Source organism: Pinus tabuliformis, chromosome 8 (assembly GCF_031772625.1).
Source record: "Pinus tabuliformis cultivar Carrire ecotype Pingquan chromosome 8, CPIR1, whole genome shotgun sequence".
NCBI lineage: Eukaryota > Viridiplantae > Streptophyta > Pinopsida > Pinales > Pinaceae > Pinus > Pinus tabuliformis.
This window is the reverse complement of record NC_142294.1, coordinates 1,146,050,097-1,146,122,185: the sequence shown is the minus strand read 5'-3', so window position 1 is coordinate 1,146,122,185 and position 72,089 is coordinate 1,146,050,097. Positions and strand designations below refer to the sequence as shown.

At 37.5% G+C, this 72,089-nt stretch overlaps 2 protein-coding genes across 2 annotated transcripts; both read left to right on the top strand.

Annotated features, from left to right (window-relative positions):
• Positions 1–18,113: 18,113 nt before the first annotated feature.
• Positions 18,114–21,578, top strand: LOC149239401 (GDSL esterase/lipase At5g37690-like). The gene is made up of 5 exons (XM_089373398.1): positions 18,114–18,502; positions 18,806–18,939; positions 19,914–20,156; positions 20,418–20,664; positions 21,035–21,578. Exons 1-5 carry the CDS (start codon positions 18,214–18,216, stop codon positions 21,286–21,288), a joined length of 1,167 nt encoding a protein of 388 aa, XP_089229524.1. The 5' UTR covers positions 18,114–18,213; the 3' UTR covers positions 21,289–21,578.
• A 9,690-nt stretch (positions 21,579–31,268) lies between these two features.
• On the top strand, positions 31,269–34,691 carry LOC149239400 (GDSL esterase/lipase At5g37690-like). Its single transcript, XM_089373397.1, has 5 exons — positions 31,269–31,602; positions 31,852–31,985; positions 32,961–33,203; positions 33,528–33,774; positions 34,126–34,691. The coding sequence occupies exons 1-5, from the start codon at positions 31,314–31,316 to the stop codon at positions 34,383–34,385; spliced, it is 1,173 nt and encodes a 390-aa protein (XP_089229523.1). The 5' UTR covers positions 31,269–31,313; the 3' UTR covers positions 34,386–34,691.
• Positions 34,692–72,089: the final 37,398 nt, after the last annotated feature.

The following is a 72,089-nucleotide window of genomic DNA, read 5'->3' as shown; positions in this document are numbered from 1 at the left end:
AAATGAGTGAATTATGAGGCTTGCAACGAGTTTTAACATTTTCTTATTATATATTTAGGGATTTCAGCAGGGACATGAACACGGATGGTTCTGTTGTGAGAAGGATGCCAAGCCGAACGAACGGGCCTATAACGCAAGACTGGGCGGCGAGTGAAGCGCAAGATCTTAAGGCCGTTAATGCTGCAAGCAGAGCAGATGGACAAGTTCAAAGCATTGAGAAATTAGATGAAGTAACAAGAAAGTTCAACCTCCTGTCATTACCCGGAAATTGGACGAGGAAACTGAACTGGCCGCCCTGCAGAAGGTACCCGCAGAGTTTCAACATGCGATTCAGAGCCAGTCGGAGGTAGGGAAGCGCATAAATGAGATAGCGCAAGTAATTCAAGGGTATGAAAGTGGTGTTTTGGTTGCCCACAAACTGTTTGTAGAATTGTCTAAACGAGATAGGTGGAACATCGATGGTGATGCCCGAGATATGTTTGTCAAAATGCACCAACGGGATGAGAAGGGTAGTCCTTCATCTGTCCCTCACTTCCTTTGTTGGGAGGTGTTCCTGTGGAGCTTTGTCCCGCAGAAAGAACTTGTAAAAACAGTATTTATGGTTTCAAACCCACCCCACTTCTCAATTCTCAATATTTGTAAAACGACACGACTTTCTCGAGGTACTCTTTGTATCACGATGGCGGCAACTGATTCGGTAGAAATGCTCGCTGCCAAAATACAAGAACGTATAGGTACTCTCACTGCTCTTTCAAGGCTTTTTTTGAAAGTAGGATACTCAAGGAGGATTTCTTTCTAAAGGACTCTGACATCAACAACGAGGCTTCAATCTCCCTCGTGCCAGGGCTTAAAGGGGGCCTAGGGGAGAGGGGCCTCCCGCTGCTATTAAGACCATGTTTTTTAGGGATGTCCTTAAACCCAATTCTACCTCTTTGATTATCAATATTCTTTCAAACCCCAGCTTTGTGGTTGAAAATTCTATGGATATTTCATGAATTGAAGTGATAGATGCAGATACAAATTTTAAGGCTATTGAATTCCTAGATAAGGCAATCATATGCAATATTTCAACGGATTTTGGGTCTCATCATTTGCCTTTAGAGAGTGAGTCTATCAAAATTGGACTTAGAATTTCGAGTTGATATTCTGTTTAAAGGTTTTTTTTGGGTTGTGGTCTTCAAACATTTCAAGGAAATGTAGAGAATCCTTGGCCAAGATCCATGGTTTTGGGGATGTGCCGGTCTCTCCATGAAGTGGTGGTTCCCATTCTTTAATCTTCTTACTATGTCGGTAATGTCGACTCCAATATGGGTAAGGTTATCCAACTTTCTCTCTCTATGTATACATGATCATTATATGCTCTTAATATAATCTATATTGCTTTTTCTCTCTGAAAAAGGTTACCCAACTTTCTCATTCACTTTACCCATTCGAAGCTCTTAGAAAATGCGGGTAACTTAATTGGGCCATTCAACAAAACAGACAGTGAAATGATATCAACAAGAACTTTCACCAATGTCCGCATATGTGTTGAAGTTGATCTCCATAAAGGTTTTCCCAATAAAACAAAGCTTCAAGGAGGGGAAATGTGTTTTCTCAGCCCTTGGACTATGAAAACACAACTTTCCAATGCAGGAATTGCCAATAGGCTAGTCGCCTTCAGAATGTACGCCCCTTTCTGAAAGGGGTTGCCTCCTCGCCGATACTTAAGAATTCGAGCTGCGGTTCTAGAAACAATTTCAAGGAAACTAACTCCCTTAAGGGCATCGTCTCATTCTCCAGCAGGGGTGAACCTTCCAAGGAATGAGCAGGAAAGAGATTCAACCATTGTTGTGGCTGCAACAAGTGGACATAAAAGAACCTATGAATAAGATCTTTCTGACAACGACAAGGAAATGACAAACAAGTATGATTCAATGGCATTGGAATTATTTAATGGCAATGAGGCCATTGATGCCTCTGTCTCTGGGGTGGTTAATACAATGGGTTGGATCGAAGTTTGACAAAGGAAAGTGAAAAAAAAACCTACGTCTCATCTTGAGAGTTAATTCTCGAATTGTAGTATCTGTAGTTGGTTATACAAATATTTCTCTATTGGGATGAACACTTTGCTCTGGGGATTCTCAAGCTTAGGCAATGGGGTTTCTATGTGGATTTCTGAGTGTGATCTGAAGTTCTTGAGTGTGTGGTAATAAAAAAAGAGTTGTATGAAAAACCATGTACTCTTATTTTCTGATGGAATATAATTGCTAAATTAAAAAAAAAAAAAACACTTTTTATGGTGGATTTCAATATCAAATGATGAAAATCTTTCCAACAAAACTTTGTCATGAGCTTATTTAGTTGGAAGAGATTTGTAAAATTGAATCAAGCCATTTTTCAAAAGCTACCACAATGCCATTGTAACCTTTTAAAAATATTTTCGTATGTCAAGCCCTAAAAACCTTTTTAATAGAACATTTCATGAAATTTTATTTGCAATGGCTTTTGTAAATTTTTCTCCATAAATGTGAACCAAGGAGAAAATAATTTTGTAAATAAAAAATAAACTTTTTAATTTTATTTTTTCACAAAAGTGTGAAACAATATCCACATGAAGGAAGGTTTGGGAGAAAAAACGGAAATTTGATACAGATCATCTATGTACTTCCCCTTGCAACAAAGTATGGAGCTTTCTCACAGTGGCTTTTAAAATTTTCTGCCAATAAATTGTGCACCAAGGATCGTTTGAAAAGAACTTTGGAGGAGAAAATAATAATTTTATACAACTAAAATAATAACTCTTTTTTGGTAGAGTATGCAACAATACCCACATGAAGGAAGGTTTGTGAGAAAAAATCGGTATTTAATGGGATAATCTAGGTGTTTTCCTTGGTAACAAAGTGAAAAGAAAGCTTCACAACACTTAAAAAAATGAAAGTCTAATGAAAATAGTGCAATGGTGATTTTGATGAGTTAGGATAAAGATAATACTTTTGAAAAATAACACAAATCAAAAATTTTGCCCCATAGCAACTTTTTCAAAAATATTTAAATGTTAAAGATTTTAAAGCTTATTAATACATGAATAATATAATGTTAATTATAGTAAGAGCATAAAAAGTGAAAGTGATCACTTAAAGAGATAAAAGAGATAAATTTTAATACTAAGAATGGAATTTTTAAAATTATAATTTTTTTAGTATAAGGATGAAAATTTTTAGAATGAAAAATGGGAGTATTTAATTTAAATTTAATTATGGGTGTGTTAAGGTCTCAACAAATAGCGACATATTAACTAAATTATTGAATATTTGAAAGTATTTTATAACTAGTCAATATATAAAGATTGATTTCAAGAATTTTCCAAAAAAAGTTTTAAACATCCATACTTATTTCTTATTTAATAAAATTCATATGATTTCTTTATGACCAAATAAAGAAAAATGGCTCAGTTGACTGGAAAGCTAAAATAAGTAATTTTTTCCCTTAGTACAATTTGGTCAAAACATAAACCATAACTGGAAATTAGCATCTTCAAGGAATAATAATAATATCTCCAAACTACTAAGTTGTTGCTTCACTACTATTGAGTGTTCATAACCCTAATGGAGTCAATCCAATACCACACACCTTGCTTCATTTCTAGTGAGATTTCATAGCCTCAATGAAGATATCTACGTTTATTCTTTTCCTTGGTTTCTTATTTCAAAGATTTTATTTGAATTGATTTGAAAGATGAGGGGAGCATTAGGTTTGTTTATCTTTCAAGGATGGTATATATATATATATATATATATATATTTTTTTTTTTGAAGTCAATCCAATACCACACGCCGTTGCTTTATTGCTAATGAGTTTTCATAGCCTTAATGAAGATATCTACATTTCCCTAGAAAAGTACATTCCTTTCCTTAGTTTCTTGTTTCAAAGATTTTAATTGAATTGATTTGAAAGATGAAGAGAACATTAGGTTCTTTTAGCTTGCAAGAATGGTATCTATTTTATGAGATTTGATCTATCTATTTATCTAATTTAATAATTTTCAAACATATAAGTCTAGGCTATAAATTTTCACCTTAAACTTGAATGATTAATTTTAATATGAAAATATAGTTTAGGTTTTTCTGATCAAATAAGTAATCATAAATGTTTTTGAGATTGATTACAAGTTTATTAGTAACAAAACTATATGTTCCATCATTATTAGAGTCTTAGTTTAGCTTTCTTATATATATATATATATATATATATCTATTAATTACAACAAAATTTTAGTTCTACCATCTCTTTAGTGAAAATTTTAAAATAAAAGAGACTTTTAAAAATAATATTATAAACTTAAAAATGAAAAATGAAGTGAAATGAATAAATCCAAAGCGACAAATATCTCAAAGCTCTTTAGAAATGAAAAGTTCAATTTTGATAAAAGCAAAGAAAACTAAAGCTAATAGTTATAAGTTGATTGCATGCAAGCAATTGTTCAAAGGTCTTTTCAAAATATAGCCATTAACATGATGAGATATCCTTCAAAATTTTGCAACATATAAGTTTGGATACATACTTTTTATGCAATTCAAAAAGGTGAAGAAAAAGTTGTTGACATTTCATGTGTTTTCTTTTTGACTTATTAATCTTATCCCATTTTAGACAAGATCTCTTATCTAGAAATTCTTGTAATCAATACGGTGTTTATTAAGTCACCTTTCAATGATATACTAATCAGTAACAAACTTCTATTTTGCTTTTCCTTTCCTCTTATAACATGGGCAAAGTATCAATTTTAGGTTGCATGTCTAAAATGGGTTTTTGTTGGGTAGCTTGGGAAAGTTGTAATGAAGGTGTACTGATATTAGAAGGTAGATTTGCTTCATCTTGGTATTCCATGAAATCAAGAGATTTCCCCAATGTAACTTTTGGTATTACTCTATTAACCCATGAGGCATTAGATAATGATCTTGCATATTTCTTTGTTTCTAAACAATTGTCCTTTTAAAATGGAAATAAAATTCGTATTGATTGATCCAACTAATCCATTTCCTTGTGGATAATAGTTAGCTAAGTATCTCAAAATGATCCTCTTATCTAAAGTATTGAGATAGTTGCAAATAATAAATACAAGTTAGATTGATCCATATGTTTATTTGGGTTCATAACACCATCCCCATTAAATACTAGTAAGACACAAGGTGGGTATAGTAGGAAGGGGATGTCATTCACCTTGTAAGGCAAGAGGACTTATCCTTCTTTGCCTCTAATTTCTTGGATTATCGACCTCTCACCTTTCTTCCTCTCTTTCTTCATGATTAGAAATCTTTTTTTTCTAGAAAAAAGAAAAGATAGATTTCTTCATTCTTGTAAGTGCTAGATTTTTCGACAAGATTCTTTTTTAGGCTTCTTGTTAGTGGCATTTTTGGATTTTGTGAATCCTCTAGCTTCAAGTTTATCTTTTAGTGAAGTCACCTTTTTGGATTTTGGATTTCAAACAATTCCTTTTGGGCTAATACTTGCCATGATATTTCAAGCTCTTTCCGAGTTCTTGCAGTCTCTAAGACCAAGTTATAAAATTGATGCAATATGATTCTATGGTTTTCCAATCCAATGGGAAGGTAAGGTTGGACTAGGTCAGGACGAGTCACCTATTGAAAGAAAATATTGACTTTTTGATCCCCAGTAGTGTCACAAAAAATCTCTTTTCTTGTCAAAGAGAAAAGTCAACCTCCTAGGTTTTGTTTCCAAATTACCTATATGTTTTTATAGAGGTGCTACTCCTTTATTGATCACACTCTAATTTGCATATAATTGAATATTTAAAAATTAAGCATTCAACACATGCACCTGTGAGTGGACTAGGTGCTCTTCAAAGTAAAGAATACAAAAATACATATCAAACTATATTCTCAAAAATTCATCCCACATTATAACCCATAAAAACATATGAGGAAACACATTTGAGCAAATTCAAATAGATGAAAATAAAAAGCATTGGTCCATACATTCAAAGAGCCATAAAATGATGTCACACATTTGAAATCATAAGACCATAGGAAAACATTCATGAGACTCCTACTTATTATTTGGAAATTAACATTTCAAAATCACAAATGCAATGATTTACTGAAATAATCTCTCTCCAAGAATAAAAAAATAATTTATGGACTTGAAGTCTTAAAATAAATTTAAGTGTTTAAAGCACAATCACAAAATCCTAGTACTTAAATGTAAAAATAAAATGCATTCACCCCCTAAGGGACTAGGATTGGGCTCCATGTACCAATATTAATGACAAAAATTACTAAGAGAAAGAGATAAGCACATTTTGGGATTGGATTTAAAGAACATGCAATAGTTCAACAAAGTTGGAATGATCAAAGAATGAGAAGAAAGTAGGAAATTGCTTCAAAAGAACATAAACAATCACAAAATTGCAAAAGGATTACATATGGAACTCTCTCTCTCTCTCTCTCTCTCTTTGATGCAACTTTTGTAGACGAAATTAAATAGAATTAACTACTCAATTGTTTGTCATCATAACAATCAGGCTGTTATTTTGGATGAAAGCCTTTGTTCAAGAATTTCTTGAGCCATTCTTCAATGTATTTTTTCATAGGTGGGATCATTATATCCTGTTTCACTGTCAAAGTGAATATTTCATCTTATATTTCTTTAGCATATGACTGCACTTGTGCGATGTTAGCCATTTGACCATTATTATCATAAGTGAATGTAACTTTCCATTTCTTGATTTGAGATTCAAGAAATTTGGCTATATTATCTAAGTTATCCCCCAATTGAATTCTATAGCCTTAAATTATTTTCTAAATACCTTAGGGATCACCATAGAGTCTCTAATCATTCAGGGGCCTTTAAGGTCTTCAACAACTTTAATTGTTTTAAAGAATTTACTACTTCTATGATCATCAATGCTTGTACATTCAACAAGTTCCTCTTCAATCATTTGAATCTTGGCAGACCATCCTACTTTGATTTGTTTAATCTTTTTTGGGGAAGGAATGCCTAATGATGTCTCTGAAGTTCATTAAGAGAGTTAATTTTATTTAAATAATTTTCAAGAAACTGTTGATCACATTCTAGGTCCCTTCGTACATACTCAAAAAATTATTTAAGTCATTGGGGTAAATTTATCAATTGTAGAGAAACTTCCCAAGATTCCTCTATGATTTCAGGTTACTCATTTACTTTCATAGTGACATATAACCTAATTCTAGTTAACAATTGTATTGCTTTCCTAACCTTGGGGTGTGTTGGTTGTCGTTGTCACTTTTTCTTCTTGAATGGATAATGGAGTCATGTATAGGGGTGTCATATTAATATCTTATTCAAGCTCTTGTATTCTTCTCTTCAATCTCGAAATTTATGTTTCTTGCTCTATTATAGAATGACCAAGAGTGTCCCCTATTGTCTGATGCAATTTCAAGAGTCCAAAAGGTCTGACTCATGAAACATCAATTTCAATTTTTTCTCGATTCACTACCCTTTTCTATTTATTTGCACCTTTTCAAATTGTAGTTTCTTGGTAGACTCATCATATGGATGTCCTGCATTGTCAAAGATTTATCTTCAAATAAAATAGGCTCTTCAACAACCAACTCTTCTACAATCCATTTAAGATTTAGCCATTATGGTCATCACCAATTCTAGCACTATAGTGTTGTATACCTCCATATACATGGATCCTTCTACATTTTGCGACCCTTTTTTACTCGAAGTCTTACTTTTAGATGATGAGACTACATGTGAATTCTCAAGATAAACATGACAGGGTATCTCCTTCCCATCACCATCACCATAATACTTGTTGTTATTATCCCCTCATTGTTTCCTTTTTCTTCTTTGTGGAAGACGAGCTTCAACCAGTTTGGGACGTTTGAGTAGGATGAGAACCAGTGGGCCTTTTCCCTCTTTGCTCTATTTTTCCTTTGATGCTAGTGCTTGCTTCAATAGTAACATGGTATGCCAGAGTAGGTACTCTAGAGACTTGGTTTTCTTCACTTTCTTTTGAAATCCTTGTAAACAAACTGACATACATCATAGATTCCAAATGACTAGAAAATATACCATTAAGGTGAAATATTAGATGGATTTAGATTCAATCAAATTAAAAGGTTTTAATAATTCAACAAATTTTGGTAAATGGGAATTTTTTTCCATATTAATTTCTCTCACAGTAAAAGGAAGGGTAATGATTTCTTTTTCTTTTGCCTCTCAAATTAAATCAACCATAGGTGGTATTGTGTACATACTTTGGAAACAAATTATCTATCTAGGATGAACTTTTGGAGAAATAAGGGTCTGCCTTGAAATCAATATATTCTGACGAAGATATTGTCCTCTTTTTGTTAGAAACTTTGCTGCTTCATCAGAAATCCTTTTTGGCTCTTGTCCTGTCAGCATATGATTAAATTCATGAACACAATGATCATGGGGTTGATAAAATGGAATGGGTCCTTGTGCTTTCACAAAATAGGAAATAAGAATTGAGTTTGTTCCATATCTAGGTTCATATTATTTTTACAAGGTAGTCAATGTAAGACATTACATGAAACTATGGCCATTACTAGGAAGGTTGTCATATCGAATTTGTCGGTCTTAGGAACATTGCACAACTAATATGAAATCTCGTTGGCTATTACTTTCCCCTAATCAAAACAAGTATCTCGTTTGAAAGAAAAATGCAAAATATATAGTACTAACCCAGGAACAATTGTAGTTGATTCAGGCCCCATAGCTTAGGAAAATAACCAGGAGAAATCTCTATATGACTAAAAAAAATAGAGATATCTAGAGAAGTAAGATTAGACATGATATCTTGTAAAATATTCATCCCGCCAACTTGAAAGTGTAGGAAGGAGTTGGCTTTAGCAAGCTTGAGCCTCCTGTTTGGCTCGAGCAACTTCAAAATTATTTTAAAGGCCTTGGGAGAGAGAAGTACTGGATTATTTTCTGAATTGAGTCGAATAGTTCAGGTCCTCGAATCAAACTATCTTGCACACTAGTGCACTATTTCCTTGAAGTCAAAGAATTCCAAAACACATGCACAATTTTCCAACCCTGTATTCCAAATTTTATTTCTCTATCTCTCCTCTGGGTACAAGCTTAAGTACTATTGATATATGGTGCACCAATGGAAACTCTTACCATGTTTGACTAGTGAGTTCGATGTGTCTTCGCAAATTACCTCCTTTATTCCTTTACTTTCCATATTTCTCATTGGCTTAATTTAACTAGGAGATTTGTGTTAGAGAAATATGCCTTAGTGGAAGTCTTAGCTATTAAATCCTTGAGTTACAATAATATTTAATAGAATATCATCGTTTCTCATACCACATTCATTGGGCTATGTGAGAATGATAATGAGCGTCTGGATAACGAGATGGAATCGACAAGAGAAGATTTGTCAAACAAGGGCCTTAATGTATCCCCCATCAATCAACATGGAACAAATCGAGAGATGATATGTTTATATTTTTAAGGAATAAATACGATTGTGGAAGAAATAACATTGAATTGTGGAAGAAGGCACTTATTTCACCCTTCTTCCTTCAACCATCTAATTCTATATTTTTGTTGCCAACGTATTTCTTCATGTTTCCTTCTTTCTTCAAGCAAAGCGAGAATACATGCTTCCTCCTTTCTTCAAGCAAAGTGAGAATACATGCTTCCTCCTTTCTTCAAGCAAAGTGAGAATACATGCTTCCTCCTTTCTTCAAGCAAAGTGAGAATGCATGCTTCCTCCTTTATTAGGTCCTTTGATCTTCCTTGGTGAATGGCTTCTTACTATATGTGAGTCCATTTAGGCTTCTGTCTTCTGTTTCTCTTGAGTGATGTTCCTGTATTTTTCCTTATTCTGTGTTTTGCGTTGATATTTGATGCGTTTCAACTTCCTTTGTAGCCAAAACATGGATGATCCTTCCAAATTGGTTAGTTCATCCCACCAATCCTTGATGATGGATCGGAAGTTGGGATGTTGGAGCCAAACATTCTCTAGTAGAAAGGGCTATTTTTGGGGAAGGACTTGATTTTGATGTCTAATTTGATTGGAAAGTGATCACAACCATGGCAAGGCAAGATGGAAACCTCCTTGAAAATGTACTTAGACATGATATTTTGGGAGATGAGATACCTATCCAACTTTGTAGATATGTGATAGGAGTCACACATATGGTTCTTCCAAGTATAAGTGTCTTTGACGGTGACAAGGTCGATCAAATGAGAAGAAGCCATGACATCTTGGAAAAGGTTGGATTTTGTTTCTAGCTTTCTAACACCACCCTTTTTTCTTTTAAATATATTATCAAATTGAAATTCCCCCTAGGATCCAATATTCCAAGGAGATGAGAAGAATAAGTTTCTCGATGGAATTAATAAAATGTGGCTTGTCTCTGGGTAATGAAGGACAATAAACGTTTGAAAGAAAATAAGGTTATGATGATCTGATGAGTTGAAATTATATATTGAGAATTCTAAGAGAAGAAAATATGTTAGGTATGGATACTTCTTAAGAGTTATAGATTATAGAGATACCTTTAGATTGACCTTGGGCATCAAGAGCTACCAATTGGCATATTCAACCCAATTTGTCTATCAACTTGCATACAACTTCATAGGAAGTTTTAGTTTCCTAAACCATTAAGAAGATTGGATGTTCCATGAGCCAATTGTCTTTGAGAAGAGTTTGATTTCCCTTGTAATTTAGGACTATAATATTCTAGGATATTATCTTCATGGGGGAGATGAGTTGGTGGAGGGATAAACCTCTAAGATCAACTTTATTCTACTTGACTTGACAAGAATGTTTCCCATTTCTTCTAGAATTTTCTATTTTCACTTATGACATTTTTTTCTTCTCATCCTTGTGCTACTTTGTAGTTTATTTCATAAGTTGGACATGGCCCTTGAAGGGACGGAATTAGTTTGTCCCATTGATGCATTTTGGGCTTGCTGCCTTGATTTGAGAATGAATCTTCTTAGTATTTTGATTTGATTATTTGGCAGTGAGTTTGGGTCTTTCTATTTCCATGGATTAACAATACTTGGGAGGTCAAGAGTGTCCAAATCCATTTCTTCAATGCTGTCATTATTGTGCGGGAACTTAGAATATTTCTCTAAGGGTTCCTAAGGATGCATATTTGAGGGTTGTGAGGAGGTAATAAGAGTTACCTTAGAGAATTATTTGGGGTTTCTCATATTAGACATGCCTATCTCTTGGGGGGAGGGGTTTGAAGGAGGGGCTAGAGATTAGAGATTTGCATGTGGTTCAAAATGTTTATGGTAACGAGGGATTTTCTAGAGTGTCTACATAAGTGGAGGCTTGTGTCCACAACGACGATTAATCAGTCTAGAGAAGCCATCTTGATCTATAGCTTTGCCATGATTTGGAATGGTCTCAGGAACCAACATGGGGAAATTTCTATAGAGACACATGTATTCATGACATCTACCACAATGGAACAAAATGTGTTCATAGTCCAAGGTTTTCTTGAACCAGAGTTTGTCTTGATAATAGATATCAATTAACCCAGGAAGGTGTTATGAGATATTCATAAATACACATACACAAACACAAGATATTTATCTTTCCGTTTTAGTAGTTTCTATTGAAACTTTGACAAAATGGCCCAAATCATTTTTGATGCATGCTAATATTTCTTCATCCTAGAATTCCTTGAGCAAGGAGAACATGTGGATCCAAACTGGGGCTAATGTAAAATCCTCTTTGTTTGGAACAAATCTCTTCATCCAAAACCTAAGATATAATCATACAAAGTTGAAGAAGTATGGGCCATTTTCGAAAACCAACATGTGATCTTGCACATTGGCAAAGATTATGGTGAAAAATCCTTTCTTCCCTAGCTCCAATTTTATCTTTCCCTTTGGCTTCCACTTGTGTTGAATCTAGTAGGTGAGGGCTTTTTACAAGGGCCAAATGCTTAGGAATTTGTTGATTAAAGCATAATTTCTCATGTATTGAATGTAATCCCCAAATAGACTAGTATGCACCTCGAACATTGGATTTGTGGCTGCTTTTGTAAGGCAACTTCCTGGAGGTCTTTGGCTAGTTGAAGCATGCCTTGGGGATCTTTGCTACAAATTTAACCCTAGATTTTTTGCAACCTCATTAGGATGATGATTAGATGATTGGCTAGAGCAAAGATTCCCTATAGTAACTTTTCTATGGAACTCCCTCCTATCATGCTGACCATAGTGGTAGGAATTGTAGAGATGGCGTAAGCAATGGGGAAGACAATAACAAGGTAGGGTAGGGGTTTTTCAGGTTATTTTGGCACCTTTGTCTTGTTACCTACCATTATAAATCTTTTTTGGAAATATCATGAGCATGGAACATGCATGTCTCATTTGCATAAAATAATTAATATTTTATGATCAATTTAGGCTATGCAACTGGGTTCCTATCTTTTTCCTTGGTCCATCCTTGTGATCTTTTCACCTCTCTCTTCATAGTATTAATTCATAAATTGCCAATTTTAATAATCAAATAAATATGTATTTAGACTATACATTGGTCCTAGACTCACACATCCAAGAAACCATTATTATCACTTAAAAATTGTTCATAGCCATAGAAGTAATTACTAAAGTCATCATCACTAAGGAAATGCACCATGACATTTAAATAAGCATAAAAAAATTACAAAAAAGCATGGAACATATGTATTTCTAGACTTGAGTGGGTTTCCTTTATTTAAGAGCCCGTTCAAATTGTGCGACATATCCCTCGAAGTTGCACAAGTAAAAAAAAAGTACACGTTAGTGGCTATTTCCATTTTGATAAAAGCCACCCATGGTAGTTTGAATAGAAGTTAAAACCATCTATTCATGGCTATTTCCATTTTGATAAAAGCCACCCATGATAGTTTGAATGGAAGTTAAAACCATCCATTCAGGGTGCCTTGGATACCAAAAATCATGATAAAACATAAATTCACTCAATAAAATTCAAGCTTTTATGACCAAAATCAATGGGTTGGATACCAAAAATCATGATAAAACATAAATTCACTCAATAAAATTCAAGCTTTTATGACCAAAATCAATGGGTCTCTGGTGCATGAACTTATACCATTGTTGATACTAAATATTTGATATATATAGAGTTTATAAGTATGCATTCAAGAAAATAATTAGAGTTTATAAGTATAATTATGCTCGAAAATTCAATCTGGAAAGTAATTACTTCAAGAAGCACATTTACACCTATTTGTTTGAGAGAAAGAGAGATAAAAACAACACATATTAAACCAACAAAGAGAGTGTTGAGAACTAGGAGAAACCACTTCTTCTCGGTGTCTTGGAAAGGCCTTTATTTCTTTGCCATTAACAATAAATGCCTGATTGCTTCAATTTTTATATTATCTTTTTATTATGGTCGAATTTTATAGTACAGTTTATGATGCACGTTGCCTAATATATTCACGGTTTAATCTTTCGTGTTTCACTATTAGTAATATTTAACCTTTCCACCGCTTAGAGAAAACTCTTTCCCTCACTTTAACAACGTTTTTCTCCCAACACGCCACCTTCCATGTCTTTGATTATTTAGTCGTTAACAAATTTCCCCATTATTTAATTATTTAAAATCTCTTTTTGTTTACCTCCTTGAAAGTGGTTCTTTGTAATTTAAGTCGGTTTATATGTTCTTATGCTTGCTTTAGGTAGAATTAGTTTAATTTCATCGTATATTACTTTCCTTTTCAAGTCCAGCAGGTATTCCTTAAATATCTATCTATAATACTATATTAGTTTCCTTTTCAAATCCACCAAGTCTTCCTTAAATATCTATAATACTAATATAAACTTGAGTTTGAGTGAAATCGGAGAATTGAGATGGAAATTCACTCACACGTAAATAATATTAAAAATCTCTCATATAAAATGTTTCAGAACTTATAATTTCAATGTTAAATTATTAAATTTTACACAATTTAAAATATAAAAAACAGTCAACAATTTTCATTTTAAAAATGTATATATATATCTATATATATATATATATATATATATATATATATATATATAATATCAATTCAATATATATATATATATATAATTTCTATTAAATATATAATAATTTACGCAATCATTTTCAAATTAAATATATAATAATTTATAAAATCATTTTTAATATATATATATATATATATATGAATAATGATATTAAAATTGATTTATGGAATTTTTGAAAAAAAGAAATTAGCTAAATTTTCTTAAAATCTTATTTACTTATTGAAAACATATTTAAAAATATTATAAGTTCACTATAGTTTTAATGATTTAGGAGATTAGGAAGGTCAATATGATAACATATTTTAAATTGAAATTTAGTTTTTGTATACTCAAGGAACTTTTAGGAGAAAGTGCCTTTCATCCTCACCTTCTTAGTGTCAAACAAATAACATATGCTTGGGCTATGGTGATTTGAGATTGTCTCATGCTCAATTTAACTATATAAAGAGTTGGCTCTTATTTTGACAATTTTGATTTTGATCTTCTATATTAAGGTTGACCACCTCTTTATAGTACCTTAACTTCCTTTTATTTTATAATTCTTTATTTCATCATAAATTCTCTTTAAATTTAAATTTAATATTAGCAATCTTTTGTCAAATGACATCTTCTTGTATTATTTAATGACTCAGCCAATGTTTAGAATCTTGATGCCATCCTCTCTTCAATTGCTTCTAGTTTTGGTTGGAATTGGAAACAATTTTGGGGAACTTCATATCAAAAGTGCCTAACCATTGTAGTGCACTCAATTGGGGATGACTCACTTATATGAGGAAGATAGGACAAGGTATAATTTCTTTTAATATTAATACAATTGTTTTATCTTTCTTCAGGATTCTCTATAGATACTACATCCCCAAACTACAAAACTGTATAAGATAACATGAGTGATTAGAGTACCAAATAAAGGTTTTTTTCTTATCCCACAACCAAAGGTTCACTAAGTTACAATTGTTTTGAAACCCATAATATGCTTTCCATCCTTCATTTATCCCTTTTTCAACACTATACTTTCAATTGAGCTTGCCATGAATATCAATTCCAAGATATTTCTATGAAGGCACTTCCTAAACTATTATTGTCATACATAAAAGTGTCACAAGTGATATTTTGGGATTTGATTATTACAACCTTTGTTTTGTTTGTGTTCACAATTATACTCATCTTAGAGAAGAAGTACTTACGATTCTTAGATGCTTATTGAGACATTTCTTTCCATAAGAACAATATCATCAACATAAAGAATAAGAATGATGAATACATTAGGGAGATTTGAGTCAATATAACCATTATCTTCTGACCAATAGTCTAACTTACCAATTTAGATTCCAAAGAGAGTAGGGGACAGGGAACAACTTTGATTGACTCCTATATTACATTTAATTCCTTTCGACCATCCCTTAGTGTTCTTAAACTTGGAAATAAAATTCTCATATAACCTCAGTCTAATAGCTCTCACCTCAAAAGGAACTTTTAACTTTTCTAACCTATTATAATGTTTAGTTGAGTGTCAAAAGTTTTTCTAAAACTCATGAAACAACAAAGGTGATTGATTTTATTATTGTGGTACTCCTTTACAATGATCCAAGTGTAACAAAATGATTTACAATTGAATAGTTGGTAAATAGAAGCATTATTAAGACACTCTTTAAGTAATAATCACTGGTTCTAAACCCTGTGACTATGATCCAACCAAACTACTAATTCTACTAGTCAAAGAAAAACAACTAATTCATCTCAATATAATTATAATTATTTAAAAATTACATAATTTAAAAATGCCCATAAATGTTATTTGTAAATAGAGCTTATGAGTGCACCAAAAGTTGAAGAAACCAAAGTTTTTGCTGGTTAGGTTCATTTTGTTGTGTTAGACATTGCCAGAGTTAATTTAAAAATATTCTAAAATCACTATAGTTTTAATGATTTAGGAGATTAGGAAGGTCAATATGATAACATATTTTAAATTGAAATTTAGTTTTGGTATAATCAAGGAACTTTTAGGAGAAAGTAGCTTTCATCCTCACCTTCTTAGTGTCACACACATAACATATGCTTGGGCTAGGGTGATTTGAGATTGTCTCATGCTCAATTTGACTATATAAAGAGTTGGTTCATATTTTGACAATTTTGATTTTGATTTTCTATATTAAGGTTGACCACCTCTTTATAGTATCTTAACTTCCTTTTATTTTTTAATTCTTTATTTCATCATAAATTCTCTTTAAATTTAAATTTAATATTAGCAATCTCTTGTAAAATGACATCTTCTTGTATTATTTAATGATTTAGCCATGGTTTAGAATCTTGATGCCATTCTCTCTTCAATTGCTTCTAGTTTTGGTTGGAATTGGAAACAATTTTGGGGAGCCTCATATCAAAAGTGCCTAACCATTGTAGTGCACTCAATTGGGGGTGACTCACTTATATAAGGAAGATAATACGGGGTATATTTCTTTTAATATTAATACACTAAGTTACAAACTATTTTGGAATTGTTTTATCTTTCTTGAGGAATCTCTAGAGATACTACATCCCCAATCTACAAAAGTGTATAAGATAACATGAGTGACTAGAGTACCAAAGAAAGTTTTTTTTCTTATCCCACAACCAAAGGCTCACTAAGTTACAGTTGTTTTGAAACCCATAATATGCTTTCCATTCTTCATTTATCCTTTTTTCAACACTATACTTTCAATTGAGCTTGTGATGAATATCAATTCCAAGATATTTCTATGAAGACACTTCCTAGCCTATTATTGTCATACATATAAGTGTCACAAGTGATATTTTGGGATTTGATTATTACAACCTTTGTTTATGTTTGTGTTCACAATTACACTCCTTACGATTCTTAAATGCTTATCGAGGTATTTCTTTCCATAAGAACAATATCTTCAATATAAAGAATAAGAATGATGAATACATTAGCGAGATTTGAACCAATATAAACAAAATCTTCTGACCAATAGTCTAACTTATCAATGTAGATTCCAAAGAGAGTAGGGGACAGGGAACAACTTTGCTTGACTCCTATATTACATTTAATTCATTTTAACCATCCCTTAGTGTTCTTAAAATTGGAAATAAAACTCTCATATAACCTCAGTCCAATAGCTCTCAACTTATAAGGAACTTTTAACTCTTCTAACCTATTATAATGTTTAGTCCCGTGTCAAAAGATTTTCTAAAACTCATGAAACAACAAAGATGATTGGTTTTATTATAGTGGTACTCCTTTGCAATGATTCTGAGTATGACAAGATGATTTACAATTGAATAGTTAGTAAATGGGTGCATTGTTAAGACACTTTTTAAGACTGTGAACCAACTACACCTTTCAGTAATCCTAAGTGTAACAAGATGATTTACAATTGAACAGTTGGTATATGAGTGCATTGTTAAGACACTCTTTAAGTAATAATCACCAGTTCTAAACCATGTAAGTATTAACACGGATGATTCCACTAAACCATGTAAGTATTAACACGGATGATTCCACTAGGAAAAAAAGCAACTAATTTATCTCATTATAATTATAATTATTTAAAAATGGCCATAAATGTTATCTGTAAGTAATCTGTAAGTAGAGCTTATGAGTGCAGTGAAAGTTGAAGAAACCGAAGTTTTTGCTGGTTAAGTTCATTTTGTTGCATTAGACATTGCTAGAGTTAATTTTCCGGCACGAAATCGCACGTATGGCCGGAATATACATGAGTCCTGAAGTGGACCAAAACTTATTTTTTTGGCAAAAGGAGTTGCGCAGTACACGCTAACATAAAAAAGTATGCGAACCATTTTCTTGGGCCGGCGGTATGGCTAACACGTAAAGAGGAGCTACTGGATCAAAAATAAGTTGTGTGCATTTTATAATTCATATGAAAGAAAACACGTAGAATTTCACAAAATACAGAAAAGATGTTTCCAGATCAAAGACTATTCTGCATTTATAGTTCATAAGAAAGAAACACGTGGAATTTCAGAGAATGCAAAAAAATGGTAGGTCGACCACCCTAGAAAATTGCAGGGAGACCCTAAAATTATAAATTTGTGTGTTCAAATATAATGTTCTATAAAGCTCACTGTTCTGTTGTGTGAGTGAAAGAAGATTATATATTTGTGTGTTCAAATATAATGTTCTATAAAGCTCACTGTTCTGTTGTGTGAGTGAAAGAAGATTAGTATAGAATGGAGTACTCACGTTGCCTAATTAATCCATGGCCATGCCTGATCTTGAGTTTCATCATGTCACCATTGGTGATCAGTCAGAGTTACATTAATGGGGAAATGAACACAGGGGCCGAGAAACCACGTACAGCGTTCTTCCAGTTTGGAGACTCGTTGATAGATGTGGGAAACAACAATTATCTCACCTATTGTCTAGCAAGAGCTGATTTCCCTTGGTATGGCATGGATTACAAGGGAGGGATTGCCACAGGACGATTTACCAATGGACGCACCATCATCGATCTAATCGGTCTGTATACTAACTTTTCTCAGTATTTTTATCTTTTTTACAAGTTTTAGACATTCAATCTTATAATATTTTTGGTATTTATCCGATGTTAAAATATTTCTGAAATCTACAACTTTTATTCCAGTTATAGTTTTATGTTTATTATTGAGTAATCATATTCCAGTCAACTTTATTCCAGTTATAGTTTTATGTTTATTACTGAGTAATCATATTACAGTCAATTTGATTTGTTGCAGCTGAGATTTTTTTGCTAAGTAATCATATTATTGCAAGATTTATGAGAGTCAACTTAATTTGTTGCAGCTGAGAAACTAGGTTTAGATTCTGCACCACCGTATCTTTCTTTATCAAATACGACTGACGTTACAGTCATGCTTCAAGGGGTCAATTATGCTTCCGGAGGCGCAGGCATACTCAACGACACAGGAGTCCTTTTTGTAACTCATATTCCTGCTGTTTCCTTTTCTTTCTAATAACGTTTTGAGAATTTTAAGTGTTCATATTGAGAAACTATGTATTCATATTTAAATACTTTTATTTTGATTAGAGAATTTGGAATACTAGAGTTAGCTTAAACTAATTGACTTTTCTAAAATCTAAAGAAAATGAGTGAGAACAAGCAGACGAGTGAGGTCAAATATTCTTTTCTAAAATCTAAAGAGAATGAGTGAGAACAAGTAGATGAATCAAACAATTGAGGCCACTCTGGCTTTTCAAATTACAAAATATTTCTAAAATCTAGGATCAGTTGAATTTAACTGATCAAGATAATTTACTCTCTTTAAAATCTTTTTAATTATTTAGATTATTGATTTCAAAAATGTTTTAGAATTTGAGATAAATCTTTCTAAAATCTTTTTTCAATTTTACCCATGAATGAGGTTAAGTGAAAATATTAAAGTAGGTTTGTAAAATTTCAAAATATTTCCAAAATTTGGAAGTAAATTGAAGCGATGGAATTTGAGGGGCATGGGGTTAAGTGAAAACATTAAAGTAGGTTTGTCAAATTTCAAAATATTTCCAAAATTTGTAAGTAAATTGAAGCGATGGAATTTGAGGGGCAAATTGCCTATCACAGGGTGACTTGCCTTTCAAATACAGTTTAAAAAATTGCAAAACCATCCACACCTTTTATTGAAATTGTTTAAAACTGGTGGAATAGGTATGAAAACTGTCAAATTTAACTAGTGAATCTGTTTTGAAATTCCAATCCCTGTCAAGTAAAACAATTAAAATAAAATTTCCAAATTTCAAAATATTCCTAAAATTTATAATAAAATAAATTCAAAATTATCATATTCATAATATATATATTTAATAATTATCATATTCCTAATATATATATTGTAATTATCATATTCATAATATATTTTAATTAACATATTCATGATCTGATCTGATTTTTTGGCAGATTGAGAAAATACCTTTTCACCAGCAATTAGACAACTTCCAGGCTACAAAAGAAGCTCTGACGAAGAAAATGGGGGCAGTGGCAGTGGAAAATTTCCTTAATGAGGCCGTTTACTTCGTCGTAATTGGAAGCAACGATTACATCAATAATTATTTATTGCCTGTTAACGTAACAACTTCACAATTGTATACTCCACGTCAATTTAAAGGTCTTCTAATTAGCTCCTTAGGACAACAACTCGAGGTAATTGAAATTCTATTTTTCCCACGGTTACATTTGTGGTTTGACTTTTTTAGGTATATTTTTTTAGTTAAATTAGTTTTAAATTTGGTATTAATTTGATTATAATTTTAAGTAATAAAATTAGTACCATTTATTTTTTTTATGATATTAAATTTATTTATTTATTAAAAATATATTTTAAATAATAAAAAATCACAATTTACTTAAGTATCCAATAATCCAAGATAACTGGTTTTAACCTGGAAACTGAAATATGAGCAGAGATTATACCAATTGGGCGCACGCAAAATTCTGTTCAATGGAATTGCTCCTTTGGGATGCATCCCGGCTCAACGGGTGAAGAATGGAGGATCATGTCTGAACGATGTAAATCGATGGGTCAAAAAGTTCAATATCTCCATCAAGAAGCTCCTGCAGGAACTAAATTCAGGGTTGCCCGGCTTCAAAATCCGTTTTCTCGATTCATACAACAGTGTGATGGAACTTATAAAAAATCCGACTGCATATGGTAAGTAATTAAGCAGATTTATCAGTTTCAATAATGCTGTGAGTTTGCACTTTATTTTTAAAAAATTTGTCATTTTTATTTAGATCGTAGATTTTAGAAATATTTTGGAATTTGATGAAAAGAGATGAAACATAAATTTTGCTATTATTTTTTAGATATTCTAGATAAACAAAATAGAATAGTAAACCTCCTCGCTATCTATAGAATATTTCCAAAATTTACCATTAAAATAAATACAACAAAATGAAACTAAAATACCCCGGCCCTCGCCTCCCCAGCCCTCACTATTTATAAAATATTCCCAAAATCTATTCTTGTCACTATGTTAATGATATATAATGCAGTGAGTACCTGGTTGATCGATGTGCAGGTTTCAGTGTATCGGATACTCCATGCTGCAGCGTGGATACAGCCATCGGACAGTTTTGTTTACCAAACTCCAATGTTTGTGCAAATCGCAACCAATATGTTTTCTGGGATGCCTTCCATCCCACAGATGCTGCCAACGTAGTTCTTGCAGATATGTTTTTATCCCAGCCTGGTTCACTGCCATTCATTTCTCCAACCACAGCTCCAGCTCCTGCTCCTGTTCCTGCTCCTGCCACTGGTGATTCTCAGGACTAGCCACCAAAGTTGTTTTTGAGAAGTTTTCATGCTGGTCAGCCATATCCATATTTACCTTATGCTCATAAATAAAGCAGAATAAAGCACATATTGCTGGATAAATATTGAACATATTGCTGGATAAATATTGAAGGCCGGGTGGATTGATAACAAGGAAATTGCGCAAATTCGGGCGAAAAATACTGGACTGGTAGTCCTGTAATACTAAATATCTGAGTAGCTAAGTTTTGGTCAAAAAGAACTTGTCATGCACCATCCATCCATTATAATGTAATATGAATAGTTTGTTATAATGTAATTATGGATTAATAAATGAAATTTGAAATACAATATTGTGAATTGGAGATTTCTTTTTGTGAATTTTAGAAAGTACATGTTTTTAATTAGTAAACTTATTCAGATATAAAAAAGTTTATTTTAATAATAATATAGTCACATAAATTTAAATTTAATTATATATATATATATATATGAATGAGCATGATCTATATAGAGAACTAAGTTTTTTATAATATTTTTTCAATACAAAATTATATATTTTTAATTTTTTTGAAGTTGGCGAAGTAATATTTCAACTGCATTTTGTAGATACATATGTTTGCGTAAGATTTTTTTCAACTCTTTAAATAAATTGGAAAACCAAATGTACCCTTTTGAAGAGGACTCTTAAACTAAGATAGTGGTATTTAAAAAAAATAAATTGTTGTGTTTTATGTCATTGATTTTTTATTCAACTTCTTCGAAATTGTCCAAACATTATGTTTAAAAGAAATTAGATGAAAAATATCATATGAATTCGAAAGTGTCAAACTCATATGCCATTGGATAGAGGATTATTTCATGAATCCAACATGATCAACTCCACCACTTAAGGACAAATTCTGCCCTAAATCTGTTAGGGTACAAAATTGGGTTGTAGAGAAATACGTAGAAAGGGTGCTAAAACTATGATTTTTAGGACCTTAGGAGCTCGATCGAGTGCTTGAGTTTGAAATTTAAATAGCTCGATCAAGTGTTAAAAGGAACCCTTGATTGAGCCTTGAAGGTGGTTAACCAACAACTTGATCAAGATGTAAGCTCGATCGAGCTTATAGTTTGATCTAGCCATTGAAAAGCTAACTTCCCATCAACTGCTTACCAACTTTTATTAGTGCAATTGATGTTAAAATCTATGGATTAGTGGATTAGCAGCTCGATTGAGCTTCTGCTATCAACCCCCAAAAAAGAAAGGAGTCTAAATTCGAATGCATGAAAATATAACAACAAACATTCATTCATAGAGAAATATCAGAGCGTGAAAATTACACAAGAATTCACAACAAACATGGGAAATTAGAGATTTGGATCTAGAAAAGGAAAGAAATTTCCAATCACAGAGGAAATACAAGAAAAAACTAGAGAAAGGTTGAGAAAAAATGAAAGATATTGAGAGAACAAGAAGATCATGCAATTCAATAATTTCATGTAAATACAGGTAATTCAAGTTATCTCACTTCTTATATTACTTGCTCCATATTATATGCATTAGGAAATATGATTGAAAACAAGAAACAAATGGAGAATGAAATAATACAAATAAGATAAAATAAAGATTGAAAGTAATACCATGTAGTGAAAAAAAGATTCGAACATTAAATGACGATGGCGGAAGAGAGGTTCTAGGGTTCGACAACAAAGGAGACAGAGGTTAACAGGCAACCATGGAAGCGCAGGGAGGAGGGAGCTCCACTCCCTCCTACAGTAATGTGGTTTCAAACAGAGGAAGAGTAGGGAACAGGAACAAGCCTCCACACTCCTTGGAGGACAAGACAAGAATTCCTGAAACCCAGAAGGAGGAAGGCAGCAAAACCCATGCAGAGCAAGGGACCCACGAGGAAGACCGACAGGAGGATAAAGCGGAAGACAGTGGTCAGGGAACAGAAAACAGAACCAAGATGGGGCCCTGCAAACCCAAGACCAACACTAAACCACGGGTTATATTGAATGATCCTGCTCTTCAAGTGCACAGGGATCATATGACGAACTATGCAATCATATGCAAGTTTATGGGAATCTGGCCGACAGAGAAAGCGTTATATACTTGGATAAAATACAACTGGAAACCAAAAGGGGAGTTAACTATACATCTTGGCTCCAAAGGTTTTTTTACAGTGGTGTTCACGAACATGGAGGACAGAGATAGGATTTTTGAAGGAGGACCATACTTCTATGTGGCAGCTAGTCTCTATATGCGCCCATAGACGATGAACTTTGTGCCAGAGTGAGAAACCTTCACATCAGTATCGGTATGGATTAGACTCTACTCCTTACCCTTAGATTATTGGATGCCAGAGTCTTTAAAAGCTATAGGCAATAAATTAGGGCATTTTTTAAAGATTTCAGAAGCAACCCTATGAGGAAAGTATACCTCCTATGCCCGTATATGTGTGGAAATGGACCTTTCTGGAGCTCTTCCAGATGAGGTCATTCTTGAAGTCTATGATGAGGAATGGGTTCAGGCAGTTGACTATGAGCACATCCCTTTCAGATGTGGCAAATGTCATAAGCATGGACACCTATTTAGAGATTGCCCTCTTAACAAAAAGGAGGAATACCAGAACACCAGCAAAGGGAAAGATCATAAGGGTTTTACTAAAGTGGGAGGGAAAGGTAAAGGAGGGAGAAGGAAGACACAAAAGAACCCTAATGATAACAAACCAACCAATCACAATAGCTTTGAGATCTTAGAAGAACAAGAAGAAGATAAGGGAAATCAAATGCAAATGGAGAAACATACGGAAAGAGGAAAAGGAAAAGAGACAAGTATGGAGTTCACACAGGAACAAAATGAACACATAACAGACTCATTGAGTACCATGGAAATAGAAAAAGACCATGAAATGACTCAAAGCGAAAGTGGTACAAAGGACCAAGACTTATAGGAGATCCTAGAAAGGGAGAACCTGGAGTTAGAAAAATTTCTAGAACAAGGAGGAAGCATGGGTATTAACTCCATACCACAGGAGGAAGTTGACAAGGTTCAACAAATATTCCTCAGCAAGTCACACCAAACAACTGTAGGAGTAAAAATAGGACATGACAATCAGAAAAACAAAGGGGTTTCCTCACCAGGATTAACAGGGGGAAAATTAGCGAAAAACCCAGGAAAAAAGAGAGGAAGAAAGAGACAGAAAGAATTGCTACTAGAATGTGGCAAACTCATGATTGACTCAGGAAGGATGAAAGACCTGTCCAGTTACTCCTTCAAAACCCCACCTCAATGAAAATCACAACCTGGAACATTAGAGGACTAGGGAGCAGAAGGAAACAGAGGAATCTAAGCAATAGGATCAGAGAGGAGAAACCTGACATAGTGTTCATACAGGAAACAAAATGCTCTGTGGAGAAGATCAGAGAAAAACACAACAAATGGTTAAATAGATATGAATATCTTGAGGTCAAGGCAAATAAATTGGCTGGTGGCATTCTCACTCTATGGGATCCTCAAAAATTTGGTATACAAGATGTGGAGGCGTCCAGACATCACCTTTCTTTGATCATCCAACCTGTGGGTGACAGGCAGTGTTATATGATCACCAATGTCTACGGTCCCCAACCAACGGAGGACAAAATTTGGCTCCTTACTACACTGGAGGATATGAAGAAGAGATACCCAACTTTACCATGGATTCTAGGGGGAGATTTTAACATGATCAAATCCCTCACGGACAAAAAAGGGGGAGCTAGAACACTGGGTCGAGAGTCAGTTTCCTTCCAAAATTTCCTCACCAATATGAAACTGGTGGATATGGACACTAGCAATGGAATTTTCACTTGGAATAACAAAAGGGGGGGCTCTAACCAAGTAGCCTCAAAGTTAGACAGATTCATTATTTCAGAGGAACTTCTACTCATGGGAAGAAGTCTAGTAGCGTTCATCCTACCTTTTGGTGGTTCTGACCATTGGCCCATCCAATTGGAAGCTTCTCTAATTGGAAAACCTAGGAATAACCCCTTCAGGTTTGAGAATGTATGGCTCACACACTCTGATTTCCTCAAAAACATTGAAAGATGGTGGAAAGAAGAGATACCCTTTCAAGGCACAAAGATGTTCCTTCTTCATTGCAGGCTCAAGCACATTAAAGGCAGACTCAAAGACTGGAATAAAAATGAATTTGGTAACATCTTCAAAGCTAAAGGAGAAGTGGAATAGAAACTAAAGGAAATAAACCAAATTCTTATCACAGAAGGCCACACAGAGGAAAGGAAAGAGCTTGCAGATTCACTTCAGCAGGAATGGGAGAATAGATGTCTACAAGAGGAAATACTCTGGAGACAGAAATCCAGGGTCCAATGGATCAAGGAAGGAGAGAGGAACACCAAATTCTTTCACAGATCCACTATAGATCACAGAAACAACAATAGAATTGTGAAACTCACTGACCATCATGGAGTTGAAAGAAACACGCATGAGGAGATGGAAGAGGTTCTAGTCCAGCACTTCCAGAAAATTGCTGAGGAGACCACTGTAGACAGATCTCAGTATACGAAAAGATTTACACAGTACATTCCTAAATTGGTCTCCAGAGAAGACAATTACAATCTCAACAGACTAGTAACAGAGGAAGAGCTTGAGGAAGTCATCACAGAGATGCACAATGGGAAAGCTCCAAGCCCTGATGGCTTCAATGTGGACTTTTTCAAAACTTGCTGGAGGATTGTAAAGCATGATATTCTGGAGGTGGTGGAAGACTCGCGCAGTTCTAAAATAGTTTTGAGGGTGCTTAATGAATCTTTCATAGCCTTAATCCCCAAACAGGAAAATGCCACCTCTCCGGATAGATTCAGACCTATAGCCTTATGCAATGTGGTGTACAAAATAATATCCAAGGTAATTGCCAACCGACTCAAACCACTCCTCCCTACCCTGGTGTCAGAGGAGCAAACAGGTTATGTGGAAGGAAGACAGATTCTTGATAACATAATTCAAGCTCATGAAGTGGTTCATTCACTCATTACCAACAAGCAGGCAAGAATGATAATTCAGCTGGACATAGTGAAAGCCTTTGACAAACTCAGCTGGACTTACATAAGAGTAATTCTTAAATCTTATGGCTTTGACTACAACTGGATTAGATGGGTCATGGCTCTAGTTACTACTGCTAGCTGTTCTATTCTTCTCAATGGCTCTCCCTCTAGAACCTTCAAGCCTACAAGAGGTCTCAGGCAAGGTGATCCTCTTTCCCCATTCCTTTTCATTCTCATGATGGAAGGGTTGGGTAGAGAAATAAGAGCTGCTAAGGGGGAAGGCAGAATTCAAGGTCTGAGACTCACTCGAGGGGGAGACACGGTGACACACCAACAATTTGTGGATGATACTATGCTTCAAGGCACTCCCACAGTCAAGGAAGCCAAATATTTTAAGCAAATTCTGTATGAATTTGCAATGGCAGCGGGCTAAATCAAAGATCTTCTTTTTCAATACTGACATTTCGATTCAAAGAAATCTTTCCAGAATTTTGGGCTTTCAAAGAGATTCATTGCCCTCAAAGTATCTGGGAGTTCCCCTTACTGACAAACCGTTACATAAGGACATTTGGGAGCCTGTTCTAAATAATTTGAAAGACAAAGTCAGTAAATGGACAAACAGAGCCCTAAATCTAGCTGGGAGACTAACCCTCGCTGAGGCTATCCTCCAAACCATCCCTATCTATATGCTATTAGCCATTCCGGCACCAATTGGAGTCAATATTCAAATAAGAAACATTCAAAGAGACTTTCTCTGGGGGAAGGGTGATGAAAAGAAGAAATGGGCTTTGGTGGCTTGGGAAAATATTTGCATGCCTAAATCCCATGGTGGCCTGGGTCTCCATGACCTTGGAATTCTGAACAGAGTTCTAGGAGCTAAAGTCTGGTGGAGATGGCTAAAGGAAATACGAGACCCCTGGGAAAAACTCTGGAAACAAAAGTATGCAATGAATTGGCTGGATATGAACCTCATAAGAATGATAAGGCAAGTAAAAGGTTCACAAGTTTGGAACAGAGCCTGGGCGAACAGGGCCTTAGTTCAAGAACACAGTTTCTGGGAGATCAGAAACGGAAATTTGGCCTGGTTCTAGGAGGACAATTGGCAATAGGAGGGCAATCTCAGTAGAGAGGAATTAGCAAGTATCCAAATGGATACCATCAATAAAGGCTTAAGAAGGGTAAGTGACTATTGGGATCAGTCAAGGAGCAATGAAAAATGGAGAATATGGAAGCTTCCAGTCTACAATGAGATGAACATGCTGAATACTCAAGCTAAGGTCCTCCAAGGTATTCTGGAAAAGAGGCAAATCTTAACCTCAACCTCGGATGATCAATTATGATGGGGGAGGAATAAGGCGGGTCTCTTCACCCTTAAAGAGGCCAAAAGAATCGCTACAGGGCTTAACTCTCCAAGCAATGACAAGACATGGAAAGAACTCTAGGATAACCCTCACTGGATTAAGGTCAAACTGTTTAAATGGTTGGTTCAACAAGGCAAAATTTTTACATGGGATAATCTAAGAAAGAGAGGCTTTGTTGGCCCCTCAAGATGTCACCTCTGTGGACAATAGGAAGAAACCACTAATCATCTCCTAAATAGTTTCTCCTTCACTGCCACACTATGGAACTGGGTTGGAGATGTCTTCGAGCAGACAGACAGGCATGAAAATGACATCATTTCTACGCTGAAAATTTGGAGGAAATTTTTTTCGGATAATGAAACAATAAACTCAGCCTGGGCTTTGATCCCAAGGTTTTTGATCTGGAATTTATGGAAGGAGCACAACAACAGGATTTTCAAAGATAAATTAGGCCCGGTGAGCAGCATCATAAAGCTAATCCTCAAGCAACTCAAGGAGACTGTCCACATCCTGGGGAGAGTCTCCTCAGAGAATCCTAGAGGAAGCAGAGAGGCTAGCATCCTGGAAAAACTAGAGCTTCAGGTACATCTCCCTCAGAGTCCTTTGCAGATCACCAAGCATAACGCAGAAGGAAAGGCTTTCTGGCAACCCCCTTCACAAGGTTTTTTAAAATTTAACATAGATGGAGCCTCAAAAGGAAATCCTGGAGATGCAGGGTATGGAGGGGTCATGAGAGATGAGGAGGGCAACATACAGGTAATTTTCCACAGTTATCTGGGGAAGGCAACCAACAACATGGCTGAGCTCATGGCGATGGAGCTATGCTTGGAAATACTGTGTAAGCACAACACACATAATGTCATCATAGAGGCTGACTCAGAGTTAGTCATTAATTCGGTCAAGAGGCTAAGCGCAGGAGCAGCGCCAGAGAAAATTTCAGGTCACTGGTGGCTTCTGCAAGTCTACCAAAGAATCCAATCACACCTAAGAATTCTAAGAACTCTCAGGTTTGTGCATGTTCGTAGGGAAGCCAACAAAGTGGCAGACTGGCTAGCCAATGAGGGGGTTAGAAGCAAGCTTACTGATAGGTGTTGTTGGTGGGAGGAGGTTTCAGATGATAGAGTGCGAGATGAATGCTCATCTCGGGCCCTCATAGACAGAAAACACTATCAGAACAGAAAGAGAGATAGCATTTCACTTTATGCAAATGAGGAATAAGTTCACTTTAGGCAGAGTCTCAGCAGAGGTGCACTTTAGGATTGCTCTGGATTTCAACAAAGTCTACATTAGCCTAGGTGCTACTGGAATTTTGGATGGAGGAAGTCATAGGGTCAGAGGCTATCTACACAAAAGGAAAATATCCGAGGAAATGGGTTACCGAGAAGAGCGACAATGGATGCCAACACAAGTCCTGGTGTTTTTCGTGCAAAAGATGACCCTTCAGGGCACGTCTTCCTCAGGCAGTGCATTGGGAACTAGGAGAGTTGAATACCAGAGTCAAAAATTGCCCGGGATATACCACCTGCATCGGGCGCCCTTTGACCAGGAAGTTGTTTTCCCGGATGGCATGCGATGCCACTCAGCTATTGACGCGTGGCGGGGGAAGAAGAATGAATACCGCCCTCATCGCACGGTATTCCTCGAGCTTATGAGATGCGTGATATTGATTTGGGCCGTAGGATCAGGAGGGGGTAGATCAACGGCCACAGATGGTCGTGCAGGTTTGTGGGACCGAAAGGTCAAAACCTCTTACGGTTTACCACCTTTATCGGGCACCCTCAAACCCAAAGATGGTTTTCAGGAAAAGCTAGCAATGCCACTCAGAGAGCAACATGTGGCGGGATTGAGGAAGGAATACCGTCCTCATTGCATGGTATTCATCCTGCTTCTAAAGTTGTATGATATGATTACTAGATGTCGGATTAGAATGGGAAGATCGACGACCATAATTGGTTGAGCAGTTTAAGGGGTTTTTCGCGGGCCACTACTCCACATGATTTGTTTGTGGACCGTATGATTAAAGGGGATAGATCATCAGAGGCTAACTTGTGAGTGGACTTTATGGTTCTTTTAAAAAAAGTAGGTTTTAGGGCACATTGTTTAATTCTCCCTCTTCTTGGATGGGGTTTGCGCTTTTGAGTGCTTGTTGTAACCTATGTAAATTATTTTCTTTCTTAAGTTAATAGAAGGACCGTCTCTTACTTTAGCAAAAAAAAGAAAGAAAGTAATACCATGTAGTTAAAAATTGAGATGTAACAATAACTAAAGAAAGCCACTTGAAACCCTGCAAATTATTGAAAACCACTTGAAACATGGTTTGCTGGAATTTTCTCGAACCACTTGAATTCATGCAAATTATGAACCACCTTTGAATTGTAATGGTTTAGGATAACCCAAAAAAGCTAAGGACGTGATTTAACCAAAGAAAACCATTGTACCATAATTTCCATATATTATTTACATGAATTACAATTCATGGCAATTTATCTACAAGAGGGATTAACAAAAATGGTTGTCACATAGATACATTCCAAAACCTATAAACATTAGTTTGATTGATGCTTGATATCCTTGTAGGAGTTAAAAGAGAGAAAATGTGTCATAGTCTAGAAGGAGCAAGAGTATCCTTCCTTCCAATATGCACGTTGAGAAGACATTCTTTATTAAAGATATATAACAACATTAAATTTTGGTGACATCCATCATCATATATAACATTTAATTATTTCTTGAATCCTAAATGATAATCCCTACTTTTGAAAACCTCACAAGTTTCTTCTTTCAATTCTCACATGAAGGTTATGATAATTTTTAAAGAGAACAATTTTTTTAAAGACATACGAGTGTAGTGTATATTTGTGCTTGCAGAAAAAGGAGTGTATTATTGCATATCAATATAATTATCCATGAAGTTCTCATGTGATTAAGCAGTATTAAATTCTTAAATAATAAATGCAAAAGAAATAAATTAGCATGCAAGTGTTTATTATATGCTAAAAATGTTTACAATGTTATTATTCTTAGGTTGTGGCAATCTAATGTCGATTGAATTTATCTAGCTGTTTCTCAACATGTAATCGTAAAATATGTTGGAAAGTATGATTCAAAATTAAAAAGAGGAACTTTATTTTAAACTTTGTCAAGATTTGATGAAAATAATTGAAAACATAAAAGACATTAGATATCCATGTATACACGCGCATAAAAAAAAGTTCATTGTAGAAACATATAATTTTAAAAATCTTATTACCCCTCGTGCCCTACTTAATTGTTGTGCTAAAATTTCCATGTACATTCTTCCAAAAAAAAAAAAAAAAACCTGGGTCAAATTGCGAGCTATTTTTTTGGCTAAAGGAGTTGCGCAGTACACGCTAACATAAAAAATTATGCGAACCATTTTCTTTGGCTGGCGGTATGGCTAACACGTAAAGAGGAGCTACTGGATCAAGAAAAGATGTTTCCAGATCAAAGACTATTCTGCATTTATAGTTCATAAGAAAGAAACACGTGGAATTTCAGAGAATGCAAAAACATGGTAGGTCGACCACCCTAGAAAATTGCAGGGAGACCCTAAAATTATAAATTTGTGTGTTCAAATATAATGTTCTATAAAGCTCACTGTTCTGTTGTGTGTGAGTGAAAGAGGATTAGTATAGAATGGAGTACTCACGTTGCCTAGTTAATCCATGGCCGTGCCTGATCTTGAGTTTCATCATGTCACCATTGGTGATCAGTCAGAGTTACATTAATGGGGAAATGGACACAGGGGCCGAGAAACCACGTACAGCGTTCTTCCAGTTTGGAGACTCGTTGATAGATGTGGGAAACAACAATTATCTCACCTATTGTCTAGCAAGATCTGATTTCCCTTGGTATGGCATGGATTACAAGGGAGGGATGGCTACAGGAAGATTTACTAATGGACGCACCATCATCGATATAATTGGTCTGTATAATAACTTTTCTCAGTATTTTCATCTTTTTTATAAGTTTTAGACATTCAATCTTATAATATTTTTGGTATTTATCCGATGTTAAAATATTTGTGAAATCTACAACTTTTATTCCAGTTATAGTTTTATGTTTATTACTGAGTAATCATATTACAGTCAATTTAATTTGTTGCAGCTGAGATTTTTTTGCTAAGTAATCATATTATTGCAAGATTTATGACAGTCAACTTAATTTGTTGCAGCTGAGAAATTAGGTTTAGATTCTGCACCACCGTATCTTTCTTTATCAAATACGACCGATGATACAGTCATGCTTCAAGGGGTCAATTATGCTTCGGGAGGCGCAGGCATACTCAACGATACAGGAGTCCTTTTTGTAACTCAGATTCCTGCTTTTTCCTTTTCTTTTTAATGATGTTTCCAGAATTTGAAGGGTTAATATTTAGAAATTTTACATGTATTATATTTAATTTTTTTTTTTAATTATAAATTTTGGAAATATTTTGGAATATAAGAATAGGTGAAAACAATTAATTTTTTCCTAAAATTTAAAAAATGAGTAAGAACAAATCGTTGAGTGAGCTCAAATCAAGCAATTAATCTTATTCCTGTTTTTCAAGTTGCAAAATATATTTAATATTTAATATCTAGGATCGGTTAAATTCAGCTGAATATATTCTAATTGTCTTGATTTAATATCTAGGATCAGTTAAATTCAGCTGAATATATTCTAATTGTCTTGATTAGTGACTTAGGAATACTTTGAAATTTTTGAACCAGATCAAAATAATTTACTTTTCTTAAAATCTTTCTAATTATCTAAATTATTGATTTTTGAAATATTTTGGAATCTGAGAGCTAGTTCAAAACAATCTATATTTCTGAGAGCTAGTTCAAAACAATCTATATATATATTTCTAATTATGAGCCAGGTCAAGTTAAACTATTAAAGTGGGTTTGTCAAATTTCAAAATATTTCCAAAATCTGTAAGTCAAGTGCATGGATGGAATTTGAGAGGCAAATTGCTTGTCACAGGGTGATTTGAGTGTCAAATACAGTTAAATTTTTTGCAAAACTATCAATATCTTTTGTGGAAACAATTAGCGGAGTAAATGTAAAAATGGTCAAATTTGACTAGTGAGTCTATTTTGAAATTCCAACCCTGATCAAGTAAAACAATTAATGTGAACTTCTCACATTCCAAAATATTCCTAAAATTTATAATCAAATAAATTCAAATTCAAGTTAATATATTATAATTATAATTATCAACTACATAATATATTTTAATTATTATATTAATAATATATTCTAATTATTATATTCATGTGATCTGATATTTTTTTGCAGATTGAGAAAATACCTTTTCACCAGCAATTAGACAACTTCCAGGCTACAAAAGAAGCTCTGACGAAGAAAATGGGGCCAGTGGCAGTGGAAAATTTCCTTAATGAGGCCATTTACTTCGTCGTAATAGGAAGCAACGATTACATCAATAATTATTTATTGCCTGTTAACGTAACAACTTCACAATTGCAGACTCCACTTCAATTTAAAAGTCTTCTAATTAGCTCGTTACGACAACAATTCGAGGTAATTGAAATTCTATTTTTTTCCACGGTTACATTTGTGGTTTGAGTTTTTTAGGTATATTTTTTTACCTAAATTAGTTTTAAATCTGATATTAATTTGAATTAGTTTTAAATCTGGTATTAATTTGAATTATAATTTTAAGCAGTAAAATTAACACAATTTAAGTATTTTAATTTTTTTTTATCATATTAAATTTATTTATTTATTAAAAATACATTTTAAATAACAAAAAAATCACAATTCACTTAATCATCCAATAATCCAAGATTTGAATCCAATAATCCAAGATAACTGGTTTTAACCTGGAAATTGAAATATGAGCAGAGAATATACCAATTGGGCGCACGCAAAATTCTGTTCAATGGAGTTGCTCCTTTGGGATGCATCCCGGCTCAACGGGTGAAGAATGGAGGATCATGTTTGAACGATGTAAATCGATGGGTCAAAAAGTTCAATATCTCCCTCAAGAAGCTCCTGCAGGAACTAAATTCAGGGTTGCCTCGCTTCAAAATCCGTTTTCTCGATTCATACAACAGTGTGATGGAACTTATCAAAAATCCGACTGCATATGGTAAGTAATTAAGCAGCTTTATCAGTTTCAATAATTCTATGAGTTGCACTTTATTTTTAAAGAATTTGTCGATTTTTATTTAGATAATAGATTTTATAAATATTTTAGAATTTGATGGAAAAAGACCAAATATAAATTTTGCTATTATTTTTTAGATATTTTAGATAAATAAAGATAGCAAAATAGAATAGTGAACCTCTTACCATTAAAATAAATACAACAAAATGAAACTAAAATACCCCGGCCCTGGCCTCCCCAGCCCTCACTATTTATAAAATATTCCCAAAATCTATTCTTGTCACTATGTTAATGATATATAATGTAGTGAGTACCTGGTTGATCGATGTGCAGGTTTCAGTGTATCGGATACTCCATGCTGCAGCGTGGATACAGCCTTCGGACAGTTTTGTTTACCAAACTCCAATGTTTGTGCAAATCGCAGCCAATATGTTTTCTGGGATGCCTTCCATCCCACAGATGCTGCCAACGTAGTTCTAGCAGATATGTTTTTTTCCCAGCCTGGTTCATTGCCATTCATTTCTCCAACCACAGCTCCAGCTCCAGCTCCAGCTGCTGCTCCTGCTCCTGCCACTGGCGATTCTCAGGACTAGCCACCAAGTTGTTTTTGAGAAGTTTTCATTCTGGTCAGCCATATCCATATTTACCTTATGCTCATAAATAAAGCAGAATAAAGCACATATTGGTGGATAAATATTGAAGGCCGGGTGGATTGATAACAAGGAAATTGTGCAACTTCGGGTGAAGAATACTGGACTGGTAGTCCTGTAACACTAAATATCTGAGTAGCTAAGTTTTGGTCAAAAAGAACTTATCATGCACCATCCATCCATTATAATGTAATATGAATAGTTTGTTATAATGTAATTATGGATTAATAAATGAAATTTGAAATACAATATTGTCAATTGGAGATTTCTTTTTGTGAATTTTAGAAAGTACATGTTTTTAATTAGTAAACTTAGTCAGATATAAATAAGTTTATTTTAATAATAATATAGTCACATAAATTTAAATTTAATTAATTATATCTATCTATATATATAAACTAATTATAATTTTATATAAAAACATATTTAAATTATAAAATGCACTTTACTCTTTTTAAACAGAACCATTATATATATAAAAACAAATAAGTCATATTTATTTCATTAGTCTTTGGTGAAACAAAGTCGGGATATTTTTGAAATTTAGATTATTTCGCAAATTACTTGCCTATAAGCTTAGGCCGTAAAGGGATGGTCCTCCATATCAAATTTATCTTTTCTATTGACTTTTGTGTGTTTGGCCTTATTAGAGTAATCGAGCTATTATCAAACTTTAGTATTTTCTAACCTAATTCACTTTTAAATAGCGAATAACTTATGATTCATTGCATTATTATATATGAGCATAAAACAATTTCCAGCATTTTAAAATTATTAATCCATTTAAACTCTACTTTAATTTCATGTTTATAAGTATTTTATTATTAATCCATTTAAACTTTACTTTAATTTCATGTTTATAAGTATTGCGAAGAATCAAATTATTGAAAAGTATTTAAATGTAAAAAATAAAAGAAAAGATTGAAAAAAATATTGTATTTCTAGAAATATGATTTTTATGGATAAATTTAAAGATAAAATGGATTTTTAAAAATGATCTCAAATCACTAACTAGTATAGTTGACCCCCTAAAAAAGAAATGAATTACTAACTAGTATAGTTGACCCCTTAAAAAAGAAATGAAGAAACAAATGAATTTTCAAGAAAAGCATGATAAAATAGAGCATTAATTTGTGTTGACATCAATTTTGCTCTAAACTCATCTCATTGATAATTATATATTTAAAATATCTCATTTCCTCTTGCAATCCTTACAAAATTGGTCCTGGCCTTCATTGCTATAAGGTCCCACGTTTCCCACACTCTAGGTATGGATAGCACTTAAGAAAACATTTCCCTATGTCTTCCTTTTAGTGAAACTCATGGGGAAACATATACATGGGAAACATTTCTCTAGTGTGGTGAATGCATTTCCCCAAAAGGGATGTTTGGGTCTTCTACCTAGAAGGGCAACACCATCTAGATTTTTTTTATCAACAATCCATGAAGATAAAACACAGATGAGGGGTACAGTTTTGAGGATTTAGTGCCCTTGGTAATTAATGGTAATATTAATTTCTCAATCTAAAAGAGTCATTCTCTTTTATCTCATTTTTTATTATTATCTTTTATCTTATCTTGTTAATATTCTCCTTTCTCTTAACTTTTCTATCCTTTTACTTAAGATTTTAACATTACCATTAATTGTTTTAGGATGTTTGAGAGTGGTTCCAACCTCATCCAACTTCATATGGAGAAAGTATAGTTTCATATCCTATTCATAATTTAACAAAGCACTGAATGCATGAAGTTGGGTTACACTTTTGGACCAAATGTGGCGATGAAATTTCAAAATTTTCCTCTTTATCGAATTGAAGCCCTCAAAATTCATATAAGCATTGTGAATTTTGATTCGGAGTAAAAAAACAAGAGAATTATGTTGTTGGCCTAATGATATTTTTTGCAAAAAAATTTGGTGTCGTAAAATCTCTCACTTTTCATTAAATGTAATACTTCTCCTTGCAAATTTTCGCACATCTTAAGAGGTATTCGTGTGTTCGCGTAGCATAAATTAGTCTAAAATCTCTCTCTCTCTCTCTCTCTCTCTCTCTCTATATATATATATATATATATATATATATATATATATATACACACGTACATGGAGAGAACTAAGTTTTTCATATTAATCTTTTTTATACAAAATTATATATTTTTTAAATTTTCGAAGTTGGCGAAGTAATATTTCTATTGCATTTTGTAGACACATATGTTCGTGTAAGATTTTTTTTCAACTCTTTAAATAAATTGGAAAACCAAGTATACCATTTTGAAGTGGTATTTAATTTTTTTTTGTTGTTGTGTATATTTTATGTTATTGATTTTTTATTCAACCCGTTTGAAACTGTCTAAAATAATTTCAAGCATTATGTTTAAAAGAAATTAGATGAAGAATATCATATGGATTCGAAAGTGTTAAACTCATATGCCATTGGATAGAGGATTATTTCATGAATCCAACATGATCAACTCCACCACTTAAGGACAAATTCTTCCCTAAATTTGTTAGGGTGAAAAATTGGGTTGTAGACAAATCTGCAGAAGGGGTGCTAAAACTGTGATTTTTAGGACCTCAGGAGCTCGATCGAGTGCTTGAGTTTGAAATTTAAAAAGCTCGATCAAGTGTTAAAGAAACCCTGGATCGAGCTATGAAGGTGATTAACCAACGACTCGATCAAGATATAAGCTTGATCGAGCTTATAGTTCTATCAAGCCATTGAAAAGCCTACTGCCCACCAACTGCTTACCAACTTTTGTTAATGCCATTGATGTTAAATGCTATGGATTAGCAGCTCGATCAAGCATCTTTTGTCAACCCAAAAAAAATAAAGGAGTCTAAATTTGAATGCATAAAAAAATAACAACAAACTTTCATTCATACTAAAATATAAGAGTGTGAAAATTACACAAGAACTCACGAAAAACATGGGAAATTAGAGGTTTGGATCTAGTAAAGGAAAGAAATTTCCAAACATAGAGGAAATGCCAGAAAAAGCTAGAGAAAGGATGAGAAAAAAATGACAAATATTGAGAGAACAAGAAGATCATGCAATTCAATAATTTCATGTAAATACACGTAATTCAAGTTATCTCAATTCTCATATTACTTGCTCCATGTTATATGCATTAGGAAATATGATTGAAAACAATAAACAAATGGATAATGAAACAATAAAAATAAGATAAAATAAACATTGAAAGTAATACCATGTAGTTAAAAATTGAGATGTAACAACAACTAAATAAAACCACTTGAAACTATGGTTTGTTGGAATTTTCTCGAACCACTTGAATTCATGCAAATTATGATCCACCTTCAAATTGTAATGGTTTAGGATAACCCAAAAAAGATAAGGATGTGATTTGTCCAAAGAAAACCATTATGCCATAATTTCCATATATTATTTACATGAATTACAATTCATGGCAATTTATTTACAAGAGGGATTAACAAAAATGGTTGTCACATAGATGCATTCTAAAACCTATAAACATTAGTTTGATTGATGCTTGATATCCTTGTAGAAGTTAAAAGAGACAAAATGTGTAATAGTCTAGAAGGAGCAAGAGTATCCCTGCATGTTGAGAAGACATTATTTATTAAAAATATATAACAACATTAAATTTTCGTGACATCCATCATCATATATAACATTTAATTGTTTCTTGAATCCTAAATGATGATCCCTACTTTTGAAAACCTTACAAGTTTCTTCTTTCAATTCTCACATGAAGGTTATGATAATTTTTAAAGAGAACAAGTTTTTTAAAGACATACAAAGTGTAGTGTATATTCATGCTTGCACAAAAAGGAGTGTATTATTGCATATCAATATAATGATCCATTAAGTTCTCATGTGATTAATCAATATTAAATTCATAAATAATAAATGCAAAAGAAATAAATTAGCATGCAAGTGTTGATTATATGCTAGAAATGTTTACAATGTTATTATTCTTAGACTATGAAAATCTAACGTCGATTAAATTTATCTAGCTGTTTCTCAACCTTATTTTAAACTTTGTCAAGATTTGATGAAAATAATTGAAAACATAAAAGACATTGGCTATCCATCTTTGCACGCGCATAAAAAAGGTTCCTTGTAGAAATATATAGTTTTTAAAATATTGTTACCCCTCCTTGTGCCCTACTTGATTGTTGTACTAAAATTTCCATGTACATTCTTCCAAAAAAACACTCAAATTATCATTCGTGTCCCTCTTCACCACAAATGATAACAATGTACATTTATTATTGATAAGACCTTGAAGTATCTTACTTTGTTCTCTGAATCCACTAAAACCTCTATCTCTTGATTTATTTTTATTCCCTTATCAACAATTTCATTGGCCTTCTCATACTTCTCATCCCACATTTTTTCCACTTTTTTTTTTTGAATTGTGATTTTTTTTTTGTAGTTATGATCAGTTCTTCCTTTAAGAAAGTTCTTCTTACTATTGTTTTATGGAAATTTTAGTTACATGTTTTAAGCACTAAATGATATGGTGTTTGGAATGAAGAAAAAAATTTCCAACTAATTTGATCTTGTATAGCCGACTTTCAAAAATGATCATACTTAAAAACTAGTTGAATAGGTTCCGTCTTGTATCATGGAGTGTGTATTTATGTATTTTATGGTTTTTTAGTCACAAATTATCTTATAGTTGATTAAATTTGTATAAATTTATAGATATAGATTTTGTTTTCTCTCATAAAATAAACTCGACCCTTCAATTTGGGAGTCACTAGCTTAATTTTTCAAGAATCTCCCATTCTATCAAATTCAAATGATTCGCCATACCATTGAGTTAGTAATAATTCTCTCTGAAATATGTATTTAAAGTTCTTATATAAGAATTTAAACTTACTTTCTATTATTCTTTAGTTCAACAACCTTGCAAATTATTATACAATATCTTCTTCATCAACTTTGCTAGATCTTCATCATCTTCTCATTTTTGAGCTACTCTCTCTAGATTCTTTCGTAAAATCTCCAAATATTCTAATTTTATTTCTAACACCTATTCTTTTTTAATCACTTAAATCTATTTCATTCTCTTCTCACAATACCTTTTACTTGACACTGGATTTAAATAATTGAAATTTTCGGTAAATGAGATATATGAACAAAAATATAATACCATTCTTGTTATAGTAGGGATCAATTTTAGTTTGGGATTTATATAGTCTTTTAAAGAAATGGAAATTGTTGGTAAGAAGAACTAATTTTGAAAACGGTCAAATGCTTCACTTGGTAAATGTGACTTGTTGTGAAACCAAACAAATCTTTAAACTCTCTAATTTTTCTAATTTTATTCTTAACACCTATTCTTTTTAAATCATTTTTCTCTTTCCTTCTCTTCTCAACCATCCTTGTTGTAGAGATCACTTTTAGTTTAGAATTTATATAGTCTCTTGAAGAAATGAAAAATTATTGCTAAGAAGAACTAATTTTGAGAAAGGTCAAATGCTTCACCTGGTAAATGGAGAGATGGAGGTAGATATATTAAAAACTCTAAAATATTAAAAAATATATATTTATGAATTTAGTTTTTTACATTATTAAATGAATAAAGAATTACAATTTTTTTTAGTAGTATGGTACATTTTCTTGAAATAATTGATTAAGTACAATAATTTTATATGAAGAAGATTAAAGTATATTAACAATTTTGAATTATGATATTGGAAAAATTATAGATAAGTTATAAATAAATTATTTAAAAAAAATCAATATTGTATTTTATTCACCGTTTAGAGAAATATATAACCACACTTTATAACTATATAAAACATATTTCAAATGACATTTTTTAAACACTTCAATTATAATATGTCATTAACATCTATATATAATTAATTAATTTTTTTTGCCAACATAGTCATCATTTAACATAAAAGATAATTTATTTTTTATCATGAAAATTTATATATAAATGAAATAATTTTTCATTGTTAACATATGATCATATTTAAAACTTAAAATATAAATTTTTATAAGTGCAAATATTTTACAAATTGCATACCTTCAACTAGTTTGCAAATTTCTTATCCTTTACATGGGGGCTCCTCTATTTGGTGTTTTTAATTGTGGCATCCCTTGAAGTTAAATCATGATTTATGTACAAGCAACAAATTTTAGCTATTTAATTAAATCAAGTTATGTAATTCAATTTAGTTGGTAATGGAAATATAATGTTTCCTAAAGCACTAATTTTTCATCTCCCTATATTATGCTCACATATAGCATAATTTGGAAAAGTAAGTGGCCCATTATCCATACATATTTTTTTTTTCTTGCAAGGAACAAACATCACATAGTGTAATTAGGGGAATTGTATTAAAGAATCATGAACCACATATCCACATATTTGCAATTCAAATACTTTGTATGTGCACTATTCACCTTGCACACACCATCACTACTAACCAATTTTCTTTACTAACCATTATAAGTAGAATAATTTCTTATATTTTACTTTGAAAATTTGCACACAAACATAGCTTAAAACTAGGAGGATTTAAGTAAGTGACCCTAATCCACATATCTTTTTTACTTGTTTTGCTCATTCCAATTCACACCACACCTAGCTTAACTAGGAGGAAAGTAAGTGGCCCTAAATCCACAAATATTTTTTACTTGTTTTTCTAACCAAAGCTTTTATTTCATTCATTTATTTTCAGGACTAGGACTTGGTGTTAGTAAAGAAAGAAAGTAGGCACTGCCTCCCTTGTGTCCTTGTGGCGAACCTGTGGTGGCATCTGGACCCTTTCTCAAAGCACTAAAGCTTCCATCTCCCTATATGATCACATAGTATAATTAGGAAAGAAGTAAGTGGCCCATCATCCACACATATTTTTTACTTGTTTTTCTAACCAAAGCTTTTATTTCATTCATTTATTTTTGGGACCGGGACTTCGTGCTAGCATTGAAATAAAATAGGCACTACCTCCCTTGCATCCTTGTGGTGAACCTAAGGTGGCATCTGGACACTTTATTAAAACACTAAAGCTTCTATATCCCTATATACTCACATAGTATAATTAGGAAAGAATTAAGTGGCCCATCATCCACACATCATTTCTTTTGTTGCAAGGAACAAACATCACATAACGTAATTAAGGGAATTGAAAAAGGATCATCTCATATCCGCATCAATTCACACTTTTCATGCTCATAATTTCCCTATAGGTTGAGGTGTAGGAGCACTTAGACCTGAGGTGATCTTAGTCATGCTACTGGAAGCATCGCCAGCTCTTTCGGGACATAGCCCTAGTACTGCTGGCCACTATAACCCTCTCCATACCTTGGTTGGTTTTTTGGTTGTTGGAAGTGTCACCAATGACATTTATGATGTGGCCCTAATACCCTATTTTAAAATCTTCACAAGGGAAAGTTACTACTTGAGTGGAAGGACATTAGGTCTTTTTAGGAATTTTTCTCATGTACGCAAAACCTCACAAAACCTTTTTTGGTGATTGTTTCACACATTAGAATTGAAGGGAAAATTAATCATTTATTTTTTGTTGGCTTATGTATGTAATTCATTTGGTTTTCCTAAAAAAAATGTATGTTTTCAGGTGTGCTTATAGATGCAACAATCTTAGGTGTTGTTGACTTCTTTCCTTTCTTGCCAATTGATTTCTTTCTCAAAACAAAAAGCTTGTCATTAGTTACATATTTCATAGGGATTATATCATCTTCAATTTCCTTCTACATATAATTCACATCATGATGAAAATTATTTTACGTTTCATACATACTGAATGATTTTACCTTTCATCATATTTTGAATCACCTATTTTGTTGAGACAAGGACCAATAATTTTACATGTGCACTCTTCTTCGGCCCACCTTTCCCTGAGCTCAAAACCATTTCATTTTCATGTTTCAACTTAGAACCCTTGGTTCATGTCAACTTCTACTACCTATATGTCAAGTCTCAACTTGTTTTTCATTTAACTTTTCCCTTGGGGCTATGACTAGAACCCTAAGGTTTCAAAATTGATTTTTATTGACTGAGGAGGCATGCTTTTACCTTTCATCATATTATGAATCATCATTTTTATTGACACATGGAACAATACTTTTACTGCTGTGCTCTTCTTCGACCCATCTTTCCCTGAGCTCAAAGCCCTTTTATTTTCATGTTTCAACTTAGAACCCTTGGTCCATGTCAACTTATGCTACCTAGCTGCCAAGTCTCAACTTGTTTTTCATTTAACTTTTCCTTAGGGTTTGTGACTAGAACCCTAGGGTTTCCAAATTGATTTTTATTGACTAAGGAGGAATGCTTTTACCTTTCATCATATTCTAAATCACCCTTTTTGTTGACATAGGGACCAATAATTTTATTGATACGCTCTTCTTCGACCCATATTTCCATAAGCTCAAAACCATTTTCTTTTCATGTTTCAACTTAGAACCCTTGGTCCATGTCAAATTCTGCTACCTAGATGCCTACTATCAAATCATATCATGACCTTCCACCTATGGTGATTTCTTAAATAAATGTGTAGATATACTATTCACTTGTTTTATGATGACAATTCACTTGAATTACAAGTATATTTTGTATTCTACTATGCAGGAATGGAAATTGAGCAGCCACATGAGGAAGAAGATGTGTCCTATCAAGTTGATCAACCACATGATGATCAAGATGTGCCCTATGGATTTGATCAACCAATAAAGAATAAAATGTTCCCTATCAAGTTGATCAACTGTCACTAGGGGAACAATATGTGCCATATCAAGCTAATCAACCACTAGAGGAAGAGGATTTTCCTTATCCAGTTGATTAACCACCAAAAGAACAAGTTGTTTCCTCTCAAGTTGATAGGATAGCAAGGAGTTGTAGTGGTTTGGAAAGGGGTCAATGGTTTGTAGAAAATTTGGATGCAAGCACAATAGAGGACCTTGGGGAGCCTATCCCTGTCGCACTGTTAGAGAGCTCACACCGTTAGAAAGCATATTAATAACATCATTCGAAAATATTTTGAGAAACATTCAGTTGTTGCACAAGCTTAGATACTACATGGGTTGATCAAATATAAGAAAATAAAACATGCCACAAAGCTTTTGGGCGTCCAAGATGCTAAAAGTAGGAAGACACATATTAATGTCAACGAAAATATATCAAAGGCATTCACGATGTTTGGAAAATCAATAAAACCAAATCTTTGAGCTACACACAGGGTAATTACAATTGCTATTGTTGCACCAAGTACATAAAAAAAATAAAAGTTGGCAACAATGTCAAAATTGTTCCATGTCTCGAGAAAAGCATTGCACAAACATACCAAATTTAGGGTTCAGGTAAATGAAAATGATGAATCTACTTGTTTCCAGGCTCTTATCACCAGGAAACCCTAACAAGACATGTTTACAACAGGAATTAGAGTGCTTGTTGTAGAGTTTTGGGAGAGCCATTCCTGTGCTATTCCAGATAGAAAGAATGTCATGCGACATTGCATAGCTAAAGGTGAGTATGTGGATCATGCTAAGCACGTTGTAGAAATGAAAAAAGTTGCATTGTTCAAGGAATTTTAGGAAAGAAATCACCATGTGAAGATATCCATAAGGATGTTTCAGAAATTGAAACCATGGTTTATTAGGCCTAATACAATCTGTGACACGTGTTGTTGCTGATATCATGTTGAATTTAACTTCATTATGACACTTTCTGGGAATTTTACAAGAATAACTGTCATGATGATCCTCCTCCTCCTATAATGTGTGATTTTGTTTCATCAATATTGTGTAGAAGGGAGCCAGAAGAGTTGTTTTACAAGAAAATATTTATAGGTGGGAGAAGATGCACTGAATGTGGTGATTTGGCATTGTTCCATAGGAACTTTATTATTGATCCCAATCAGTCTTAGATGTAAGAAGTCATTGTCACATGGAAGTGATATGAGTATGTCATGGGAAATCAACCATATTCTTCAATTGTAGTGCCTAGGAGGATCAACAATGTTGAGGATGAGATTCCTATTTCATAATTAATGGGGGTGTTTCGAAACCAAATTTATAAATATATCAAAAACTCACATAGGTGCAGGTGGAAAGCTTTTGAATTTAAGCATTCTCACGAAGTATTCTAGTTAGGCACAATCTTATCAGTGGTATACTTTGTTGAGAATTACACATTTTCTCCTTAGACAAAGATCCAGAGTGAGTACTATCACTCAGACCAAGTGTCCATATTCGTACATGTTCTGTACATACATGCACAATTGAATCTTGATGGTAGGGATAACACTGACGAGTATCACTTTTACATCAGTGATGATCATGGGCATGACAAATTGTTTGTGCAACATTGCTTTGACCTAATTTATGAATCATTAAAAAAATGACATATCATTCAGAAAGAATTGGATATGGTCAGATGGTTGTGCAGGGCAGTTCAAGTCAACACACAATTTTTATTTGTTGAGTCGAATACACAAGAGGACAAAAATTCAGCATACTTGGAGTTATTTTGAAATATAACATGCAATGGGTGAGCATGATGGTGTAGGTGCTTGTGTGAAGCTAGCACTTAGGAGGTACCAAAAGATTCATGATGAAGATCGACTCAAATCATCAATATGGGTGGTCAACTAGTGTAGATCCTATTTAGGACATGAAGGCCATGAATCTATTAGGCCTGTGCATAGGTTCTTCTGGAATGTTGAACTTGGCAATGTGAATATATCCATTCCTTAGTATTGTAATATTGTATAAGGAACAAGAGAATTATACTCGGAGTTGAGTAAAGACACGGGGGAAATATTTTCCATCGAGGCAATAAACTCACATGTTTTTGTGAGTTTTTCATTGGTGTTGATGGATGTAGAATCAATCACTATGAAAGACACGGGTACCTGAAAGGATGGAAATATGCCTCTCTTAATTGAAATCTTAATTGAAAGGGACCTCATCCAATTCTGATGGGGCAAGAGATGCATGATGAAGAGGCCATCATTTCACTTGATCATGATCGAGTCTCTGATATTGTAAGCGAAGGTATGTGGCCCGTCTATCATTAATAGTTTCATCTATAAATTGAAATATTAAACATATTTAACTAATACATATTTGTATTTTGGTTGTAGGTGATGTTTTTTTTGTCATTACCCCTCAGGAAACAAAGAGAATGTGGCCTACTATTTGATGCGATGCATAGGTGAAAAGTAGGTTGGCGAGACCATATGAAGATGGACACTTCACATACCAAATTGGTGACATGGTTGTGATAGGCCATTGTTTTGAAAAGGTTAAAACATAGGTTGATCACATCATTTACAAATATTTTATGCCTGAATATATCTTGCCAATACAGTCATCTAGTTATAGCATATTAGATCAATCTCATAGAATTCAAAACAAATAAAGGTGAACCAAGGATATGGAATAGGACATAATAATACCATGAACGTATTATAAAGACTTGGATTCCTATGAGCCATTGGTCAGATGACTAGATGATGAAAATGGAAAGCCTTGAATATGAGTCTATAAGAGTCAAATGTAATCTAATCTAGTATAAGAGATCAACATATGAATTTTGTAATTTATAAATTTGACAATTGAATACTCTTGTAATTTTGTAATTTTGAATAGATAAATGTTTCCCTCCAGTCTATGATGGATTCATAATGGTGTACATCTATGTTATATACGCTTAGTTTCCTTGAGGTTCTTAAGTTTCTAAAGTTTTCCAAATTTCAAGGAGGTTTTATTTTTAGGGATAGGATCCTTATGTGAACCCCATAGATGTAATGATCCTAAACAGGTATGTAAGTGATATAAAAAGCATGCAAACAATCCAGCAATAAAAACAAAGAAATATACATTAAGCACCCATGGAAACACTGGAAATAGAGAACTGCTGAGCCATTTTATCATTTCTTCAGGAGAAAATACAATAGTAAAATAGAATGGTGCACTTGGGCTTGTCTCAAGGGGAAAGCATGACAAAACCAAGGTGAGAAAATGTTGAACTGAAGGCTGCTACAACTGTTGCACCAAATTGAACTACGTTGCCCCAGAAAACTGCTTTATCTACTGACATTGAAGGGCTGGAATCACTGCTTTTCGTGCTCAAAAAATCATGATATTTTAGCTCCTTTCTCCTTTGCCTAAACCCAGAAAAACCCACGAATTAATTGGCCAAATATTGAACTCAAAATTTTGGCCCAAATTCCCCTTAACTCCTCTAACTGTTGGCTGAGTTGGGACCCCTATTTGACCCCTTAGATCTGCCCAAAAAATTCTATAAATTTAGGAGTGTGATCCTTGCCCAAAACCTAGAGAAACTGATAAGGGTTTTCCCTTGGTTCCAAACTTCAAAAATTGACCCTTCACAGCTTGACCCTCCTCCAATTTCGAATTCTGTTACTGTGCCTGATCCTGTCAATCTTTTCTTTCCCAACTCCATCAATCCTCCTCAAATGACCCTCCAAGTGATCCCATACTTCTCCCGGCCAACTCCAGTTCTACAATTCCTTCCTCCAAATCCCACGTGAGTTTAGTGATGGCTCTCTGCGCAGGCCCAGGTAACTGTAAATCAGACGACTGGGATGCTAGCTTTGCTGGCTCCAAAATCGAAAGAAAGGCTGGCCCTCTTCTCCTCTCTGAATCCTCTAACTCTCCCAGAAAATGCTTGATCACTGATAGCTCCAAACTCTCCTTGCGTATTCTCCAGCTAGCTATAAATACGCACTCCCTATTGTGGCTAAATGGTAGTGTTGTAATACACTCTTGGAACTCCTGAAATACTTATGAAACTACCTCTCTAGGGCGGACATGGATGGTCCCCTGTAGTAGAGGTTGAATCTCCTGCTTGAGAGATTCGCCGCTAAACAACAGAGCGAACAATCAAGTAATTTTGACTGCAAGGTGTAAGAATGAATCCAAATGAGAGCTCTCTCCTCCTTTTATCTTTGTGGGCCTTCCTTGCCTCATGTGGGCCTTCCATCCATCACTTCGAATTCCTTCCAAACCATTCGAATGGCCTACTTAGAATTCCCACGTGGGTTGCCCCCACCTTCCACTAGCAACCAAATTAAGTCGAATTTCCTCCTACGTCCCTAAGTCGAAAATGCTGGGTTCTTTCCCTTAGCCAAAATTGTACAAAAATGTGTGGAAACACCCTATAACAAATGTGTTTGAGAAGGGACATGATAGTCCTCCCCTACCAAATTCTTCTTTCCCTCAAGCAACCTCAAATCTGGGTGCTCCAAAATGTGCTCACCCTCCCAGGTGGCATCCTCACCCAGCAAGCTCTTTCAATGCACCAAAAGTCGCCTGTCCTCAAGCAATGCCTAAACAAGCATCCTCTCTAACTGCTTCTCCCCACTGTCACTACAAAATGTGCCAGGGTCCCAGATGTGCCACTGGATCGTGCCTGACCTCTGCACTGTCCTGATATAAAAGAATCCTTCAATACCAGGATCCCAGGCATTCCTGTCCAACATGAACCTCCCCTCGCTCCATTCACTATCCTGCTCGTGAAAGTACCAGAAGTCCCATGCTCCATCAGTGACTCGCTAAAGCCCCACGGAATATCTATATGATCCCCCTTGCAGTAACCAACACATCCCTAAAGGTTATTGAGCTATGAAGAGATGTGTTGCCCTAGTTCCTTGCTAGTCCCAGAGTGGTGCCACCATACTGATGCTGCGCTAGTCTGACTATGTTATACTCCCCATCGTGCGCAATTAGTATCCTCCTCTCTTGGAACTTTATGGTGGAGTAATGAAAGAGGCAAGACACATCTTGCCTGGGCATCTCCATGGCACCAAGGCCTACCCATCAAAATCTAACTTCGAACCTATGTAACAACAAAGAATGTCTGCCTCCCCATATGATGAAACCCTCTGTGAACCCCCATGTGTCATCCCATGAGCGAACTATATCACCTTTTGCAATGACTTCAGTCATCATGAGTGATCGATCGATCAAATGAATCCCTGCATCCCATAGCTAGACCAACTGTGACATAGCCCTTTCAACGAATGGAATCCCTCTAGCCCTCATCTCTAGTCCCTGCATGTGATCACTATATAGGTGTTACACAGTAATTTGTCATTGCCTTCCTGTCAGTCACCCTGCTGTGCCAATCACTAAGCTTCATGCCTTCTGAACTGGCCCAAAAAACCCATTTTCCTAAAGTTTTATTCACCAGCGCGTCTGTTTGCAAAATACCCGCGATGACTGGCGCTCCATAGTGTATCCCGCGCGCCGCCAGCTCGGAAGGACATCACTTTTCCGCGCTGGTAGCCAGCGCGCCTTTCCCGTGTTCTTCTGCGCTGACATGACTGTCCTAGTTATGTGAACGCGGCGACATCGCGTCAGTTGCCTCATAATCCGCGCTGATCCAGTTTGGGCGAATTTGTTCAAACAACCAGCCTTCCAGATAACTCCAGGCTTGGTTGTTAGCTTTGTGAATGTCGACTCCCTTCTCTGGCATGTCTGTTCGACCCTTTGCAACCACTTCCCTTGAAGATAAGCTCATCCTTCCACCCTTTTAGGAGGCTCCTTCTCCTACATATACTTTCACCATTACCATGAGCAGCTAGTTAGACTTAGCTTGGAATAGCTTGGATTGTACAGAGCTTGTAGTGCTCAGATTGCTGCTATAGGTTTGGTGTGCTAGGTGTGGAAGTGATTGATTGCTTAGGGAAGGTTGTTTTGTGCTATTTGTGTGAGAGAGAGAGTTGTTTGTCTTGGGAGAATCATCCTCAAAGGTGAATGCTTGAGATACATGCTGACTGGCCCCTCCTGAGAAGGTTACCGACGTCAGAACATTTGGTTGTACTCTTCTCTATTCTGATTAATAATAGATGACTGCTATTATTGTTCCATTCTCATTTGTCTATGCAATGGTTAAATGTGAATTACATCTTTTCTGACTGATGTATGGTTGCTTTTACTAGATTTCACGCTTGTGTTTGTTTCCCCTTCGTGTGTGCAGGTATCTATTCGCGGAGATCGCGGAGGATTGTGACCAGTCGAAGCGGAGGAGCGAAGGCAACATCTCTTCGTCAAACGACAGCGCAGGAATCCAAGTAGGTGCTCTTTACCTCTTGTTTAATTGTAATTAGGAACATGCGTAGCAGCATTGTGTGATTGTTGCTAGACCCCTGCTGGGCTAGTAGGGATCGCCTCTATCCGTAGAGGGGATTTACCTCTCCAACAATTTGGCGACTCCGCTGGGGATCAGCCTTTTTGTCTCTTGAGTCCACTTTTGTGTTTGACTTTGATTGATCTCTTTTTGAGTTTTTAGGATTGTCTCTTTGCTTATGAACTTTCTGGGTATTTCTGGGAAGCATTTTTATTGTTAAAAGGCTCTTGCCTTTGGTTTGAGGAGCTTTTATTTTTGGCCTTGCTTGTTTTCATCCTCAGCGCGTTTTAATTCAGAACAGTCGCGCTGGCATCGCGCCCCTGGTCCTTTGGTTTTCTTTCCATCGCGCCTGTACGTCTAACAGTCGCGCTGACCTCGTTTCAGAGACAGCGCGCTTTATTCGTGTCCTTCCGCGCTGGAATCGTGGCCCCGCTTCTTTGTGGTTTTTGTCATCGCGTCTGTGTGCTTTCTTTCTGCGCTGACCTCGTTTTTCTGAGACAACGCGCTTTATCCCTGTCATTCCGCGCTGACGTCGCAAAGTTGCTACAGGCCTCCCCCTGTCAGCGCCGAGTTGCTGAAGGCTACCCGCGCTGATCCTGTAAAATTCATTTTTGACCAAATTGGCCTCCTGAACCTCTTGCTGTGACTTTCCCTTCTTCTCTCCACCTGTCTGATGACTTGTTTTTCACTGTCTGAACTCTGAACTGCTTGATTGCGGAGCTTGGTTCCATAGGGTTTCGTTTTTGCTCAGTTTTTAAGTTTGCAAATACCTTCCCTTTTGCTTTCGCTGCTTGGTTCGTGTTTCCATCATTACTTTTGCAATTGCCGGATTGTGTTGAGTCTCTAATTGACTGGTTGTGGCTCTCGTCCTTCGGGTGTTCGCTTTTCTCTATTGATTTCGCACTCTAGCCCTAGGACATCTAGAGGCCGTGTGTGTGTCAAGCCTGCCATAGGAATCTTGTTTGCTTGTTTGACCAGCTGATTTCAGATTTGTTTTCACACTCGTTCAGTGATTGTTGGAGTGTTTTGGATTGTGTTTCCGAGTGGTTTCTTTTCGCTTCCGCCTTGCTTGCAGTCCTTGCTTGTCTTGCAAGAGCTTAGATCACATAGCTCGTGCGGAATTTTGTTTTCCTTTGATTTGGAAGCTTTGGTTGAGTGTTTTGGGAACTTTGTGTGCTTTCATTAAGTAGTTTACTTGGTGTTCCGGTTCCTCCAAATTCATTTAGGTGCTTTGTGTCATTGAAAAGAAATCAAACTAGTAGCTTTGCTTTAAAAAATTGAAAAGGAAAAGAACATTTTGTTGGTTTGCATCTTCAAAAGAAAAATTTCCTTTCTTCGCTTTAGTTGCATTAAGTTGCTTGTTTGCTTGTACTTGTTTTGTTTGGTTAAAAATTCCTTGCCCTCTCGTAGCTAGAATTCATCGAACAAAACGGAATTCTTTGGCATGTAGATTGCATCTAGGTAATTGTGAGCGAACATACGATAGAGCTTGAAATCGAAACTTAATCTCAAGATCAACTGTAAAATGAACCAAATGAATCTAAAAACGCATTGGAACTAAACGCAAATATCTAGACGTCTAGGTTAGAGACGTGTTCCGGCATCTTTAAACATAGTCACTGTTGTTTCACATTAGGTTGGGTGATTCCTCTTTCTGTGACTCGATAGTGGTCTAACACGGACTGCGCTCCCACGTACCGTCGCGTATATAGGGAGACCCCACTAGGCTTTTATCCTTTATCCATAGGAAGCCGAGTCGGCCGCCCTACGATTCGCAATGCAGTGAACACAGCATTCACGAAGATCGACCACCCGTACCCTAAAAAGTATTCTGTGGTTTTGCGAAAAGTTTGGCACACCCTCTACCTAGAGTTCCAGAGCAGTCACTTTTGATCCTTTTCGGACTCCCTAAACGAAAAGGTGCCTGTGAGCGTCTTGTCACTTCGTGCTCATTAAACATTCGAAGGAGACTGGAGTCATCTTTTCGTCCTTTTCTCGACTCCTGAAACATGAAAAGGTCAAGTTTGGTTCTTGTGTCTTAAAATGAATTTGGCCACGATAACATCACCTATTTTAGATCTTGTGTGCGATAGTTTTGAGTAGGGTTTTGTCGTTAGTTTCCTTTAGGTTTTCTAAAGGGTTTGGTCATCCTGGCTGACCCATCAACTCCCGGTCTAAGTGAATAAGGTTCTCCGTCCTCTGTTGCCCGAGAGGTACCAGTTGTAAGCGGTACTCTTCCCATTGTTCCGAGTATCCAGCCTATCAACGTACGTGCCCCAGGCGACGAAGATTTAGATTACATAGAGGATTGGAATCCCATCTGGGAGCCCAATTATACCCCCCGTACCCCTCGTACCCCTCTCGGTATGTCGTCTCCAATGTCTTCTTCCCACATGGATGAGACAGCTTCCAGCACCGGTGAGACACCCGTGGTCACAGACATCGAGACCCCGATCCCGGCTTCCTCTCCCCTCCCTCCACGATATCAATCAGTGAGGGATAGGTATGCCGCTAGAACGACTTCTACAACTATATGGGATCCTAGTCTTGTTGCCTCCACTGGGCCTTTTGTTTCGCAGCCCCTTAGTACACCCCTTACGACAGGGCTTAACACGCCCGTCACCTCAGTTCCCACTCAACCTACTGTCTGTGTAGCACGTTCGACTCCGGTCGTCAGTGCTGTACCGGTTTCCTCGTCTGAAAACCCTCAAGCTAGTTCCTTTGTTGGTGGAATTCCAGGATCAGGACCGTATGATGCTTTTGGGGAACCCATAACGGACCCAGATTACGAAGGTCCCTTCTTTTACTATGATGAAAACGGTGAGTTCCTTGAGAGCATCTCAGGCCTCCCTCATCGCCCTTTCGAAGAAAACGAGGAACCCTTGAATGTCACGTACGATCATGCTACTCATATGTTCAAAGGGAACCGGGATCCTCCCAGGCAGCCCATAGGACCACCCAATCAAGGCCAGCCATTCTACGTGCAAACCCCCCAGGGGCAACCACTTTATGGCCCGCCTGACCCAGGACAATCTGGGGGCCCACAAGGTCAACCTTACTAGGAACAACCCATGGGCATTGGAGGTCCGCCATATCCATATCAAAATCAACCTACTGGACAACCAGAGCAACCTTCTTTTCAACAAGGCCAACTCGGTTTCCAGCAAGGGTACCCCTCTGGACAAACTGGCTCAGTTTACAATCCTCCAAATCAACCAGTGGTCCAGCAAGGGTATCCTCTTGGGCAGGGTGGACAACCCTATGTACAACAGGGCCAACCTACCGCCCAGTCTGGTCAATTCCCTGGGCAGGGTGGACAACCCTATGTTCAACAGGGCCAACCTACCCCTCAAATCACGAATCCTTCTGGGCAAGGGGGGCAACCTGCTATACAGCAAGGCCAACCCTCTGCTCAGCCCATACACCAAGGAGGGCAGCCTGCCATACAGCAAGCCCAGCCCTCTTCTCAATCTGTTCACGCTGGGGGACAAACGGGCCAACCTTCTATACAGCCAAATCAACCCGTTGTCCACCCTTATCGTCAACCTGGACAAGCTGGCCAACCTCGGCGTCAACCAGCTATCCAGCCAATTCGACCATCCGTTCCGCAAAGACAACCCTTGGTGGCACATGGACAACCTGGTGCCCAGCAAGGCTACCCTGCTGGCCAACCAGGTCCATCTCGAATCCGACCAAGTCAACCTTCGGGACATATGGTTCAACCCCAGCCGGTTCAAGGACATTACTCTGGGCCTCAAACTCAAACAAGTTATCAACCCTCGTACCAAACGCAGCCTGCCTACCAGGCTCCGTATGGGACCCAGCAGTCATCTGGCTACCAGCAGCCCCAGGGGCAAAATCAGTATGCTCCTTATCAAAATTATCAGCAACCACAGGTCACCCCTTATCAAAATTATCAATATGGCCAACCTGTCGGGCAAGCTGCTAATACATGGGGAGCTGGGGGGCAGATACAGGGACAGCCGTTCGCATATGGCCAAAATCCATACGGACAAAACTCCTACGGACAAACTCCCTATGCGCCAGGTCCTTTTGGACCAGGTCCATCGGGACAAAATTCCTACGCGCCGGGTCCTTTTGGGCCGGGCCCGTCCGGACAAAGTTCGTGGGGGGCAACCCCAATCTGGGTGGAACCCTAATATCGCCTCGAATCCGCAGCCACAGATGTCCTTCAACCCGCAGCTACCATTTTTGGCAACGTTGGAACTACTTGATGTGTCCAAGTTAACAAATGACCCTATTTTGCATAATCCATATTGGCCACCGGTTCCAACCAAAATACCAGGTGACTGTCCAAAGTTCGATGGCAAAGCCGGAGAGGATCCTCAGGCCCATGTAATGACTTATCACCTTTGGTGCTCATCTAACTCATGGCTTGATGATTCTATCCGACTTCGCCTCTTCCAGAGGACTCTCACTGGTTCAGCTGCTAAATGGTACATCGAACTCAATCGCGGCATGTTTTCAGATTTTAACTCGTTGGCTATGGCCTTTTTAACTCATTTTCAGTTACCCATTCGGTACGAGACTGGGACCCATCTGCTCACGTCTCTAAAACAGGACACGGCGACGCACATCTCCGATCATATACATGAATGGAGAAGGCGCCGTCGCTTGATTAAATTTTGGATCCCTGATCAACTCCTGACCGACTGGTTTACCACGTCCTTTGTCCCTAAAATTGCCAAAGATATCGCAATGGGGGCGTGTGTAACTGAGGAGCAAGCAATCGCGCGAGCTCAATACCTGGACTTAGTGTATTCTCAGTCAGGTACTTTGTATGAGTATTTTCCAGATGCCCCGAGGCCCGGACAACCCAAAGCTCCACCAAAGCCTTCTGTTGATGGAGTCATTGGTTCCGTAAATTCATCATCTAAGAAATCGGCCGCGAACCCTGGGAAGCAGAAACAAAATGCCTCTAACGAGAATGCTTCTCAGAGCCAATCTATTCTTGGGAATACCTCCGAGGTAAATGCCGTTCAGTCCACCGCGGCAGACAAATCCTCGAAAGGAAAAAAGAAAGGGAAGGCCAAAGATAAATCTGGACAGCCTAAGCAGAACCCTCCTAAATCTCCCTCCGAGGAAGGAGCCAAACGGAAGCCTAAGTATCCTTGTCTCATTTGCGAGGAGGATCACTACACCAAGGATTGCCCCAGGCGGTCCGAGGTTAGTCGGCTTTTGAAAGGTGCTCCAGGGTCCCCTGCCGTGCTTAAAGAGCCTTTCCCGTCCCAGCAGACGCATCAGGTGGCAGATCCCTCTCAATCCTCTTCCTCGTTCGGTTCTCAAGTGTTCATGGCTGGAACCATCCCCATCCATGTCACGACTCGAGCGAAAGATTATCCATCTTCAGCCGGGAAAGAGCCGGAGGTTCCCTCCAGCGCTCCTCCGTCCAGTTCTGGTCCCCTTCACATTGAACGGCCCAGCACCGAGACGATCCCCCGACCCCCTCCCAAAGGTGTACTCAGGAAGTCATCTTATAACCCCAATGCTCGCGCTGCCCAGCATTATAGCATTGTCAAGGACTTAGCTCAGGCTCCGTCTGCTATGTCCACATTAGAAGTCCTCCAGAGCTGCCCCTCCCAGAGGAAGTCCCTGCTATCAGCAATTGGTGGCATAGACCCGGCAGATTCGGATTTAATCTCTTTTGATCTCGAGGGTTTTACGCAGAGATTGCCTCACCAGGTGGCCTTCCTTATACAGGTTCTCATCAACGGCAAAACGATTCATCGTACGGTCATTGATGAAGGTGCCTCAACCTGCATTATGTCGGTTGCTTGTTGGAAAGCTATTGGTTCTCCTGCTCTGAGCCAGTCTCCTACCACCCTAGAGGCTTTCGATGGAAGAGAATCTCGTCCATATGGTATCCTCCCGCGATTGCCTATCTCTTTAGAAGGGAAAACGGTAGAGGTCGAGGTTGAAGTCGTTGACGCTAATCTCACTTACGACCTCCTCCTTGGACAAAGTTGGACATATGCCATGCATGCCGTGGCTTCCTCTTTGTTCCGTGTCGTTCGTTTTCCCCATCAAGGGAAAATCGTCACAGTGGACCAGCTGTCCTTTTTCGCTTCCTCTTCTGAAGGGAATGTGCCATTCGTAGAGCATACCTCCAAATCGCTAGTGAGTGTGGGTGCTGGATTATTTAAAGATCCCTCCCTGATGGGAGTCTTTCCCCTCCCACCTCCAAATCTCGCCTCTGTTAACATGATCACAGTGCGTTCCGATCCATGGGTTCTCCCTCCCTTGAATCAGGAAGACTCTTGGGGCGAGATGATGCCGTTGAGCCCTGCCGAGCTCAACTACATCGAGATAGTCGCTGCATCGGCTCCACCCCCTGAACCTGCTTTCCCAAGCAGTGTTCCCGATTCATATGACCACTTCCCTTGGTTGGGAGCAGAAGCCACTTCGGATCCCCTGAAGGAATCATTTCCCTCCGACGAGGCTATCATTGAGACTATGTCTCCCGAGGAGCTCCCTTGGTCAGATTACCACCATCGCTCCTCGTTTCTCCCTCCTCATTCAGAAATGGCCACATGTCTCGAACGGTTTGCTTCATGTGTCCCATCTATCCCTCTCCAAACGCCTGTTCAGTTGTATCAAGTGTCTTCGAAAGGAAACATGGGTAACATTACGCAAACTCTGGCTATCGACATCTCTGTCAAAACAGGGGTTGTCGAAAATATTTATATTGGAGTCACATGCACTCCTGAGGAAATTCAACTTTATACCGATTTATTTCGTGAATTCCGTGACGTTTTCGCATGGTCTTACGAGGAAATGCCCGGCATTGACCCCAGTATCGTGGAGCACGAAATCCCTACTTATCCCGGCGCTAAGCCTGTTCGTCAGCGTTTACGCCCAGTGCACCCTCGAAAGGCTGCAGCCATCAAGGCCAAAGTTGAAAAACTCCTTCGAGCTGGTTTCATCTATGCCATTCCTCTCACGGAATGGGTATCTAATATAGTTCCTGTGAATAAAAAACAGGGTACTATTCGGGTTTGTGTTGACTATCGCGACATCAATCGCGCCTGTCCAAAAGATAACTTTCCTACGCCTTTTATTGATCAGCTTATCGACGATTGCGCAGGAAGCGAAATTTATTCATTTATGGACGGCTTCTCTGGTTACAACCAGATCAACATAGCCCCCGCAGACCAGCACAAGACTGCTTTCATTTGTCCTTGGGGCACCTTCGCTTACAAGAAGCTACCTTTCGGTCTCAAAAATGCCGGTGCCACTTTCCAGCGTGCGATGTCGTATGCTTTTCATGATATCCGACACATCGTACAACCTTACCTGGATGACCTACCAACTCATTCAGCTAAACGTCAAGATCATCCATCTCATTTACGCGAAATCTTTCTCCGCTGTCGACACTACCGTATTCGACTCAATCCGCATAAGTGTGTCTTCTGCGTAGAATCTGGCCGACTACTCGGGTTTATCGTCTCCCGAGAAGGTATCCGTCTGGATCCCCTTAAGGTCGAGGCCATTTTGAATCTTCCTCCCCCTGCCTCTCTACAGCAGTTACAGAGCTTGCAGGGGAAAGCCAATTTTCTCAGACGATTCATCCCAAATTATGCCGAGGTGGCTAAGGGTTTCACGCGATTATTGAAGCGAGACACGCCCTTTCGCTGGGACGCTATCGCTGAACAATCTTTTGAGCGTCTTAAAGACCTTCTGGTCTCAGCTCCGCTCCTAAGACCTCCAAATTACCACCGTGACTACACCCTTTATTTGGCCGCCGCCAATACCACCATCGACATGGTTTTAGTGCAAGACGACGATGATGGCACCGAGCATGTTGTATATTATCTTAGCCGCAACCTTCTGGATACGGAAACTCGCTATGCATACGTCGAGAAGTTGGCATTGGCAGCTGTCTGTGCCGTCCAACGTTTCCGTCATTACATCCTGTTGCGCACGACGACCGTGATCTTTGATTGCAACCCCATGACCTATATTTTGTCATGTCAGTTGCTGGGGGGCAAATACTCAAAGTGGATCGTAATCCTCCAAGAGTTCGACTTGGAATTCACTGCAGCCAAGTCTAAGAAATTGCTGGTCTTCGCCGAACTGCTCTGCTCCTTACCATCTCAGTCTACACCATCTCGTTCAGAGGAACATATTCCGGATGAAACGCTATTTCTCATCAGCACTCTAGACCCGTGGTACGGGGACATTATCGTATATTTACAAACGTCTTCGTTTCGTCCCAACACATCGAAAGATGCTCGACGACGAATTCGTCACCAAGCTCAACCATACCGCATTTTGGGCGATACCCTGTACCGCCTCGGCGTCGATTCTGTTCTTCGCCGATGCTTAACCCTTGAGGAGGCTGAGCGAGTCTTGAATGACTGCCACTCCGGCGCTTGTGGCGGCCATATGTCCGGATATGCTACCGCTCAGAAGATCCTCCGCGCTGGTTATTTCTGGCCTTCTATCTTCAAGGATTGCATCCTTGCTGTACGTGCATGTCACGAGTGCCAGGTTTACCACCGGAAGATGCGTGCACCTGTTGCACCACTGCACCCTGTCGTAACCGTAGGTCCATTTGCAAAATGGGGCATCGATTATACGTCCTGTAACCCTCGTTCGGCCGGGGGGCATGGGTACATTATCGTTGCTGTGGATTATTTCACCAAGTGGGCCGAAGCGATGCCTACATTAAACGAAGACGGTCATACAGCGGCGCAGTTTGTATTCAACCATATTATCACTCGTTTCGGAGTCCCTCAGGCTATTGTTACAGATCACGGAAAGCATTTCCGAAATCATATGATGACGGAATTAACGACCCAGCTAGGCTTGCGCCAAGATAGTTCGTCACCGTACTATCCTCAATCGAACGGTCAGGTCGAAGCCGTGAACAAAGTTTTGATCACCATGCTTCAACGCACCGTCAATGCACACAAGTCGAACTGGCATCTTATGCTTTTCCCAGCCTTGTGGGCCTACCGGACTTCTGTGAAGGATGCCACCGGTTTCACCCCGTTTCAACTGGTCTATGGACTGGAGGCTACCCTTCCCGTCGAATGCGAGATTCCTTCATTAAAATTAGCTGTCAAGTTGCTTCCCAACACCACTCCGGTGGAGGAACGGCTTCTTTACCTAGAACGGTTAGACGAGACTCGTTGTTTGGCTTCTCTGGCTATCGAAGCACTGAAGAAGAGAGTCAAGGCTCACTTCGACCAGAATATTCATCCTCGTTCCTTTGTTGAGGGAGACTTAGTATTGCTCTACGATCAAGCTAAGGATAAGCTGGGGGCAGGAAAACTCGAATCCATGTGGTTAGGTCCCTACATCGTGAAAAGAGTTTTACAAAAGGGCGCATATGAGTTGATTGATTATGAAGGAAATCCTCTTGACAAGCCCCGCAACGGGCTGTATCTGAAGAAATATTATGCATAACTTCGCGCACTCACTTTGTATATACGTGTGTTTTGTGTGTTGTGCATGTTTTCGTTTTTGCCTTGGTGTGAAAGCGTGTTTGCCTCTTATTGTGTTTTCTTCTTCTTGTGCAGATGTCTAGTGCACCTTATGTTGGTTTCGCTGATGGCGCCTGCCGTAGTACTTGCAATTTGTCATCTGCGGCGTGGGTGATCTACGATCCTCACGGAGAATTGTTAGACCTTCAGGGTGTCTGCCTAGGTCGTACCACTAACAACGTTGCCGAATACAGCGCTGTAATTGAATTACTTGCCGAAGCGGTTGACCTCAGCATCCGAGAATTAGTGGTGAACCTGGACTCCCAGCTGGTCGTCCATCAACTTAACGGGCGATATTCCGTCAGAGACCAACGCATACTAAGGTTGTACCTACGTGTAAGATTGTTGGAACGGAACTTTGATTATATTACATATCAGCATATTCCGAGACGATTAAACACATTGACTGATGCATTGGCAAATCATGTGTTAGACAGACATTTGCGGAACAGATAACATCATGCAAGAAGACATAGAAAGCATAATAGAGTAAAGCATATGTAAATAAATCATTTCAAGCATAGTTTGCATATGTGTGCTTGTAAGCTTGCATTAAAAAATATAAAATTCATGGGTCATGTGTCGTGCAAATTCATACATAAGATCACAGTTGTACTGAACAATTGCATAACATAAACAAAACATCATCACATGTAACAATGATCCATCCAAAAACCGGTATGTATATATATAAATATCGTGTGGCGCACTAAGGCGCTAAAAAATAAGTGTATATGTCCAAAATATCAATACGTCTGAGTCATGTGTCTCAAAATAATAGTGGAAATAAAGCCTAGGCGACTATTCGGCTGGATGATGCTCTCTGTAGTACACAGCTGCTCGTGCTACCCGCCTCAGAAGACGGTGCACCCTGGGTTCCACCCCCACTGTATGGATCTGATGCTGTAAGGGGACCTCTTCGACCCCCTGGTAGTCAGGCACTCCCTCCAGCAACCCCTCAAGGTTGCGAGCCACAGTCTCTGATGTGTCAACCCCTGGAGGGACTAAGGCCAAAGCCCCGGCCCCCTGTCCTTCTCTCCGTGCCGTGGCAGCCAGGCCAATCGGTCTAGTGGGCCCCACATCTGCATACCATGACATTTATTAGGACATGTACATAAAAAATTCCAAAACATTACAAAACTCAAAAAAGTCAAGTGTTATACCTGCATCATCCCACTGTTCCCCTGGGGGCAGCACCATATCAGGGTCATTGCGGAAATCCATACCCGCGTATGGCCAGTCCTCCACGAAGACAACCTGCTGATCTAGCCAGTCCCGGAAGAATGTCCCCCAGGCATGTGGCCGGCCGCCACCTCCGCGTGGCATGATGCGAGCCCATCGTGTGGCCCTCGTCTCCCGAGGATCCCTAGGAGCATCCACGGCCATCGTCTGCAGCCGCATGGCTGGCACTCGCTCTAGGATGAGCGGGACCAGGATAGACCCGTAGCCGAACTGTTTCGTCTCCCTGCGACGACAATTGCTCAGCTGCCTCTTCATGTTGTTGGTCACTGCTGTGCACCAATCAAACACTGTAGGCTCAAGGCAATCAAGAGCTAGCATGAGGTGGGTCTTTGAAGCCTCGTGGTTGGCCATGCTTCCCGCTGCCCGGGTCACCATGAACAGGATGGTGCGAAGGACTATGTTTCCCACTGTGGGGATTGCTACTTTCCCACTCCTCGTCTTCTCAGCCTCCGGGCATACTTGAGCCATGAGATCATCTAGAGGACCGCCGCCAGGTCGCTGTCCCTCTATGATGGGCCTCGCACCCCGGCGTGACAACCCAGTCAAAAAGAAGATATCCATGTGGTCAAATTCGATATCCTGGCCCCGGATAGTGAATTTCATATCCACCAGGTTCCATGCCCTGATCAGTAGCTCGAGAAGATCATGCTGAGCTCTTAGGTGAGGTGTGAGGAAAAATTTCATAAAACCGCAAGCCCGCATGGCATTGCAGCAATCCACATTGGCCCAAGCAGCAATATCTTCGACATCGTGCACTCTTTCCTGCCATTGGAAAGCCATTACGTCCTGCACAAACCATGAAAAGAAATTAGAAGTGCTGGCATAGGATTTTTCACGTTCAAAATTGAAACAAAAAATCTTTTATTCACCAGCGCGTCTGTTTGCAAAATACCCGCGATGACTGGTGCTCCATAGTGTATCCCGCGCGCCGCCAGCTCGGAAGGACATCACTTTTCCGCGCTGGTAGCCAGCGCGCCTTTCCCGTGTTCTTCCGCGCTGACATGACTGTCCTAGTTATGTGAATGCGGCGACATCGCGTCAGTTGCCTCATAATCCGCGCTGATCCAGTTTGGGCGAATTTGTTCAAACAACCAGCCTTCCAGATAACTCCAGGCTTGGTTGTTAGCTTTGTGAATGTCGAATCCCTTCTCTGGCATGTCTGTTCGACCCTTTGCAACCACTTCCCTTGAAGATAAGCTCATCCTTCCACCCTTTTAGGAGGCTCCTTCTCCTACATATACTTTCACCATTACCATGAGCAGCTAGTTAGACTTAGCTTGGAATAGCTTGGATTGTACAGAGCTTGTAGTGCTCAGATTGCTGCTATAGGTTTGGTGCGCTAGGTGTGGAAGTGATTGATTGCTTAGGGAAGGTTGTTTTGTGCTATTTGTGTGAGAGAGAGAGTTGTTTGTCTTGGGAGAATCATCCTCAAAGGTGAATGCTTGAGATACATGCTGACTGGCCCCTCCTGAGAAGGTTACCGACGTCAGAACATTTGGTTGTACTCTTCTCTATTCTGATTAATAATAGATGACTGCTATTATTGTTCCATTCTCATTTGTCTATGCAATGGTTAAATGTGAATTACATCTTTTCTGACTGATGTATGGTTGCTTTTACTAGATTTCACGCTTGTGTTTGTTTCCCCTTCATGTGTGCAGGTATCTATTCGCGGAGATCGCGGAGGATTGTGACCAGCCGAAGCGGAGGAGCAAAGGCAACATCTCTTCGTCAAACGACAGCGCAGGAATCCAAGTAGGTGCTCTTTACCTCTTGTTTAATTGTAATTAGGAACATGCGTAGCAGCATTGTGTGATTGTTGCTAGACCCCTGCTGGGCTAGTAGGGATCGCCTCTATCCGTAGAGGGGATTTACCTCTCCAACAATAGGCTCCATATATCGTGGGCTAATCTAATGCATCTAATCTTCCCTGTGCCTGCCACTGTGTATTACCGATGATCACTGGGAGCCATGTGTGCCAAAGAGCTACCCCGTGAATACAACCAAAAGATGGGTATCCGATACTCGTAATTGACTCAGGGTATGTGGAACCCTCCTGCCCCTACCAACCATCCCCCCTGGGTCTACCATCTGCCCTCTCGATAATGTGCCAATACCAAATCTGGAGGTTGGACACATACTGGAAAGCTGCCTCAATCGTACACGGTATCCTCTGCTCATGCATGGTCCTAACACACCCTCTGGAAAGAGTGACACATATCTCCCTCGTGACCTGCTCCCCAAGTATAGGCTCACTGATGAACGATATGCCACCCTTGCAGATGATCAGCTCATCCCCTAACCCGTGGTTGTCAACTCGTGCACCAACCCAATGCCACCACTGAGAATTCTCTCCCCTAGTGCGTTGAGTGTCATCCCAATATCTCGGGTGAGCTCCTTGTCCCCAGCTGCTCGTGCCCAAAGTGTCAAATGACAACAACCAAGTCGTTTGTGCCTGTAAGTGATGTATAAGAGGGACATGCATGTGAGTCCCCATGGATACCATCGAGTATCGCTCATTTTCATCCCCATCGATCTTAGGTTAAGTACACCCAAAGGTATGCCCGATGTTTCTATCCATCAGTCTCCTTGGAGGTAACCCTCCAAGACCTCATTGTCCAAAACCATATGCCCCTGCATCCCATCGAGTATCCCTGTAGTTCTCGACCTGGCACTGTACCCTGCAGCCTATCCTTGTACACCATTGGATACCTCGTGCTATTTCTATTCCACCCTGTATCGTCTTGTATCCTGCCTGTGTCACTGTATATGGCTCTCCCCACGTGTACTCGATGCGAGGTGAGTCTCTCAATGCAAACCAACATGCTACATCAAACAACCACACATCTCCATGCTCCTCTGTAGGCCACTGCTCATCACTGCATACCTCTATACAACAATGGATGCTAGGTTCTAAAATTGGGTCTGTATGCATCAGGTCGCATCCCTCTGCATAAGTTTGGACTCTAAGACATATCCTTATCCACCTCTGGGTACCACTGCCTATTGTCGTACCACCCAGTATCATATGCCATCTTACATGTTCCAACACATCCACCAATCTGCTATTAATCCCTCCATGATGTGGGCTACATCTCGATGTAATGCCCTATCTGGTGGTCTACCGATGCCACCTCCTCCTACCAGCTCCTGCCATAGTAGGTTAATCACCCTATGACTCCATGCACAATCAATATGCCAAGACAACTCATGAAATTGGTATGCTCCCTTGTCAAATCATATTGTCACTATGCTCCCTTGTCAAACCATATTGTCACTAGTGTTGTCCCAAGCTCTGATGGAGATGTGAAAATGTGTGTGCACCCAAACGTTGGATCCATCATGTAGCTACGACCATCACCTAATGACTCTATGACGAGATGGGAAATTCCACTTGGATCCCAACAACAGTTTGGCCCTCGAGTCCCTATGGTTATCCATGGCCTCTATTGAAATGTGGCCATGGATGTATCCAACCACCTAACTTGCTCCATCGAGTACAAGCTCAGTACCTCTTGCCACCTAATCCCAAAGGAGGGATTGAATGTACAATCCCCTGTGGAAGAAACAAGCCCTCCAAGTTGATGCAGTGTCATACTCAGCTCATGTCGCTCAGTCCTGCTAACCTGACCATCCCCTAGAGTATGTCTAGATAACGCGCCTCCCTCAATCCAATGCATAAGGGTGGGCTAATAACGTTGTAGATCCCATCAATGTGCCTCTGAAATGAACTGTACTAAAATCCCAACGTGTGGTCTATATGCTGCCCCTCATCAATGGCTAGCCCAAAGGATGGTTGCACATCCTCCTCCATCATGGACTCAACATGAGTCTCCAACTTCTCCTCCATAGACAATCCAACACGTAAGACATGCTCGCCAATCAACTGCAGGTGATTGTCATTAGGTAACTCTGACATAGATCTAGATGCCTATGTACCTATCATCTCCTCATCAATGGTGGGCATGTCTCCCGACACCTCATCAACCTGTGATGTGCTACTATCACTTGAGTACTCAGTCACAACCCCGGATAACTCATCAATGGATACCTCAACAACAGATGGAACCTCCTTAATGGTGGACACCTCCGTGTCTCTTGACACCTTGTCAATGGAAGGCCATGTGGGTGTGTGCTCTACTCTCTCCCCCAAGGTGTTAGGCAAAGCTATCAAAAGGAATCTCCAACAAGGGTGACTCCTGTGTCACACTAGACACATTGACATGCTCCTCACACTCTAGTGTGCCCAAAAAAACCTCCTCCGTAGGCTCCTGATATCTAAAATCAGGTCTCCACCAACAAAAGTGCCCCATAGTCTCACCCTTTAACTGTCTCTATCCTGTCTGCTCCTTTTGAGGAGTTTTGATGCCATCATTCTGTCGACTTTCCCCACACAATTTAGATGGTTGAAACCCCACAGCCTGTGCACCACTAATGTCTTTGTTGTAAGTATGAGAATGGATTTGGTCTGACACCTTCCTCAACTGGGTCAATCTCTCATCATTCCAATGGATTCCACCCCAGAATTCCTGCATACGAAATCTTCTTTGAGCCATAAGTTGTCTATGGTTTAACCCATCACTGTGCATAGATGTTCAAATCTTTCATGATCTAGATGGCTACCCCACAGCTGGCTAATATCATGGCTCTAATACCAATGTAATGATCCTAAATAGGTATGTAAGTGATATACAAAGCATGCAAACAATCCAACAATCAGAAAAATGAAATATACATTAAGCACCCATGGAAACACTGGAAATAGAGAATTGCTGAGCCATTTTATTACTTCTTCATGAGAAAATACAATAGTAAAATAGAATGGCGCACCTAGGTTTGTCTCAATGGACAAGCATGACAAAACCCAGGTGAGAAAATGCTGAACTGAAGGCTGCCACCACTGTTGCACCAAATTGAACTGTGCTACCCTAGAAAACTGCTCTGTCTTCTGACTTCAAAGGGTTGGAATCATTGCTTCCTGTGCTAAGAAAATTATGAAATTTCAACTCCTTGCTCCTTGGCATAAACCCAAAAAAACCCATGAAGGAATTGGCCAAATATTAACCTCAGAATTTTGGCCCAAATCCCCTTAGCTCCTCTAGCTGTTGGTTGAGTTGGGACCCTTGTTTGACCCCTTAGATCTTCCCAAAAAAGTCTATACATTTAGGAGTGTGATCTTTGCCCAAAACCTAGAAAAACCCAGAAAGTGTTTCCCTTGGTTCCAAACTTCAAAAATTGACCCTTCACAGCTTGACCCTCCTCCAATTTCGAATTCTATTGCTGTGCCTGATCTTGTCAATCTCTGCTCTCCCAACTCCAACAATCCTCCTCAAATTACCCTCCAAGTGATCTCCTACTTCTCCCGGCCATCTCCAGTTCTACAATTCCTTCCTCCAACTCCCACGTGAGCTTAGTGATGGATCTCTACGCAGGCCCAGGTAACTTTAAATCGGACTGCTGGGATGCTGGCTCCAAACTCGCAAGAAATGCTAGCCCTTTTCTGCTCTCCCATTCCTCTAACTCTCCTGGCAAATTCTTGACACTGATAGCTCCAAACTCTCCTTGCATATTCTCCAGGTAGCTAGAAATATGCACTCCCTGTTGTGGTTGAATGGTAGTGATGCAACACACTCCTGGAACTCTTGAATTACTTATGGAATTGCCTCTCTAAGGCGGGCACAGATGGTCCCCCAAAGTAGAGGTTGAATCTCCCGCTTGATAGTTTTGTGGCTAAACATCTGGTTGACTCAGCTAAACAACAAAGTGAACAATCAAGTAATTTTGATTGCAAGGTGTGAGAATGAATCCAAATGAGAGCTCTCTCCTCCTTTTATCTTTGTGGGCCTTCCTCGCCTCATGTGGGCCCTTCCATCCATGACTTCGAATTCCCTCCAAACTGTTCGAATTGCCTAATTCGAATTCCCATGTGGGTGGCCCCCAGCTTCCACTAGCAACCAAATTAAGTCGAATTTCCTCCTAAGTTCCTAAGTCAAAAATGTTGGGTTATTTCCCTTAGCCAAAATTGTGCAAAAATGTGTGGAAACACCTTGTTACAAATGTGTTTGAGAAGGGACATGACAATAGATCTAAAATTTAATCACAATTTAGAATCAATAAGGATTTAGATTTAGAATTAATTCAAATTTTTGATATATATATATATATATATATATATATATATATATATATATATATATATATATATATATATATGTCATGTATTGTTTCATGTTGAGCATGGAAGAAATATTATAGATCTATATACATGTCATACATTTGGTTTCTAGAAAATCCATTTTAGTATCTAACAACCAAGTTGATATAATATTATTTTACTTAAAATGGAAATTCAACTATCTAGGTTATGAACAACATTGAAATATTTTTATGTTATTAATAAATGTCATGTGTCAGTTTGATATAAAACATGGAAAGAGTTACACACATGCTTCATATTGGATTGTAAAAAGTATATATATATATATATATATATATATATATAACCTCAAAAGAAATAAAATCGAATAAAACTTATTTGTAGTTTACATCTTGACATCTTTTAAAATCATTGTAATTTAACATATATTGATTGTGCACTAAAAGATACTTTCTACAAGCCAATATGACAACTAAAATTGTTATTTTGTAAAAAATTATTTTTTGAATGTTCTTAATTGAAGGTCTTAAGATAAGGAAATGATTGAAATACTTGGATAGACAAGTAAATTTAGGAAGTTCAGAAAATTATAGAAACATATCATTAATTATTTAAATTAACATACATTGATTGCACTAAGAGACACTTTCTACAATTTCAGTATTAAATTGATGTACATGATATATTTTAGTTCATTTTAAGTATCAAAGTGACCTGTGTCATAGTAAGATTGTACTTATTTCCTTAGTCCATGAAACTAGAATTCAAAATTATTGTTTTGTAAAATTGTACTTCTTGAATGTTTTTAATTCAATGTCATAAGATAAGGAATTGATTGAAATAGTTGGATAGACAAGGAAATTTAAGAAAGTTCATAAAATTATAGAAACATATCATTAATTGTTTAAATTAACATACATTGATTGCACTAAAAGACACTTTCTACAAGTTCAATATTAAACTGATATACAAGATCATATTTTAGCTCATTTTAATTATCAAAGTGACTTGCATCATAGTAAGATCAAGTACTTATTTTCTTAGTCGATGAAACTAGAAATCAAAATCGCTATTTTGTAAAATTTTGCTTCTTGAATGTTCTTAATTGAAGGTCTTAAGATAAAGAATAGATTGAAATATTTGGATAGGCAAGTAAATTTAAGAAAGTTCATAAAATTATATAAAATTATCTAGAAACATATTCATTAATTGTTTTTTGGTATATTAAGTTCCAATACATATGACTTAAATCATGTTATGACTAAGCTCCTTTTGATGAACTCAAAATAAACAAAATTTAATAAAACTTATTTGTTGTTTACTAGTTGAAGACATCTTTTAAAATTTAAAACTTATTTCAATCCTATTTGTGTTTTTTAATTGAACCGTGATATATTTTAGTTCATTTTAAGTATCAAAGCAACTTGCATCATAGCCTAATATTGTACTTATTTTCTTTGTTTATTTCGTGAGAATTCAAAATTGTTATCTTTTTTTATAAAAGTTATGCTACAATTTTTTTTTTTTAAACTAGCAAAATATTTAACAAATCCATAAACTAAAATTTAATGAAAATCCACAAACAAGATTAATAAACTTCCATAAATTGAAATAACGAATGTATGATAATAAATTGTCCATATGAAAATATATACAAATTATATTGTACATGAACATCCATAAATTGAAATAATAAGCATCCATAAACTGAAATGATGTTCATGCATCCATAACTGTTCATGTATGAAAATATATAGTCTGTATCTCATGTGAATGTGCCCTATGAAATGGGCTTGAAAATATACAAATTATCTATGATCCACTCTACAAAGTATCACTTCTAGAACTCTTATGTGTGTTCCACTGCGTAGAGTAAGCGTCCATAATCCGGTACTGCAATATAACACATTCAAATTCAAATTAATTAGAACATTATTTGTACAAAATAAAAATATGGAATTAAATGATTTTTAACTATGCATTTAATTAGTCCCTTACCAGTGGCTCAATCAAGTGAAAATGGAAGTCAGGTGGGATGGGGGTCTAATCAATCTCTATTTGGTGCTCCCCTACCTCTGGCTCAATGCCTCCATACCTAACATCTCACTCATGCGTCCACATAACTACGACATAGACACTACTCTGCATCTGGGCTTGCGTACACAATTATAATTAGCCTATAAATTAATTAGCATGCATACATGTAACTTAAAAAAATAAAATGTTGAAATCTTAGGAATACAAAAATTTACCTTAACTACTGGTCCATGTTACTGTACAAAGTGAATCTCCTCCACATGAGTGTTATGAGGTGGAGGTGGAGGACACTAAGCCAAGAAAACATGCAATAGAGGAGGCTACTCTGGCTAGTCAATTCTCCCCTTAGATGACCTCAAAGGCTCATCTATGTAGTTGGGTTGTGTATGCATGTTATCATGAACCTATTAATATAAATGCGATATGATACGAACTAATTAATAGAAATAATGTATAGTTTGATGATAAGAGCCAAAATTTTCGTATGTATATGTAACTGGTTTGTGTCATGTGGGTCGTGCACCCTCCAAGTGTCACATATGGTATCATGACATGTACGTGCATATAAACAAAGTGGTCATGCCCTTGACTCTCGATATATGAATCATTAATGGAATTGGTGGGTCACAAGTCAACGAAGGTGGTCTTTTCATCTCACCACACAATTCGACATGTGCAATGGTCAATGTCCTCTACATGTTATCTACAATGGTATGCCTGATCTTACCGTCGAGCGGCGACGACTTCTCTAGCTCTGTTAGAAATACCACACTCATAGATGGTCGTGGCAACAATCTCGTGTTAGAAAATTATATATTACGGAGCAATGGAACACATAAAATATTGCAGAAATATAAACACAGGAAACACACAAAACAAGAGAGACACAGATATACGTGGTTCACCCAGTTTGGGCTATGTCCACCCCGAACAGCCAGTCCTTCCTTTCTATTATCCAACAAAATGAAGAGGCACAACCTACAGCAAATCCGCTGTAATATCCTCTGTTTTCTCTCACAGTCTCACCTCTATGTTTCTCGCTCACAGAATACACATCTATATCTCAGCCTCAAATACAATGCCCTCATACAAAGAGAGGGGGTTTCCTTCTAGGGCAAAAAACCCTAAACTAAGCATAAGTTCTACCGTCAGATCATCTGCCTAATGAACGACCCAGATTGACTAGAAATTACTATACTTTTACAAGGCAATTTTACATTTGTTTTTAGCTTCGGGGGCGCTGCCCCTGAGCCCCCGCCGGGGGACCGCTGGCCCTCGGACCCCCCAGCCGGGGGGGATCGGCCCCCTCGGACCCCCGCGGGGGGGGACAAGTCCCCCTCGCACTCCCCCGCGTGGAGGGGTGTACAAACTTCTTGGGGTATACATCCGGCTGAAACAAAGACCTCTGAACAATCATGCTCCACACACAACAATCTCCCACTTGGAGAATGATGGTAGAAACTCCACCGCTGCTTCATTTGCTGGACAATGACTCCTCTTTGGACCTGGCTGTTTCTCATCTTCATCGTAATCCTTGAAGACCAATTGAAACTGAGAATATTCTCAGTTTCTCCCTGGTTACAACTTTTGTTAGCATATCTGCAGGTTTCTGGCTAGTGTGTATCTTTTCCAGCTTCAACTCTCCATCTTCCAACACTGATCGTATGAAATGGTACTTGAGCTGTATGTGTTTAGTCCTAGAATGAAATGCTGAGTTCTTTGCAAGATGAATGGCACTTTGGCTATCACTGTATAACGTGCCCATATCATGCTCCTTACCCAATTCACCCATAAACCTTTGTAACCAAATCATTTCTTTACTAGCCTCTATAGCAGCAACATACTCTGCTTCTGTTGTTGAAAGTGCAACAACACTTTGGATTTTTGAAACCCAACTGACAGCTGTTCCTCCAACAGTAAATACATATCCTGTAGTGCTCCTCCTGTTATCTCTATCACCGGCCATATTTGCATCAACATATCCCTGTAGAGAAATGTTTGAAACACCAAAGCATAATGCTTGATTTGTGGTACCTTTCAAATATTTGAGAATCCATTTCACTGCCATCCAATGTTCCTTTCCTGGATTGTTCATGTACCTGCTTACAACTCCCACTGCATGTGCAATATCAGGCCTTGTGAAGACCATTGCATACATTAAGCTTCCAACTGCTGATGCATATGGAACTTTAAACATATAATCCATGTCTTCTTGGGTCTTTGGGCACATTTCCTTGCTAAGTTTGAAATGGATAGAAAAAGGTGTACTAACTGGTTTTGCATTTTGCATATTAAATCTTTTCAACACCTTTTGTATGTACTCATTCTGAGACAATGTTAATTTGTGATTTTTCCTGTCTCTAGTTATTCTCATACCAAGGATTTGTTTTGCAGCTCCCAAATCCTTCATTGCAAATGAATTTGCCAATTTTCTTTTGAGTACATTTATTTCCTGCATGTTAGATCTTGCAACAAGCATGTCATCCACATACAATAACAATATAATATAGCTGCCATCATTTTGCTTTTTCAGATAAACACAATGATCAGAGTGACATCTAGTATAACCTTGTTCAGACATAAACTTGTCAAATTTTAGATACCACTACCTTGGAGCCTGTTTTAAGCCATACAAGCTCTTCTTCAACCTGCACACTAGTTTCTCCTTCCCTTTCACCTCATATCCTTGTGGCTGCTGCATATATATATATATCTGTTCCTCCAAATCCCCATGGAGAAAGGCTGTCTTTACATCTAACTGCTCAAGATGCAAATCTTCAGCTGCTACAAGACTTAAAATAGTTCTGATTGAAGTCATTTTAACAACAGGAGAAAATATTTCATCAAAATCAATACCTTTCTTCTGTGCAAGCCCCTTCACCACAAGTCTAGCTTTGTACCTCTGTTTTCCTCCATCTTCTTCCTTCAGCCTGTAAACCCATTTATTCTTCAATGTAGTTTTTCCTGCAGGCAACCTGACTAAATCCCAAGTCTGGTTATGCATTAAGGAGTCCATCTCTTCTTCCATGGCTACCTCCCACTTCTTCCTACTTTCAACCTGCATTGCTTCTTCATAACATTCCGGTTCACCAGAATCAGTCAACAATAAATAATATACTGAAGGAGAGTATCGTTCAAGGGGTCTACTTATCCTGGTAGATCTTCTAACACCACTTTCAGGTGTTTGGGGTGCCTGTTGCTGTTGTTGATTATTATTATTTTCAGGCACCTTTATCTTTTCAGTGATGTCATCAAGAACTGCGTATTCCTTGTTTTCGTTTTCTTTCTTCTTTTCCTGCAACTGATTCTTATACAAGACCTTTTCATTGAATATTACATATCTGCTCCTAATGATTTTGTGATTTTCATAATCATATAAGCGATAACCAAAATCATTAACACCATATCCAATAAAGGTACATTTCTTTGACTTTGCCTCAAGCTTTGTTCTATTTTCTTTATCAATATGGACAAAGGCCTCACAACCAAAAGGCTTTAAAAAAGAGTAGTTTACCTTTTTACCTGTCCATGCTTCCTCCGGAACACCACCATCCAAGGAACTTGAAGGCCCTCTGTTTATTAGAT

Coding starts and splice junctions, on each gene's coding strand:
- LOC149239401 (XM_089373398.1), top strand. CDS start 18,214: ATGGAGTACTCACGTTGCCTAATTAATCCATGGCCATGCCTGATCTTG. Junction 18,940..19,913: donor ACGACACAGGAGTCCTTTTT/GTAACTCATATT, acceptor ATTTTTTGGCAG/ATTGAGAAAATACCTTTTCA. Junction 20,665..21,034: donor AAAAAATCCGACTGCATATG/GTAAGTAATTAA, acceptor ATCGATGTGCAG/GTTTCAGTGTATCGGATACT.
- LOC149239400 (XM_089373397.1), top strand. CDS start 31,314: ATGGAGTACTCACGTTGCCTAGTTAATCCATGGCCGTGCCTGATCTTG. Junction 33,204..33,527: donor CGTTACGACAACAATTCGAG/GTAATTGAAATT, acceptor AAATATGAGCAG/AGAATATACCAATTGGGCGC. Junction 33,775..34,125: donor CAAAAATCCGACTGCATATG/GTAAGTAATTAA, acceptor ATCGATGTGCAG/GTTTCAGTGTATCGGATACT.